The sequence below is a fragment of the Vicugna pacos genome, chromosome 17, assembly GCF_048564905.1.
Source record: "Vicugna pacos chromosome 17, VicPac4, whole genome shotgun sequence".
In the NCBI taxonomy this organism is placed as follows: domain Eukaryota; kingdom Metazoa; phylum Chordata; class Mammalia; order Artiodactyla; family Camelidae; genus Vicugna; species Vicugna pacos.
The window spans coordinates 39,193,153-39,265,241 of NC_133003.1; the positions used below are offsets into that span (position 1 = coordinate 39,193,153).

General features: G+C 43.9%; 1 protein-coding gene across 1 annotated transcript; it reads right to left on the reverse strand.

Moving 5' to 3' along the window:
- Positions 1–12,818: 12,818 nt before the first annotated feature.
- Positions 12,819–50,332, reverse strand: EIF4E3 (eukaryotic translation initiation factor 4E family member 3). The gene is made up of 7 exons (XM_072941709.1): positions 50,090–50,332; positions 36,234–36,306; positions 27,448–27,542; positions 25,821–25,881; positions 23,133–23,199; positions 19,185–19,340; positions 12,819–14,841 (listed from the first exon to the last, which is right to left on the reverse strand). Exons 1-7 carry the CDS (start codon positions 50,269–50,271, stop codon positions 14,795–14,797), a joined length of 681 nt encoding a protein of 226 aa, XP_072797810.1. The 5' UTR covers positions 50,272–50,332; the 3' UTR covers positions 12,819–14,794.
- Between the last annotated feature and the right edge of the window lie 21,757 nt (positions 50,333–72,089).

Consider the following 72,089-nt stretch of genomic DNA (forward strand, 5'->3'; position numbering starts at 1 on the left):
GAATGACATTCTAGGGCTGCCCTGTCTGGCGGCTCCCCGTGGGCAAAGAGACATAATAAACCATTTAAAAGAACAAAAAAAGGAGAAGACCAACCTCACTTGCATTTTTATACTCTTGGAATTTGACACCTTCTCCAACTCTAGCCAAACATCCAGTAGACACAACGAACAGTGCACAACTCTTGTCACGGTGACTATGATTCAGCCACATTAACACATGAAGCATAAGCCCCTCCTGAAGACAAGATGATACAACACAGACAAGAAAAAGAATTAGATACAAACCCACAAACCTCCACTGAAGTTTCTTCAGGGCCAACCATTTCTGCCCCTTGATGGGAAGAGAATGCATACTTGTCGATCAAGGTGAGTGATGACTTCATTACTAAGGGGGAGCATTTTCTAAACTCTTGAAAAGTCCGAGGGGGCTCTTGTGGGTTTTTTCTGCCTTCCAGCCCCACCGCCAGGAGCGGACTTAAGAGAGTCCTACAGGTGTGGGGCCCACACAAATGAAGCGTAATGGCTACGTTTCCTTTAAAGACTTTCTTAAACACGGGGAGGAGACAGGTGTTATTAATAAATTACTTTTTAGTACCACCTGGGGTAAGGCAGGTGCTTCTCCGCAAGGCTCACGGCATTTCTTTGGTCCCTCCTTTTTCCTATTCAGAGTTCCTTACTTCCCTCACATCTCCTCTGCCACTCACCCCTCGCCCCAACCCTGGCCCTACGCAGCCCCATTTTCTTGCTTATCTTCAGATATCCACAAACACTGTTATTTCCCACTAATCATTTAGGAATAAAAAAGTGATTTCGAGGGGGAGGGGACAGCCTGCTATTATTATGATTGTTCTCATTTGATAAAATGAGCGTGTATTAACTTTAATCCTAAAAAATGTTTTTTCATAAGATTAAAAGGTTTCCGAACACGACTTTAGAACGTGATTTTGAAGCAACCAGCCAAGTATCTAAAAAAGGCAAAAACCTCAAATCAGGCCTACCTTGCCCAAAACACTGCAGTACCATGAGGCATCAATATCAAGATCTACCCAAGAATGGTGCTTAATAATTTGTCATGGGTCTTCATGCATCATTTTCTCATTTACTCCTTCCACCCAAATGATGGGGGCATTCATTCTTTCTGTTACCCAGAGGAGCCAAAGGAGGCTCAGAGGAGTCAGACAGCTCATTTAAGGTCACAAAACAAGCTGGTGGGGGTGTAGGGAGGTAGGAACCAGTCTTCTCACTCAAAACACAGTGCACTTTCTGTTTCGTAAGTAAGTGCATGTCTGCCATTGATTTAGATTTCACATATAAGCAATATCATATAGAAACAAACTTGTGGTTACCAGGGGGAAAAGGTGGGGGGGGCATAAATTAAGAGTTTGGGATTTGCACATTCTAACTGCTGTACACAAAATAGATAACCAACAAGGTCCTACTGCATAGCACAGGGAACTATATTCCACATCTTGTAATAACTTACGATGAAAAACAATACAAACATATACATATATATGTATAACTGAATCATTATGCTGTACACCAGAAACTAACACAACATTGTAAATCAGCTATACTTCAATAAACCAAGCAACCAACCAACTTCAGTGCTCTTTCCAGCCGCAAAAAAATCCCCTCCCCACCCCCACCCCAGGAGAGGTGCATGGGTTTCTTAAGACAGGATCTCTGATGGGCTGGTGGCAATGTCGCTCCTCCGCTCAACCCACAGCAGAGTCTCTGTGTGACAATGCCTGGGAACCCCAAGTTAGTGCCACCCTTACAAACGAACACACAGAGACACACACACGCACAGGAGAATGAGCCCAGGGCCGCAGGGAGTTCAAAGAAATTCAAGTGTCTCCTAGATTCCAAGGAAGGAGGGCGCCACGCAGGCTGGGAAGTTCGGAACAGGCTTCCCGGGGAAGGGGGCCTTGGCTTACCCGGAGAGCACAGGAAAGGGGTGAGCCGGCCGGGCTGGGGTCGCGAAGGCTCGGAGGCTGCGGCGGGAGCCCCTGTGTCCGCGCAGGCCGCCCGCGCCAGTTCTCGGGGCGGCAGAACTCTCGCGATAGTCTGCTCAGGGCCGGCCCCCCCAGTACAGCTTTAAGGTACGAGGGGGGCCTGGAAGGCTACCCGCGTTTTGAAAACTCCCTGTCAGGATCAGAAAGATACTTGGTTGGGACGCTTCAAACTGAGTGTCAGAATTTGGGCCCGTGTGACCCCACGTCTCTCCACTCGGGTTGACCAGCCATCAGTCACGGATGGCTCACAACGTGCAGATAGATGTGTGCGTTTTGCCTACTTTATTAAAGGGGATGGTGGAGCGCCTTCTGGAACTTCTTTCCAAAATTGCAGTCTCAAGGTATGAACCCTTCATCTCGTGAAGGCGTTTTGGGAAAAGCGTAAAGCTCGCCCGGGACCATGTTTCGTGCAACAGCAATTCTTCTAAATATAGAAGGGAGAGCCGTCACAAGAAGGATGCGAGCGGTGTCCTCAGATGCCCCACAGAAGAGGCGGATGACAAAGATGCTAAGAGGGTTTTGCATTGAAATCCTGCGTTCCCCGATTTAGCAGAAGGCTTCCTTCGCTCGCTCCCAGGAGTGGGTCGCCGGAGCAGACCCACAGCAATTGCATTTTGAAACCCATTACTTCACCTGGTTGTAGGCCTGCCTTAACAAGTACATAAATCCCCCAGACTCAGGGACTTTCCTTTAAACCAGGTAGAAGTCAATTTCCTCATCCAAACCCAGGGCTATCTCTAACGTTTGCCAGATATCACAGACCGATTTCTTTTCTTTCTTTTAACATCATCTTCACAGCAGAAACATAAAAGGGGAGATCTATAAACATTTCAGATTCATAATATACTACTTCCTCTCGGTCCTTCTAAGTGGAAACTTTGCTCTTGAGTAAAGGTGGGCACCTTCTAAGAAGTAATTTTCTCTGTCAGGAGGGCTCGCCATGCACTCGGTCGCAGCTGAAATGTGTTTTAATGTGTTTCTCCTTTACAAGCTGGGCTGGCTTTCAGCTCAGTCCCACAGCCGAGAAGGGAGGAAGATGGCTCTCAGATATCCTTTTGTTACTCTAATCAGAGCCAGAAGGGCCGTATTGACTTTCGGGCCTCAGGGAGTTGTAGTTCTTTTGTATCCATCTCATCCAAGAAATCAAGTTTGATTAATTTGTCATCAAGGAAAATGTGTGATCCGCTCAGAGCCAGGCCTTTGAAGTGGGAGGATGAACTTGGGCTTGCAAAAGCTCAGGTCAGCGGCGGCATCAGCAGTGGTGCCGAATCCAGCGAGTTCCTCTCTGTAGAGCTGCCTGTTCTCATTTTGAAACACTTCAAAACAAAACAAAACAAAACAACAAACGTTTTCCACACAAGCGTTTGGGGTTGGATTGCTCCCTGTCTAGGGTCTCCTTTTGTTTACTTTAATTTTGAAAATAGAGTTATCAGGGCGACAAAGCAGGACCCAGGGAACAACATTTAGCCATGCCACAAAGCACGGGGGTGGAAGGATTTGACCTCCTGCCAATCTTAAAAGACCACTGATAGTGGGAGAGGCGAGAGGGCTGAACTCGGTGTCAGCACGTGCTTCTGGAGTAAATAATCGGAGAGGTCTCCAGCCGGGTCACAGGACAGATGCTCATTTATGACGCTCTGGTCTTGTTAACCTGCACTTAGTGGAGTTCCCAAACTGCTGAAAATGCATAAGGTAGCAGCCCCCAGATATTATTTAGTGTCGTATTTCTTGTTCAGATGCTATATATGCTGTATAAGGAATTGCAGGGCTTTCAAAAATGACAGAGTAAGCAATCTTTAGACATTCCACAGTGTAAGAATCCCCACATTTAACATGTTGGTGCACAGGCCATTTTATGATGGTTACCCCTCAGGTAGAGAAACAAAGACACAGTGAATTACTGAGCAAAAGTCAAGGGCTCGCTTGGCTTTGAAAGATGTTTGGAAAGCACCAACAAATTATAAGCAGCCTTTGTGGTTACTGAATTCATTGTCAAAACTATTATTAGAGAATTTTAAAACAATCCTGAGATTAGTGAAAACACTCAGCTTTAGAAATCTAAGGTTATTTTGACTTAAAAAAAAAAACACCCACCTCTGCTTACGATAACACTCAAGCATGCATTGGATTTGCAGTATGTGTAGGCGTATGGAACTTAAAGATGTTTAAGATCTACTTCCTGTCTTTTTTTTACAGTCTAGTAGTTCAGAAGTTTTCATGATATTTACCAATCCCCGGAACTGTAAGCTCCATGAAGCAGGGATGTCTTATTTCTGTACCCCTAGTACCTAGCACCTCACAGTTGTTCAATGCATACTTGCTGAATGTGAGTCGATAGCCCATATAATCCTTATCTCAACTGTATTAACGCCTATCAACCTTCCCTTCAGGTGTCCAGGATTAAAAGAATATGCCTGTAATTCAGCGAATTCTTGGGAGCCTCCTGGTCTTCATCCAGCATCACATCTGCTACAATCCACAGTGGACAATACGGGACTCAGGCTTCAACATGAGTTTGCTCAGCCTGGAAAACATTTCCATCAGCAGAACTTCTTTCTTATGTTCCTGAGTAATGATGACAATCACATCCTTAGAAAATAATTAATTGGCAGGTTCATTCAGCTTTTAAACTGGTTCACGGCAAATGGACTCAGAAGTCAGATGCACAGAGCTCCAGGGAAGCAGGCCGATGTCTTTTGTCCAGTATGGTGTGTGATGGGGTAGAAAGATGAGTAAACACACAGTCAGGAGACCAGGGGGTGTGACCAGCGTCGCCACCAACAACTTTCAGGACTTCAAACAAGCCCCTCCAGGGGAAAGTGCGAAAGTTTCACTGGATTGATTTGTTCTCTTTACCAGGCGTACTTCAATGGACACAGCCAACACTGAGAGGACCATTTACTCACTCTCTACATGGGCCAAGCACTGAGCCAGGTGCCTAAATATGCCATTTGCCTTGAAGAAGCTCCGCCTTCTTCCCTTCTAAAGACAAGGAGATTGGGGCTCAGAGAAGACGAGGGACTTGCTCAAGGCACAAACTAACAGGATTTCAACCCAATAACGAAAATTCCAAACGAAGCTCTCTGCATTATGGCAGTTGCTTCCCTTCTGACGGCTCACCCCCCAGGCTAAGCCAGGCATCCGTCAGGAGTTCAACCCAGAGAGAATCTCAGTCTCCCACCAAAACCTCCAAACCTATCACCAGGGCACCTAATCCTCTGGTCAAGAAATCACATTCCACCTTCTCTGTTCTTCTCCTTTGCAATCTCTGGTAGCAGCATTTGCAAACACAAATAGTTAAAGGTCACCAGGAAGATGCAGAAGGGCAATTTTGCATGAACCATCTGTGCTGCGATAATCCAGAATTGGCCGTGAATATGTTGAAGGGCCTACATGACACCAGGAATTCTTTTTCACCTGCCATCCACACCAGTCGAATGTGCTATTCTTGTACACTCTACGGAGAAGAGTGTGAGGCACGTGCATCTACAGATTGGGCACTCAATAAGGGAGGTGGAAAATTTTTTTAATTCCCAGTTAAAACCCTGAGCAAATAAGCAAGGGAATGGTGTGTCCTAGTTTATCCACTGGTTTCAAGTCAGACCTGCTCGTGTGGAAAGGATGCAAAGAAGCAGATTAGAAAATGAGTATTTTTTTTCCACCTAAGGTAAGGAATGAAGGAAAGATCACTGGTTTTAACAGCCTGCAGATTTGGGGATCTGCCTACAACTTTGCCACTGACTCTTGGTGTGACTCTAAGCACATTCTTTATGCCCTCGGGGTCATTTCGTCATTTGTAAAGTGAAAAGGCTGAATGAGGCCAGCAATTTTTCCATCTTTTACTTAAAGCTGTAGACCCTTTCCTCTAGAAACAAACTCTTACATGGAATCTCAAAATTCTTGTACATTGAAATCCTCAAATTCCTAGCATGGGGAGAACAGGCTGGAGCCATTACCAGGGTTATAACTCAGCTCTGAGATTAACTGCCAGTAATTAACACATTACCATCACCTCTCTGAACCTCGGTATCCACATACAGAAAATGGAGCCAACAGTAAGAGGAGCTACCTCCTAGGGTTTTGGAGAGATGTAAATGAATTAATCCATGAGCTTGGAGGGCATGGAACTCCACATACAGTAACTATTATTACTAATGATATTACGGCTATGACCAGAGCAGCATAGCTCAGCAGAAGCATGTCAAACTCTGTCCAACAGCTGATTTGTGGGGCCAGCAACTGTTTACAGAGTGTCATTCTGCACCGCTTATTCAAAAGGCTTTTCCGAACTCAACTTCTCTAAGTAGAGGAGCTTCTCCACAAAAAGATAATAGTGATGTTTATCACTTGAGTGATAAAACCAGAAAGAAATGCAAGGAAGAGCTTACTGTAAGTCGGGGTAATGGTTCTGTTAATGGGGAGCATGGGGGCTGAGATTGGTAGGAGACCCATGAATGGGGCTCCCGAGGTAGTTGGCACAGTCCTCGTCCTCGACCTGGGTGCTGTTATAAGAATGTTCTTATAATAATTTGTTTTGGGTGGTTTTCTATATCTCTGTTTTATTTCACAATTAAAAAAAAAGTCTTAAAAGTGATGTTTCATAAAACAAAATCAATGAGTACATAAACTGATTACTGGCTTCCAAAATGTTAACATTTTGCCAAACAGTGCACATCAGTATGGACGTGTTATTGTTTCACTACACTTTTAAAAATATATTTTACAATAGGAGCTTTGTTTGCAGTATCTAAAACGATTTCTGTAGAACCAGCCACCTGGGGAACACTCTTTGAAAGCCATGGGACTTCTGTTAAAACTTTATTTATGATTCCATTATGTTGTTGTCGTTTTTTAAAAAGGCACATTCTAAAAATCAAAGTCTTGTCCTTCAGAACTTGACTATCTTCATGAAACACCAATTATTGTTGCCTCCAGTAAGAGTGAGTCACAAAACCCCAAACTTCCCTAAGACCTGAAAACTTCCCCTTGGTCTGTGCTTTCTCGAATTCTACATGTGCAAAAAAACAAATGATTTAAGTTTCCTGAGTGCAAGAGGAAATTGGGGAGTAAGAGCTTGTCCACATCTCTGAGGCTGGGAGGAGAACACACATTTAACCATACCATCTGTACAAATGGTACCAGCGTTCAGCATGCTTACAACTAGAAGGGCTTATGATTTATGCTTGCTAGTTAAATGTACTTATGATTTAAACGTATTTTCTCTGGCAAGAAATAAGCTAGTCAGCACCATAGCGTAGCCAGATGATGGGAAATAGATACATATTTCAATGATACACATTTTAACTTGCGGAGCCTTGTAAATGCTACTGTTTTCTTTTTATAACAAAATAGTTATCTTCCTGGAGGACTCCAGAGATTTTTTTTTTAATACATTCATTAGTAAAAGCAGTTAAAAGTTCTTTAACAGCAGTTATTATGCGAAAAGGATCACTGATGTTGGCCTCGAAAAAAACTGCATTTAGGCAGCACCTAATGCTTATAAAACAATCAAGAACACATTCCAAAAGTGCACTGATAACCACCAGACGATAAAGTACACACAGAATACATGGAAGCAGTAATCAGACTCAAATAAGAGGAGACATTAGGAAATCTTACAGCCTCCAGAGTGTTATGCCCCACCCAGTAAAGATTCCATTAAATTCACTGAGTTAAAATTAATTAGGCATCATACACATAATCTTGAATTGCTTGAAGAGGGAGAGATAGGAAAGTCTGCAGGCGAAGGGGAGAAGTAAGAGTTTGTTGGTATCTTCTGTTTGTTTTTAAAGGGATATATTAGCTAGAAAGGAAAAGTCGAATAAGGGGCAACTGAATCTTACGGGCAAATTGGAGGACCAAAGAGAAGCGTGATTGGCTTATTCTGAAATGAAATCACTCTTAGTGAGGGGTAAAGAGAATGAGTGAAAATAAGGGAAATGCGTTTTCTAAGACACCAGGATGGTTTGACGTATCACCAAATATGTTCAACAGAGGAACAGAAGAAACAGAAATAGCTCCTTCCTGCCAGTGGACCACAGACAGCCTTCTAGGTGTCAGACACGGGGCAAGGAGCTTCACGCGCGTTCCAACAGGTGGACAGAAAGTTTCAAGAGGTGCCAGAATAAACACGGTTTGACAACCACACATATCCCTGGACCCTCCTTAAGATGAAGCAATGCAGTTAATAAAATTGTATGAAATTCTAAACCTGAGGGAGTAGACCGACATTTCTGTACTACAGGACCCAATTACAGAGTGAGAATCAGTGGCAACAGATTAGGGAAGGTCTCAACATAAAGTCCTACAAAAGAATAAACCCTTAAACCACCGCACCCCGATGTTATAACTTAAAAAAAAAAAAAGGAAGGAACACAAATTCATAGCAATCTAGTCCCAAACTAGAAAACAGCAAGAACGTTTGCATGAAAAGTCTAAACATGTGCACCAAACACATAAATCATATTTTCAAGTAGGAAAAGGACAGTCTAGTCTTACCTTATTGCTGCAAAAGGCTGGAATGAAAATTACTGACTTAGAGAAGCAACTTTCACATATACCTGAACATCAAACACAACACACAATATAAAATAAAAAATAACTAGAACCAAAAAGTTTTCAGTCCGACCTTAAAAATGCTGAGCAAATCACTAGATGAAGCCAGATCAAAAGGAAGGCCATTACCCCAGCTTGTAGCCATATGTGAAAGGGCCCCAAATGCACAGGGCACAGATGGTATATGATGGGGAGGAGGGGGCACAGGCCGATCCAAAACATAAGGCAAATAAACCTGCTTCAACTTACACAGGTAGGTTAGTTCGAAAGAATGAAGAAGTCTGAATGCAACTAAGATTTTAAATTGGGGACAAATGGTGTTGCTGGATGTCCCAAGCTACAGTGTGCTTACTGGTTTAAGCTCTGAAAGCCTTTTGTGGCACCAGCTCAATGAAACTGAAATGTCAGTGAGGAGACATACAAAGGGATGGTGACATTATTAGCCGATTACTGACAAGACAGTTAAAGTTTTTTAAAACCCATACAATGACTATAAGCCATATTACCTGATTATGGTCTAAGAAATTTGGGTGGGTGGGGGATTTCATATCTGCTCACAAAATTAATAGCTCTATTTGAAAGTAGAAACCTTATAACTTCACTAAGATGCTCCAAGTCCTTTAATATTCCCCATTCATCATTAATGTAAAGTGCTAAAATTAAAACTGTCACCTCCTGAAACCTTCATTAAAAGTCACTACTTCGTATGTAAAAAAAAAAATTCTATACAAAACTCAGATATGCCCATATTTACTTCATGCTGTCCCTCTAATGCAAAGTTGTCAGTTTAATAAATCTCAATTGTTCCAAAGTAAAAGTTTAAGAAAAATTCTCTGGCTTCAACATTAGAAGTTGATATTGTCATACAGAAATCATGCACTTCATTAAATGAGCTGATCACGTTTTTTCAGGCAGCAACCAAATCCAGAACGTTTCAACAGAGATTTCTTCAACCTTATGATTTCGGAAGGACACAAGAGCATAGAATATCCAAAAGGCAATTTTATTGGATATTCTAATAAGGTACATTCAACACACACATATACAATGGGACTCTTAAATTTTAGTAGCAATGATGAACAAAATAATATCGACTGTACAATGACTTTTGCTTATCATTCATATGGTTTAGGGAATACTTACTTGATTTTTTGATACTTCTATGTATTAAGGAATCCTTCCAGTTTAGTAACAGCTTTGCTAAGCTACGTCTAGGAGTGACAATTAATTTTAGTGGAAATTCATTCCCAGGCTACTCAGATAGTCATTTGAACAGTTTTGCGTTATTTTACATCCAATTTTATAGCTCTATAACGTTCATTTAATCTTGTTCAATGAGGCTGAACCCCAGATGCCATAAGACATTATAGAAAAGTAGTTACTGCACATATGGGGTAACTACTTTTTCTGAACATTAATTTCTTTTCTCTTAACAGGCTGAAATGGTATTTAGAAAAGAGAAAAGCCACCACTCTGTATTAAAGGTTTTATATTATGCACTTCTGGAGATGGGCAAGCTATTACTGCTTGTGGTCCTGGCCATCAAGTTCTTACTTACGAGCATCATCTTCTCAAGTCTTAGAAATAATGGCTTTCTCCAGCCTTCAGAAGGTTGTGGGTATTACACATTCGAATCCGGTCACCTGAGAGAGCTTGGGGGGAGGTGGTGGGAGTGGCTCCTCGCTTGTCCTACCTGAGGATTGGAGATACTCAGGGGTTCTCGAAGTGGGGGTCTGAGGACAAACCACATCAAAGCCACTGGGGCACTTGTAGGGAGTAAAGAAGGCAGGTCTCTAGCCCTCCCACACCTACCAAATTGGAAACTCTGGGTTTGGGATGGAGAAATCTGCATGTTAAGCAAGCACCCTGGTGATTCTCCTGCACTGGTGGATGATCTCGAAGGTCCCTTCTACTCTGAAACTCTCACGAGCCTGTGAGTTTTCTTTTAAAACCAGTCATGTCAGCCAGATCTATAAAGCAACAGAGTGACTTTGAGCCTGAATGGGTTCACCTAGATAAGATGTGTTCTTAGATTCTGACATGTATATACAAGTAGATGGCAGAGACAGAACACTCTAATCAGATGTGTAAGGAGTCTATTTGGGGCTTTTTCCCCTCACGGGAGATGTAGAAGGAGACCCCGCTCTAACCCAGGAGAATGGGTTCAAAGGGGTTTTTCACTGCACTCCCATTCCCGTCTGTCCTCTTCACTGTCTTGACTCCTCTCTGCTGCTACGCATTTACCATCGTGAGTCACCAAACTCTTAAGTAACTTCCTATCGGTCTGCACATACTTTTAAGAAATAAAACTACCATCGCTTCTTGGCCTTTTGGCTAAGATCAAGTGAAGAAATAAACTACTTACAGGCAGTCCTCTACTTTCATTTGTAATGATTGAAATGTGACAGCAACATCAATACAGGAAACGTGAACAGGAGACTTAACATTTTTAAAAGGGAGTTTCATATTTAGAAAGCTAAAAAAAAAAAAGAAAAGAATCACACTCTAATTTTACATCTCCCTTTGGGCATGATATTTGCCCAATTTGATGAAATATTTCTGGTATTTCCTATATGTTAGTTTATTTCATTCCTTCTTTTCATAAAGCGCTTGGAAGCTCAATGAGCGCCTAAGACTTGAGACTTTTTAAAGCACATACAGAGTGTTCTCTCTTTGACACATTTTTATTAGGTAGGAGAACTAAACTCCTACTGGTGGTATCTCATCAAATTTTTATAAAACCGCAAGAGCAATATGCAGGAGAATATTAAAGTAATTACACAAACATAACTGGATGAATTACACTGCTGAGTCAGAACCTTTGGCTGGAAGGCAGCGCCACCATGTGATGGCTCCACGTGCCGTCAGTTCTGTCTAAGTACAGAAGTTGGGGTCCTCTAAGAGTTGGGGACCTTATAGCAAAGACCCACTTCCTGTAATAATAAGGTGATTTTCAAACGCTAAACTGTGACACTGCTTCAGTCACTGAGGATGAGAGGGAGAAAATGGGAGCTGTTTATAACAAGGACACCCAATTATGTAGAGGTAGACCAGGAGCCAGATCAGATCAGACATTTCATGCTTGATCGGGGTGACCTGTTCTGGGGTTAGAGTGACAGACTGTAGTGTTCCCTGTTTAAGGGAGCCTGGGCTGGGCTGCAGCCTGTTGGCTTCAATGCCCGCCTCTGTCATGCTGCCTAGTCCCCTGTCCTTTCACTAAAGACAGTCTCTCTGTTGGTGGAGTATACATTGTGTCTAGTGGACCCAATTATACGCAAAGTTTCTCTTAAGAACAAAGTCTTGTGACTGTGTGTATGACGCAGACATGAGCTAAATTCAAGAGAGTAGAGGAGGTTAGAGTTCAGTTAAAGTCACTTCAAGTTTACTAGAATTGTGTTTTCGTGTTTTTTCTCAGACCGCTGTATCATGAATTGAATACACATAGTCTATTCAATGGACATGTTCTCTGTAAAGTATGCCCTCACTGCAGAATGTGGAGAAGTGATGAGGGCAGAGGAGGAAATATTAAAATGGAATAAGTGAGCACTTCAGAAGGCACTTAGAAAACTGAAATACAGACAGGTTACTTTAAATGGGTATTATCCGTCCTTATTTAAGGGGTATAACTTCCCTGAATGTAAGCAAGCACGTGAGATCTGGCAGCCTGGAGACGAATGGGAAGAGAAAAAGCGTACTGAGTTCAGTCAGAGCCCTGGCTCCGCATCACAGACCTTGAGGAATCACAAAGCCCAGAAACGGAGCGCTCTGGCTTCCGGATGGCTCTCTGCAGAGTCCGGCTACACCTGCAAGGACTGGGCTGAAAGACACGCGCATTCCACTGCAAGGGCCCGCTCTCCCCAGCAGTGGGCGAGGCGGGGACGCTGCCCTAACACAGAAGTCACATGCCCCACAAAATATTTCCTTGTATCTCAAAAGAGCATTAGCTTCTTTAATCCAAAAAGGTAATGAGAGGCTTTTAAACTGATTAAATCAGCTTAGTTCATACACTGTCTCTTATGAACTAAATATTCAATTAAAACAATTTCCAAACCGAAATCTGACAAAATCCTCTCTTAGAGTCATTTGGGTGATAGGTCCTTAACTGAGGCAACTTAAATCCTTCTCACAGTTGGTATTTTCCACAGGGTCATAAAGAGTTGCACAAGGTCTCTGGGACAAAAATCTTAACTTTGTGTGTTAAGCCATGTTTCATGATCATAAACAACAGAAACTAGAAAACATTACTGGAAGCCTAACATTCCTATTTCTTTCATTTTATTTTTTACTTCACAGGCTACATACATGCAAAAGTTGAACACGTCATCACAATCCTTTAAATAAAGTTCAAAAATAAAAATACTTCAAAATCCATTTACTTATGGAAATATATATGACAATCATAATGAAGATAAGTCAATTATATCCTTTTTTCTAATCTATCAGAAAAATACTTATATTATAAAAAAAATTTAAATTCATGTCCAGAATATTTTTTTAAAAATCCTTGATGAATAATTTAAAAACAAGTTGGGTGTTAGTACAATGTTTAAAGAGACACGTTCTAGGCTTTTGAAAAATGGGTCTGATAGCCTTATACCTCATTATGAAATCACTGAAGAAACTCAAGTTTAGAAACAAAGCATTTAAAAAAAAAATAAAAAACTATGATCACTGTTATTATGGTTGATGTGGTTAGTAATGCAAGTGAAGGGCACAACTTTTATAAACAGATATTGTTTGAAGTCCTTTAAAATACTTGAATGGAGAATTTTATATACAAACACAGGTTGGAGGCTGAAAGGAGCCCCACCTCTCTCTGCTAGTTAGTACTGCAAGAGGAATTAAAAATCCTGGGTACGATGAAGTTCTGAGCACACCGCCCTTCTGTGAAGTGTGTAAGCATGCCCAAGCTCCCCTGACACCAGAAAAAAGCCAGCAGGAGGCAGTGTCTTCAACTGGCCCTGCCTTTTTCAGGTAAAAGCGGTAAGAGGCGTGGGCAGAATGGAGAGAGGGAAACTGGAACATTCGGAGCATTCCAGAGGGTGGTCATTTCCTTCTACTAAAACCAGTATTTATTTGGTAACATAATACAACATAGCTCAACAATTCCAAAAATTAGTATGTACAGAATGCATTCAGAGTTCAACTTTGTGAACGTTCACATTCATCTTGAAATGAGATTTAACTTGGGTTCCTACACGGAAAAGGCAGGGGGGAAAGCTGGCCAGGCTGGAGGATGATCGAGAATTGGAAACGACACACAATGTGAGCAGGAAAAGGGGGTCATTTAACAAAACGTGTCTACAATGATTTGGAAAGCCCCAAGTGGTACGCACATCCAAAATTCAGAAGCAGCTTAATTCAAACAATTAAAATAACACCTCCCCTTTAAATAGGAAATTATAAGGTTTCCTATTGAGACAAACACCTTGCTACTACTCTAAGTCTTCTTTTTGCAAAGGCCAAATTGAAGTTCTGGTTAGAAAATATTTCCACGGAGGGTCCAAAGATCTACGGTTTGATTTATATCCTCATACTCAACTGTGATTATAGTTTTTATGTTTGGCAACCCAACTATTATTTTCCTTTCATCTCTTTAAAAAAAAAAACACTTCTTAAAAAGGAGAGAAAAAAAAAAAAGATGTGTGTGCTGTCAGTACAAAATCAGATTAAGTGTGGTTTTTCTTTTCCCTGGGACAGAAAAAACAATGCCCATTGCAGAGTGTGTAGAAATGTGTCACAACAAATAATCAAAAGACAGGTTTCACCAAGCTAGTATTCCTCCGAGTACAGTGTGGTTTTCAAAAGCAGTATTGTCAAGATAATGCATATACTCGTTAACTAGGTACAGCAGAGCTACTTAAAGGGAAACCCATTTCTTGTGCCTCAATGAAAGGGGAGTATAGAAAACAATAATTAGAATGAATGAGGAATTTAAAGGGGCAAAAAAAAAAGGGAGCAAAAAGAACAGAGAATTCAGAAAGCCAAAAAAAAAAAATAACAAAAAAAAAAAACCAAGTAATGTGAAGGCAGAAACCCACACGACCCCCCCCCAACCCCACCTGCCACTTTGAGTCCTAATTGCTCAAACTGCAAGGACAGAAACCCACTCTAAATTGACCAGCATCGGGCTTCGGCAAGTCTTCTCTTCACTCTCCCTCCTGTTAAGACCGTTTCCAAAACCAATCAGCAAAGGACAAAGAATTCTTTACAGAGTGCAATTAGTGTTTTCCACGTCCACCTTCAAAAGCATGGTGCTCTTCATGGGCTAAAGGACAGAAAAAAAACAAAAAAGAAAAAAAGGAAAGAAAACTTTAAGCAAAGGATGGGGCAACCCTCCTCTAAGGCATCTCATTCAGTTTCCCCAAACGTTGGCAAGAACTCAAATACCTTTTTGTGCCAGTAACTGTTAACTAAGGCGTGCATTTCCTGAGAAACGTAATAATGAAAATTAAAACAAGGAATAAACAAGCAATGGGCACGCTGCCTGTTTCTGCTTGCTGTGCCGGAGAGGATGAGTAATCCGGACAGGCTGATGGGGGGGGGGCGGGCTGCGAGCAAATGCTGCCGCAGGGAAAACGCGCCCCACGGGGTGCATGGGGGAGGGGCCTCGCAGACGGAGACAGGACCATTCACAGGCCTAGCTTTATAAAAATCAAAGAAACAAAAGGAAAACAAAAGGAAGAACAACACAAGGGTGGTAGCAGTTCTCTTATGTCCCCCGACCTGTAAACACCCTCTGTGGGAAGTGACATTTCATGAAATGGATGGGTCTTTTATTTTTCCCAATCATGATTTTTTTTTTCTTTCTTTTTTCCAGACCTACTGCCTGGCTTGCAAAATGACTCATTACAACTAGGAACCCTAGAATAAGAAATGATGCTACCAAAAATATTTTCGAAGACTTAAATTTTTATAAAGTGGAAGTGGGAACTGGGAGACCTGTGAAATGCATAGTATTTCCTCCAAGGCAAAAGGCCGAGTTTGAAAATCCACTTCCGGGACCTGGTGAACCGTCGTCACTGAGCAAGGGCAGATCCTCTTCTTCCAAGTGGGAAAGTCACTGGGACTTGGGTCTGATAAAGCCGAGGGCCACTCGGGATCCCCGTGCTCTGTCCTCCCCGCCCCTCACCGGCAGTGAAGGATGTCCTAGGAAGGCACACATGGGCTGGACCATTTCACCGCCGAAGCCCCTCCCAAGTCTGTATTTTTAAGATGAACTAAATTCCTCAGACTAGTATGGGCGTAGTACAGGGTTGGGTGGGGGAACAAAACCATTTTCCATTCAGGGTCATCCTGGATGCTCACCCAAACCTGCTCTCCACCCGGATAAAACCCTGGGAGAAGCATAGTTTATGGCTCTCGAGGTTTCCTTGGGTTGACCAAAGTCCTAAGGGTGGCCAGTCATCCGAAATGACTGAATCAAACATTTCTCACATGCGGAGCTTTAACCAATATTTCACTTATTATATGTACATTTAAAAAAAATCTTTTAAAGAAAGATTTTTAGAGCCGACATCAAAGAACAACGTGGCCAGCTCTGCAATAAAACACACGGTGCGGCTGGGTCAAGCGGGGAGCCACAGACCTCTTGGTGACGCTGGGCTCTCGACTCTTAATCAGGAGATGGGAACTGGCCACAGAGTTTTATCACTTCTAAGGGTGAGGGGACAGTTTGGGGTGGTCACTGTTGAGACAGTGCGATTCTGCTGGGGTATAGAGATACCACAGAACATTCAGAATTGGGAGAAACAAGAGAAAGTTCTGTTGGTCTTGGTCAGCCCTGGTTGAAGGGGAATACAGAAACGTTCAAAGCCAGGAGTCAGCAAACTTTTTTTCTGGGAAAGGGCATAGAATAAATACCTTAGGCTTTGTGGGCCACAGGGTCTCCTCCCAACTCTTAACTTTGCCCTTGCAACATTAAAGCCGCCCAGAGGATGTGCAACCAAATGGGCATCGCTGGGGGCCAACACACCTTATATATATGTATACACTGTAATTTGGATTTCATACAACGTACGTATATTACAAAATGTAGTTTTTCTTGTGATTTTTTTTCTGTTTAAAAATGTGAAAGCATTCTTAGCTGCAGCCCCTACAAAAACAGGTGGGAAGGAGGCAGATTTGGCTTGACAGTGTAGTTTGCCAACCTCTGCTCGAAACAATTCTCACATCAAAGACATTTGTCATTCAGCTGCTCTGAAGAACCTAACAGAATTTGTGGGGGGGGTCCCCGTTCATTTAAGTTTCTCAGTCAAAAAACCCATCTGTATACAACTCACAGAGAACTTAACAGCCGGATGCTCACCCCACCCCGCCTCCCCGGCTGGAGGCCCTGCCCAAATTCACCAGGGCTCCTTCTACACAGGAAAATCTGCCAGGCCCCGTGGCTCCTGCACACCTGTGAATACTTACACCAGGATCTTACTAACGAGACAGAGGAATAGCGTGAGGTTGGCGATCTCTAACCTAGCTCTCCCAGAAATTGTATTCAGGCTGTGAATACAATTTCTGCCCAAACCTCAGTTTTCCAAATCAATTCTGCAGCATATGGTGTATAACCCTACTGAGTAAAGGACTGCCTGCTTTAAGGAAAATAAAGAGAATTGCTTGTTTTTTCCAATTCCAATTTGTATTTGAATGATCTTTCTTTAAGTGCTCATGTATGCCATTCAAACAAGGATTTCCACTGAGACCCCTGGCTAGTTCTGCCTTGCTCACAGACGTCACAACGGCATCTCACTTCAGGGTGTCCATTCTGCGAGCTGCAACCTTCCCCGCCTCACTTTGGTGCTTTTCTCCCCCCTCCCCTACCCCGCCATCACAACAAGGAAGGCAATGACTCATCCCGGCTTGCTCTTACCTGAGTATTGCCACACCGCCCTAGAAACTAGCCCCACTGCTCTGTGGCCTAATTATCTCTGTGGCCGCCACTCTCCTATTATGCTGAGGCTGCTGGTAACCAACGTGTTACCCAGAAATTTTAATCAGAGAATTTTGAAGCAGAAGGGACCTTGGAGATCATTTAAGACCAACCTCCTCGATATTTAGACGAGAAAGTGAAACGATGAGAAACTATGACTTGCTCAAGGTCACACTGTTGAAATGGGACCAAAATCCAGAGCGAGTGCCTGACTTAAAGAGATTCCAAATTGCTTTTGTCCTCTTTGGAGTCAAATGTGGAGCTGGGGCAAAGGCGGTCAACGACGTGTGAGCCCTGTTTGTAAATGGCGGTGAAACACACTTCCTGTCGGAGAGCTTCTGCTGGAGTTAGTCTCGTACAGCAGAAAGAAGTAAAAGACCCTCAGTGACCTTTCAATTAATACCTGGGCTGAAAATACAATGAGGGTTCCCAAAGGAATCAAAATTGCATCTACGGACGTGCAATTTTCGCACTGCATGACCAGTAAGCGACCTCCTCCGCAGTGCCACCTTCCTGTCTCTTTTATTTAAACCTTCATTTAAAATTCAGAAGCTAAGCACCTCCTGCATATCTGTAGTAGCAGATCAGTCCCACTGCTTAAACTCTAAATCACTGGGCCTGGGGCTTTATGACTCCTTAGAGGGAGGCCTTAGCTTTCATATCATACTAAGACAATCACAAAACAAAGTTTGATTTTTTTTTCTTCTCCTCTTTGGCAAGGGGTTTGGAAAAGTGCAACTATAATGGGGTGTATTTCAGCAATTCTAAGATGCGCTCCTGACTCCCCACTGCACGTCTGGAGACCCCTGGACTCAAGAATGTGTCACAGTTTAATTAGGAGCGTTTTTATCTTTCTTTCTTAGAAATCCTAAAATAATACTTATCGTCAAGGGCATCTTAGATTCAATGAAATACCGCAGTTAAAAAAAATTTGGTTATTGACTCTTGGGATGGTTTGGAAAATAGGAAATCCATCACCTACGTGTAGGGCTGTCAATCTTTTCCTGGAACTCATTGTGAAAACTATAACCTGCAGTTTGATCTACCAAACGTTGATTTTATGGCACTAAGCTGCTTTCATTATGAAAAAGATGACTTTTTCAAAAGAGCACACAAAAGCAATGAACATGAATCATGATGGAAACAATGGGTCCACACACCTATTCATACTGTTAACATTTCACCACTATGCGTGAGTTCTCTTCTGTGTCACAGTCATCCGTAATGAGGACGTATTAGCATTTCAGTAGAACATTCAATCGTGCCTGTGCTCAGACCGAGTTCCTCCACAAACACAGATGTTATACGTTATAAACTCCTGTTTATGAAGGGATGATTGAAAATCTACCTGCCAGCTCATATAATAACATTTTTGTTATTGTTGCTTCAAATGGAAGGTAATCTTTTCTGAGAATGACAAATTTGAGGTCGGGTTTAAATTTTCGCAATAACAAAAACAACATGCAGTCTCCCTTTCTGATCCGGGTGTTTAAGGTGACAATAAAAATATCATTTTAATTTCTGAGACTAAAACTTTTTTCTTTTTTTTTAGAAACTTCAAAGTGCTTTACTGAATTATTTACTGGATGAGATAATTTCAAGTGATTCTCCCTTCACCTCATTTGCAACACAGTTTCTGTCTTTAAAAGTATGATAGAATAAGTAGTAACTGGAAATGAAGCACTTACGTTTATAAAATACTGCTTTAAAAGATATGTGGGGCAGGAGTTCATAGATCTTTTCTAAAACAGTGGCTTCACCCACTAACGCGGCATTTACATTCCAGACTTGGACGACGTCCTCTCGGTCCCGAACGCTGACGCTAACTCCTATTACTTCGTCATCTGAGGGGAAAGCGAGGGGAAAAAAGAAATGAGTGACCATTTCAAAGCCGCCGGAGTAGGTTTCTAAGCACTTATCACTTTATCAGTCAGTTATGGAGAAGATGGTCAAAAGAACTTGGCCCACAGGACTCGTCATAAATTCTATTTCTAAGGGGAATCGCAAGTAAGCAAAAGCAAGGGAGCGGGCAAAAGCTGTAGCGGTCACATTATATTTGTCTGGGGACTGAGATAAACACAGTGTCCTGGCCAAAGAAACTTTCCAGATAAGTAATTTACCCTTTTTAAGATGTTCCCAAAGCTTTTGACTATTTCTCATTTCTGTGTTGATGAGACTTTTTCTAAAACACATTGCATAATGCTCGGCCCTCTGAAAGCCAAGTGAACTCAAGTGAACTTTTCCTCGATGCTTGACTATCTTTGTTAAGAACATAGCAAGTATTTCGCCTGACTTCCTGACAGTCATTCAGAGATCTTGGGGTGGTTAGTGGTTCGTGCCCCAAAACTGACTTGGGCCCTGGCTGCGTGCTCCGAGTTGCTCATCCTGCTTTTTGTGGTTTGCCTGTCTGCTCCTTTCCTATTAATCCGTCCTGCTCCTCTAGTGCCTCTCCCTAGCCATCCCCGCTTCCGGTTCAAACTGTGGGCTAGAGAACCAATGACCACCTGTCAGCACTGTGTACAAAGTAAGAGTACGTATTTTCTAAGTGTGGCTCTGCTATTGCAGTGCTTCAGCGAATGGGCGGAGAGCATTTATCTGTTGATTAATGTAGGTCTTAAAAAAAAAAACCCAAAAAAACTAAACTAAATTCTAGATGTGGGGCTCCTCTGCAGATATTTCAGAATGGTGGCTGGGTAAGTAAGGTTTTGCACTGTCCTAAGGAGCCACTTTGTGTATATTAATGTGTGGCAAAATGAGAGGAGTAAATAGTTTCAATTCCTGGCTTCCATGTTTGTGGCATAAGACTGAAACAGGGTCACCTCTCTGCACCCATACACTCAGCATCAATAAGCAAAAGGTGAAAGGTGAGCGTTACTGAAGTTTGGAAATTCTACTTCAGTTACTATGTTTTGCCGAATTTCCCTTATTTACTGTCAATCTGTACATCTCAATATTTACGCCATCAGTTCTTCCAATTGCCTGCTGGAGGGTAAGAGGGTCCAGCATTTAAATTTAAATGAGGACATGTCCTACTTACTAAAGGAGTTCACCATCAGTAAAATAATTCCTTTCTTTCTTCCATCTTCCCCTTCCCGCCTTCATTCCTTCTTTCCCTCTCTTCCTCCTTTCCTTTTTAAATAAATTCGATTCTGGTTAAATATGTATGACTTGATCACTAAATAACTCCATGTGTAGAAATGTTTGAAAGCTGGCAGAATCAGTCTCCGGCATCAGAACTTAGGTCGGTGGCCACCTTTGAGGGAAGGGAGGGCGAGGCGGGATTCTCGGGGGCTAGTAGTGTTCTGCTCCTTCATCTGGATGCCAATTATAGGGATCTGTTCACTTTGGGAATATTTATCAAGCTATACACATTGGCATTTGCATCCTTTGCTGTATACATGTCACATTTAAACAAAAATTTCCCCCCAAAATAAATAGTACCTGATCATGGCCATCCAGAGAAACTTATTTTTCCATCAAGAAATCTGTCTTATGTACAGCTTTCTGATTTTTTAATTGACCTTCAAAACGTACTTGCTAGGGCTCAATGTTAAATTTCATGTGAACATAAAATCAAGTAAAGAGGGAAGCTTTGGGGTTTACCACTTTCAAGAAGAGTCGTCAAGACACTAGCGTGGCCTTTTAGGGAAAGATGGGCATTTTCCAGTCTCTTGGTTCTGCCCATGTCTACGTTCTTGGTCAGAGGGCACTGTAACTGATGGGTGCTGAAGATGCTAAACTGTCAATATTTCAGTTTGGCTTGGATTTTGGTACTCAAGATGTAGCCTCCTAGCACAGCACGTGCAGAAACAGCATGGTAAAAAGGCAGCAGCTCATGTTTAAAGGAAGATCCAACCACAAACACGTAACATTCATAAGGGGAATGAACCAACAAAAGCCTGATCGGTTTAGGGTACTGGCAGCAGATGAGGTGAGAGCTCGGAGGAGCCGCTGTTTAAAGATGGGGGAAGTGAGGACCAGAGAGGTTGGCTGAACTGGTGCAGGTGCGAGAGCTAGGTTAATGGAAGAGCTAACGGTTAATAGTTAATGGCGCTCTCATTCCGAAGTCAACCCCAGAACAATAGGTCTTCTTTACTCAACCCTGGCTGTTTATTACGACTTAGGTTATTTTCCCAGGTTCTGGTTCTGGAAGCAGGAATAATTCATACAGAAAACTTCCTCCCCCAGGGATTCCTGTGTTTATAATTATACCAAAGACGTATTTTTGACTACATATTGTAAAGTTGCTAACTACTCCCTATGAAAACGGAAGGAATCTATACTTTTAAGACAGTTTCATCGTAACCCGGGTTTTGTTTTAAGTGAATCAAAAGAGGTGTCAAAATTAAGAAAAACAGGTGGGAGGGTATAGCTTAATGGTAGAGTGCAGGCCTAGCATGCACAAGGGCCTCGGTTCAATTCCCAGCACCTCCACTAGAAAAATAAATAAATAAATAAAGCCCTCCCCCACCCCCAAAAAATTAAAAAAAAAAAAAGAATTAAGAAAAACAAAAGTAGAACTACTAGAACTGTTAGCGAGATAATTCTGAAACCTGCCATGGCACTGGCTAGGCCTACAGGGGTTCCCCAAGGTAGCGCCATCTAAGAAGTGTGAGATCAAATCAATCAATACCAATTAGTTAAAAAAAAAAACTGTAACAGAAAGCTGAACAGAAAAAATGTTATTCTCAATGTTACCTCAGAAGCATCCAGAAGGAACTATCCCAACAGGAAACAGAACTTTAAACTAGAAATTCAGTTTTCCTCTTTGAGTGGCTTCATGACAAAAAAACAAGGCAAAATAGAACTGGGGTAGGGGATATTACAAGGTGCAAATGATTAGGTGTAAAATACGCTCGGGGAATACAGTCAATACCGTGTAATGACTATGGATGTGGCATAGCCTTTGAAAACGAATCGCTATGCTGTGTGCATGTAACTTACGTGGTTTTGTGCATCAACTATACTTTAATTAAAAAAACAAAACCTAGCAAAATAAAAACGCACTCACAGGGCTCTCAGAAATTCACGCAGTATTTGAAAACGGTCTTCCAAGCAAAGTCCTGAAGGCTTTACCTTTCAGCCTCTTTGTGGGATCACAGGTAATAATGGTGACTCCCCCTCACCTCCCCTTTATCGCTCAGTCTGACTAGAAGGGACAGGAGGAAGGGGCAAGGATGAGAGGGACAAAAGGGATGGTGATACCTAACGACAAACTTCACTCGACCACAAAGGCACTTGTCCCTTCTGGAAGAATTGAAACGGATATAAGAAATCTACCCCAAATTGTGTTAAGAGCCCTTGGAATGAATATAATGTATGTCAATTATATTTCAATTAAAAAAATTCTTTTCCTGTCCATTTATTTTAGACAGATGGTCGTGGCTACTATTAAGATGAGCTATAAGTGGGAAAAATACAGAAGCACATACACGTGTATATAATGTACACATATGTAAGTATACATATGTACATATACATATAACTCTAAATACCATGATCACATGAGAAAATCTAAGGAACTTCACAGGTACAAAGTGAACAACTTCAAAATACATAAAAAGTCAAACCACAAAAGCATCAAGCACCAGCCAAGCGTGCGGCAGTGGGGGGACCAGGGCTGTGGGCTTCATTACCTGCGGCCGCACAGTCTGTGAACTGCTCCCCGATAGTCGCTAACAACAACTCCTTCCAAACTGTGGACTGGTGTGGGAAAAGAATAACAAACAAACAAAAAACAAAGAAAAAAACATTTATTTTTAAACAATTAACTTCAGGAGCTACACAAGTCACATTTTCTTTAACGTCACATGCCCTTCCGTGCCCTTATCTGGAGCCCGCAGACCTCTTTAAATCACAGGTGTAAACACTCACATGGTGGCACCTACTATGTTTTAACTTTACACAGATAGACAAAAGGGATCCCAAGTCACAAACCCCATGTCTGGACAACTCGGTGTCCAAAGTCACAAAGTTCATTGCTAGGGACACCCCTAAAGAAGGTCAGAAGAAAGTGGGGAAAATACATTCAAATGACTTTCCGCCTTCCAATATCTTTACCTCTGGCTGATTCAGAATGCATCATCTGGTTGTAACTGAAGATGATTAGTAAAATCCTTCTCTTTAAAACTCTTCCCTGTTTTTTTGTGCAATTTATAAGGTACTTCCAAGGTTACCCAAGTGAAGAACATTTAAGGACATTTCTGGTTTATCTAACACCAGAGATTTGCAAGTTTCCATTCACTTGAAGGCATCCTGTTCCTGCTAAATGACTGTGTGTGTGTGTGTGTGTGTGTGTGTGTGTGTGTGTGTGTGTGTGTGTGTGTGTGTGTGTGTGTGTGTGTGTGTGTGTGTGTGTGTGTGTGTGTGTGTGTGTGTGTGTGTGTGTGTGTGTGTGTGTGTGTGTGTGTGTGTCCCAGGGAGAAACTCTGGCATCTCGTCTACTGAAGTCATCCAATCAGCAGCCAGCATCCATGCACAGGTAACTGGAGGCCCACAAGTTCTTCCAGCTACTCCTCCTCGAAAATTTCTGGGTCCCATTTCTCTTCCTTATTGTGGTCCACAGGCTCTGAGCTTTGCCAGCACTGGGTTTGAATCCTGACAGCCAGCTGGGTCTCCGTGAGCCAGGCGGGATATCAGTCTCTGAGCATCAGTCTCCTTTGGTGAATAGGGACTAATAATAGGACTGACCTCCCAGGGTTGCTGTGACCATGAAATTAGTCCACAAATGCGTTGGAAGGGCTCAGCATTGTGACTGCAACAACAGGACTCGCGAGTTCGGATCCATTCCATTGCATGAATAGCTGTGGGCCAGCTCTGGACCAGGTGCCCAGTGTACATTAACCAGATTAAGAGTGTGTACTATCATGTTCTAATGAGCTGAAAGCAGCCTAGCTGAATGTTTAACCAAGACAACAGCAGTGAGCCACTGTGACCTTTACTCTCAAGGGGGGTTGTCTTTTCTCTTTCCTAGAGCCTCCGTTCTGGTCCACTTGTCTCCCATCTAGACACCGCCCCTTCCGTTTTCTGTCTGTCACACCTGCTGTCTCTTGTGCTGTGAGTGGTGAAGATGATGCTGCGGGGGGGTGGTGGGCGGGGATGGAACGTTCCCTCTCCCGTGTGAATTCAGACCGGGTGACAATTAACACTGGACTGAGCTGCCTGGGATGAGGACATTGCTACAGACATGAAAGCATTATCATTTGTGACTCAAAGTGGTCAAGAGAGCTGACGAGGAGGGTGAGGACAAAAGTGTCTTTCAGATACCCTTCACCCAACGTTGACATCACGATTGTTTCTACTTGAATTCAAGGTCTAGCGTGAGTAAATAGAGAACACAACAAGGAAAACATGTTCTTACTGAAATTAAAAACCACCTTCTCTCTTTCTGGGGTGGGCAGGAAGAGCTCACCAACCTTCCCCGGTTCGTGAGTTGCTCCCCTGACACTTCTTCAATTACATATGTCAAATAACAGGAAACCCTGTAGCTATGCATCTTAATGAGAGTTTGCATCTTTAACAAACAAACGGGGTCATAGCTTCAGATTTGCGCTTCTAGAGAAAAGAGGCCAGGTCACGCCTATGGGTCTCTGGAGGCGTTTCAATGCTTTGAGCTTATCCACATGAAAGAAACCACGAAAAAGGTGAGTAGCATCTGCCCTTTCATCCATTTTCAAAGACGCTTTGGGTTTCCCAAGGCTTAAGAATAGATGTGAAGGTTCCTTTTCAGCCAGTACAGTGAATTAGAGTCCACTCCTGGGAAACCCAGGTTTCTGGGGTTGGACCACAGCCCACGGGCACCACGCAGGCCGTCCCACCAACCCCGTTCTCATCAGCCCCAGAGGGAGACTGGGCACGGCCCCGCGGTGAAACCCCAAAGAACCGCGAGATGCAAGGCCTCCCACGCATGCCCACCCTGTGTGCCAGGGTCGTCCTCAGAAGTGCCTGTCCCCGCGGTGGGGAGAGGAGGAGCCTTTGCTGGGTAGGCTCCTGCCTCTCACTATGTAAACCAGCTTCCATGTGCTAGTTACGGCTGGGGCAGAAACAACGGCCACAATCAGCTTTTCTGCAAACGTTACGAGCACGCAGCCGTCCAGACTACATGATGCAGTCACACGATTACAACCATTTCTATAGAGAATCACAACATATTTTCAAGGTGACCGTGGAAGGCAGAAAACCACCATGGGCAGAACAGAACTTCTTACCCCCGGTCCTGCTCTGAGTCTAGCGGGCAGGCTGTCTAAAACGCACAAGCGGTTCATCACATGCAGCCAGCTGCAACCCCAAACTTAGCTTCCAGGAAAGTTTCAGAACAAACCTACCGTGCTGTCCTTGGGGACTTTCATCTTCCACACGCCACCCTTTGCATTGCTCTCCTCTTCCCTGGATCAAAGACCAGCGTTCAAAGTTACTCTCATGGGTTAAGTAGTTCCACATACATCCAGTTTAATGATGAGGTGACGTTAAAAACAAACAAAAAAACCACAATGGAGCTTTCTTCAATAAACTCTCCCCCATTTGCTTTAATGGAAGCAGATGCAGATGGAAGAAAAAGGAAGGGGGTGGAGATAGGAAGAGAAGAAAGTGGGATTTGGGGCCACAAGGGCGGGGAAGGTGATGGGACACCAAGTTCTCGTCCTCAAGGAGGTGGTGATGAGAGGTGCTCTAGACTATCTGGGGATGGACAGACGAATTCAAGTGCTTCATGTGTGTGAAGGCCTTTACATTCTGATGTCACGTTCATGACACCATTTCATCTGATTCTCATGTCAACCTTGTGTCCTATCCTAATAGGACACCCACTGTTCCCCTGTTTAGGAACTGCCCCCCCTTCTGGCAAAAGCACCCCGATTTCCCTTTAAGGAGCTACTTGTCCCCTACTCTCATGTCAGACCCTCTTCGATATGGTTGATTCCATATCTGAGATTTAAAGATGGGCTCATGACCCAGGTTTGCCTTTTGAGAACACTGCCTCCTTCGAGTCTTTGTGATTGGCCAGGGATGGAAAGCTGGCCCACAGGGGACCAATGAAAGCCACCCTGGCATTTCATTGGGGCTGGTGAATGCCGACATGGATAGACTTGGAGGGTGTAGACTGGAGCTTATGAAGTGGCAGAGCCTGCCTGAAAACTAAACCAATGGAGAGGAAAGCAAAGCAAATCTGATGGACAGGGTCAGCTTCCTAATAATGGAGCATCCAGATCTGCCAGAAATCAGCCCTCCCAGTAGCCTGCTCAGCTACAGGAGCCAAAAACTTCCATTTCTTGGCTCAGCTTCAGTTTCTGTCATTTGCCACTAAAGAGCTATTAGTAAGTAAACAGCTTAGAATAGTCAAGGGACATGATACAAGGATTTACTACTAACTGGGACTCCAGCCTAGGCAAACTGGCTTATGGTCCACCACCCTCAACACTACTCCAAACTATTAAAGAAGAAAAAGACACCTTCCCCTCGACCCTGGGCCATGATCAGTATCCTACACTTTCCGTGTGGTCCACGTGAGATACGCCTGAGGAGACAGGATCTGTGTTCAACCGGACAATAGGTGTGGGAACCAGATCTGTTCCTTCTTCCAGCCTATTAGCTTTTTCACCCCGCTGTCCAGGTCATGACTGAACAAGCGAAAGAACAAGTCCAAATGATGCCACACCCCATACAAAGACCTGCATCATACTGTCCCTGAGCTAACGATGAGCTGTTTATGGGGAGACTGCAATGGGGCGCTCAGTGCCGGGGTGCTGGGACAGCTGCTCATTGTCTCAGAGCGCAGGGGGAAATGGGCAGGAGGAAAGGGGCTTACTTCAAAATTAAGTCATAGCTAAAATGCCTTTCCAACAATACTGGGAGAAATCCACTCTGGTATTCCCTTTTGGCATGAAGCAAGTCTTTTATTAAGTTCACAACCATTTCCCTCCCACCTTCACCTCAAATTACATGGGAGACACTTACCAAAGTGGTCGCCTCTCTCCTCTCATTAAATGGTAACTACATCTCAAAGGCAGGCTAGTCACAGGAGGGATATTATTGTACACACTCCAGAATATCTTTAAAAGAAAAACACTTTGTTTAATATACCAGTACTGACTTACTCAGTCACTAGATTATAAAATTAATGCATTAACGAAAACAAAATCAGATTCTCATTAGGTCCCATGCACTCACACTAGATTTTTCTCAGTAGTCTAATTTTCTGCTAGAACGTGTAACATCAAAGAATGTTCCTTTCTGGAGTTGGGCCAAGCTGTATGCTTCAGGAAGCTATGGTTATCAAGTGAACATTTCTATGCAGTGTGTCTCCACATAAAACTGGGTAAGGATCCTCTAATGATTTTTCTGGCAGGTAGACGGCAGCTACTGAAGCCTGCAGAGCTGAATACATGTACTGAACCAGCTTTCCTTACCACACAGACCCCGTCTTCTACCTAAGCCGAGGAGTCTGGTACACTTTGGATCAGAGGGTGGGGTAGAGAGAAGGCAGAGAGGGACCAACCACCTTGTGTGTTCTGTCCTCCTCCCCCTCTTCCAGAAGGAGAAGGGAAGAGCTCAGTTGCCCTAGATACAGGGCATCATGGACCCCACGTTTGTGTCCTCTCCAAACTCACATATGAAACCTGAGCCCCCATTGGGATGGCATTGCAAGGGGGGTCTTTGGGAGATAATTAGGCCTTAAGAATGGAACCCCACGGTGGGACCGTATCCCAATAAGGAAGGGATGGAGTCAGGCTCTCTCTCCACCCTGTGGGGCTACAACGAGAAGCTGCCTGCCTATCTGCAAATCCAGGAAGAGGCCTTTACCAGGACCTGCCCGTGCCGGCACCCTGGTCGCGGGACTTCCAGCCTCCAGAACCATGAGAAATCAATGTTTGTTGTTTAAGACCCCTGCTCTATGGTATCCTGTTATAGTAGCTGGAACTAAGACACAGAGTGGCTGGTAGACAGAAACATTACATAAAAATCAACAACAACAACAACAAAAACAAAGGTAACAGCAGGAGTAACAGTAGCAGTAGAACTTTTACAGGTTTATGTAATTCATCCTAATGACAGTATCACCGGGAGGTACAATTACTACCCTTGTTTTACAGATAAGGAAACTGAGGCACAGAGTAATCAATCTGCCCAAACATCCCTGTTTGGTATGACCATCAGGATCAGGACAAGGATTATGTTTCCGAAGAAGAAAACTCTCCCCAGTTTATACAGAATGGGCCCTAGAATCACTAACTCTATGCAGAGAATTACTACACAAATGAGAAATGTTCTGCATGGTGAGGTAAGTCAAGGGTGATCGTCTGGATCTCCTAGTGGATCTGAGACCAGAGCAAGAAATGAAACAATTAGAAAAGGGAATCCTAGGGCACCGTGAACAAAGAAGCAGAGGTGGGACGAAATGTTACGTGTTAAACGAAAACCCTTACAGAGTTGTCTGAGCCCACGTTGTGTAGAATGAAAGCCGAATGAATTGCAAGGGCAGGAAAAATGAACGGGAAGATAAAACTAAAGGCGAAAAACCACCTGACAACAGATTTATTAAGAATATCTTGGGTCCCTTATACTAAAACGGTGCTCATGTAGGGAGCAGCTAAAAATAGATTTGTAATAAGAGTAGATCCTGAAACAGACATCTGTCTTTGGAGAGATACCTACCTTACAAGTGGTCTGCTCTCAGTGCAAGTGCAAATAAGATTATTTCACTATTTCAGTTTTAGTCTGTGGGGTGAGTGTGGACACGCAGAGCTGGAATTTGAAGCTAGGCAGGTGGATTCCAAACCCTTGTGTTCTTAACCACTAAGCTGTTTCCTCTGAAGATATTACTACACGTTCTAGGCATAGCTTTCTTCAATCCTAGAAGCCATGAAACAGGCCGTGAGGCCACAGAATGAGGGACACCTGTTGAAGAGGTCCCACCAGCAAGTGCCCTTAATCACACTGACTCTGTCAGTAACTTGGCTCTAGCCTGGGACTTCTGCGCAGATGTGGCCATCACCTGGGCAGAATCCATAGACAAAATTATGCTAAAATAAAAATCCCTGCTTCCACCAAAATTATGCTAAAATAAAAATCCCTGCTTCCACCACCATTTGGTGTTCGCAAATGTCAAGTCTCCTGAGAGGCATCCCAGAACAGAGGACCTGCCCTCACACCCCTGCCAAAGTTCCTGATTCCTAATTTTTCACCCAGTGTTCGAAGCACCTTGGGGAAAAAACCAGCAAAAATCTTCTCCCGTTTCAAAGGTAGGTAAGAAAAACACATTAAGGATCATACTACGGTGTATAGTTTTAGAAGCTTCTCTTGAAAGCAAAAACAGACAGTTGATTTTGTTAGTCCTGGAAAGTCTGGTAGGAGGAGATGACAGCCCAAGAAAACCTGGTGACAGCCTGCACTCTGATTTAATGGACTTATTAAAGCCCATGCTTGCAGGTTTGTGAATGAACACAAAACGAGAGCGGAATATGTGGTGAGCCCGTTGAAAAGAGAGAGCCCTGTTAAAGTCCGTGGCACTAAGTCGATCTGTTTCCTTGTTGTAAACCTCATACAACGTGCGGGATGCTTGTCAAGCATGAATGACGGTGAAACAGCTCAAGGAAGGAGCTATCACACAGCCCCTTAGAACTTCTTCTTCCCCTGCAGAAGGGAAAGGGCTGTTTCACTGGAAGAATGCTAGTTCCTGCTCATAGCCTCTGTAACACACTTTTATTTTAGTTGATGCATCTCAATTTTACTATAAATAGAACCTTGCAAATAGATTTCAAAAGCCCTTAGACTTAAAATTAATTCTAAATGGTCTGCAAACAGGAGACTGCAGTAAAAGTGAGCACAATGTGTATTAGTAATGATGAAGTGTTTTTTTCATAAGCCTTAATGATAACCCGAAGAGAGGGAGATACGTCGGGCAGCGTTCATTCAGTCCACAGACGGGGCACTAGTGAGGGGCGGGCCACGGGGATGAGTCCCCGGTGTGGTTAAATTCACCAGACAACGGTGACCACTGGATAAATCCCCAGTCTACCCGTTCTGATTGAAGCGATTATGCTCCCCCTCAGTCTTTTGCCAAACAGATCATCAATCATGACCAGGAAAACTGGCAAATTTCCTCAATTTTCTACTGAATGTTTTGAAGAAGGAAAAAAGAGAATATTCTTGAAAGTACTTGAGAAGAAAAAAAATGCCATGTGGTGACAGACAACGGGGTGTAAAACGAAGAAAAACATCCAGCAAATATACCTCCAACCACCCCTCACCCCCACCCCCAACAACGTCAATCCAGGATTTCTTCCCAGGATCCTAGCACATGAATCACTGAAAGTATCTTTGAAATTTTAAACAAACATTTTTCTTCATCAGGTATTTGTAATTGGCTGGGAATTGCTCCTTACCAACTGAAATAACTGTATTTATGGGAAGGGCAGACAGAGCCCAGAAGAAAGAAGGCAACTAAAAGAAATTAGTGGATCTTTTTGATTCACAGCAGACACATCAGAATGAAGGCAAAAATGCTCTGACTTCGAGAGCTGGGTACTTGAGAGAGAAATGGGGTTTTCTTTGATATCCAGAAGGGCTTGAATTAAAGTGAGAACCAAAGTTTGGAGGATTGGGTGTAGACAAGACAGAAGGCTAGGATGTTAGGGCAATTCCCCACCACGCAGGAAGTCTATGAATGAAAAACAGAGACCGAGATGGGGAGCTAAGTGGGAATCACCCACCGAGAGAAGAGAAAAGTCTGGGGAAACAGAGCAGAACAGCGTATTCTCAGCTCCCTGTGTACAGCCCGGAGGTATATGTTTCTTGATTGATGTTACTATTTTCAAGGGCACAGGGCCACTTTGATGAAAATCCAAAGACATCGTTGGACTCAGAAGCTTATACACCATTTTAGTAAAGGTTGGTGAATTGTGGAGAGTGACCAGACAAAGGAAAGGGGGTTTGGGGCCCTTGGAAGTGGTATACTGTGGGAAAGTGACCAAGAAATATATGGTACATAATGGTTGTTTAATAGGTTATGCAGACTTAAGTGGTAAAAAACAAAGGGGGGGGATACTTTCATGAATGTAAACTTACGTCACCTTTAAAAGGGAAAATTTATGCCCTGATTTCAGGCAGATAGAAGGAGGACAGAGAGCTTCTCCAGGGTCTGCTGTTTCTCAATTGCCTTTATTTATTTTTTTTATTTTTAAAAATTGAGGTATAATCAGTTTACAATGTTGTGTCAATTTCTGGTGTACATCACAACTGCCTTTAGTTAAAAATAATTCTTATGATAAAGCGGCATTTTGGGGGTGGCATATTCTGATCCCCTTTGCGAGACCAAGTTTTCCATCTGGAGTGACTAAATTACTTTCACTTTGCAAGATTAACTCTCCCCCATCCATCAACCCCCACCTGCACAACTGGCTTGTGACTATAAATGCTGACCCCATCATACACACTTATGAATAAATGAAATGGTAGTAATTAAAGAATCCTGTTACTCTGATATTAAGTCTGCGCTAGACAGAACTACGGAGCAAACCTGGCGGCAGGGCCTTCCTTCTCTCTTTCCAGTATGGGGTTTCTCTCTTTCTTCCCCCAACCAGCTCCCTGCACCCTAGTGGTTCGCTCCAGGCCGTTCTGTTGCAGGACGGCCCCTGCTGTGGGCTGTGCGCCTCCAGGGCAGTGAGGACTCTCAGTCAACCTTGCCATCACTCTCCATTATCAATACTGACCTACCAAACCTCTCCTTCCGAAAGGGACAGCCGTCCTCTCCCAGCGATTCGGAAAGCAACCTGCTGTCTGACCTTAATGACACTCACAACAACTCCATGACTTTCTGATAAGGGGTAACGCCTTGATTATCACTGGCCATACACAGGCACAGAAGGAACATTTTATTCATTTTAAGAGACTGTGTATATATGTATGTATGTGTGTGTATACATACACACACACACACACACACACACACACGAAGACCTTCCATTTGGGAAAAATGATGCTGGATATCCACTTACAGAAGAACTATGAAGTTACTGATTTTTGTAAATTTAAGTAAAAAGCTGGTCAATTTACGGGACATACTGGGTAGGACATGGAACAAGTGGGACACAGTGCGGCCAAATCCTGAAGGTGGTAACCGAGGGGGGTTAGAATGTCATAAAGGAGCAAGTTTTCAGGGGTGGAATTTTGGTCTCATGGGAACAAGGGAGGCCTCCCTGCAAGTCGCATCTGGCCGGTAGCTCTTCTTTCTCCCACAGGTAAACTCCGGCTTGTTCAGAAGCTGTGTTCTATGCTCTATTCTGCACTGCATCCATTCAGGACATAAAAACACAGGAGAAATGTGGAAAATGTGCAAATGTTTACAAAAGAGTAAAATGAATCAATAAACGTCTGGAAAACATATCTAGATGAAAAATGGAATTTTCCAAGGAAGGCAAGAAAGTAGGAAGGAAATCAATCTCCAAGCAGAGAGCATTATTGTTGGCTGTGATGAGAGTGTCCTCAGCAGGGGTCACCGGGCCCCTCCACTCCTCAGTCAGGGCGGAGTAGAGAGCCAGAGGACTGACCTAGAAGAGGAGGGAGCTCCGGGCCCAGAGACACGGCATGACTGGCTGTTTGCACTGGGTGTTTTGGGCCACTTACTCCCAGCCTCATCTCTCCAGGTAATGCGAGGATAACAATTCCTCCCCCACCTCATCGACATCTCTGATTTGCTGAGAGCCTCAAAGCACAAGACACACTATGTCCTCACAGAAAGCAATCACTAATAACGCAAGATACTCACACTTCACGTCAATATGCGAGGGAAAAAGACACGACGAGGGATGTAGGTTTTTAGTGCTGACAGAGTGAGAGTTCAAGAATCAACATATAACCACAGAATAAAAAGACAGTGGGGCAAAAGCATGTCCTCAAATGACTTCAAAATCAGCACCCAGGCTAGTTCGTACATACTGAGGACGATTCACAGGTATTAAGGACACTCAGGCTGGACTCCCCCAAGTTACTGACAAGCTACACATGCTTTCACAAGTAGACATGTTAGCAGCGGTATATTCCAGGGAATAACTGCTTGAAATAAATAATCTGGAAGTAGCGGCACAGAGTTTTCGGATTTAAACCACAGCTGAGGAGAGAACAAAATGATGTTCTAATAGAAGCAGGCAAACATGGCAGATGGATTTATTATTATCCTTGGGCACGTACTGTGTGCTTTTTACGTCCCTGTGCCGTTTCATTTTCACAACCTCATGATACAATTGGTATTGTGATTATTCCTACCTTAGAGATGAGTAAACAGGTACAGAGAAGTTAAGCAACTTGCCCAGGCTACTGAGTGGCAGATGTGAGATCCACACCCCGGCAGTGTGACTGCCCTCCGTCCCAGCCCACACCATCCCCGGTAAACTGACGAAGTGGGAGGGCGGGATCCAACACTTTAGTAACAGCTGCCAACAGCTGAAGGCTCACCAAGCACCCAGCACTTCTGAGAACTATGCACCCTCATTGAACCCTCACTCAGCCTTAGGGAGTGGAAATTTCTATTATCTCAGTATTACAGACAAGGAAACGGAGGGGGACAGGGACACCAGACATAGGAGAGAACTTCCTGACCCCTTGGAGCAGTGTTTCATTATCATCCGCTACGCGGCAGCAGACCTTTCCCTAATCACTTTCTTGTGAGACTTTAATACCACGGCGAGGCTCTGTATCTGTGTTGTACTGTACGTGTATCTGTGCTTTACACACAAACACCGTCAGGTTTTCCTTGCCCCCTCTCCCCCAAGAATCAGGTTTTGCTCCCACTGAGAACGTGTGGCTGCAGTTTATGGGGTCCTTGTGTGAGCAGCCTGCTGTGACTCAGGAAAGTAGTTCATTTATTCATTCCTCATTCACTCATTCAATCCGTCAGTATTCATGGAGTGAAAGGAACCAGACGCAATACAGCACCGTGTGAGTCCATTTATAGGAGGTTCCATAAAAGACAAAGCCAATATATGGTGACAGAAATGTGAAGAGTGGTTGCCTCTGGAAGAGAAAGGCTGGAAGGTAAGGGGCACGAAGGAACTTTTCTGGCGTGAAGGAAATTTTTTCTAATCTTGATCCGAAAGATGGTTACACGTTTGTGTATCTTTGCCAAAATGTATCAAACTATACACTTAAGAAACCTGCAGTTACTGAATAAATTTTATCCCAATGAAGTTTTTAAGAATGTGCCAGCCTGGATACCCTGAAGACCCTGTATCACTTGCTGCCGGATACCAAGTGTTGCTCTGTTGTCATCATGCAGGGTCAGGGACACAAACCACTCCCTCGGTCTGACTTTATCAACGTCTTCCTGGAATCCCAGGCACAGCTCTGATGACCCAATGTCATAAAAGAGAGGAAAACGTGTAATGAGTACCTTTAAAAATCAGTGGGATCCAAGACCTCCTGTATGAGGACAAGCTTTAGAAGCAAGTGCTCTGAGCTTTACATGGTGGCCACTGGGAAGAGGTAACAAGGTCCGTAAGGGCCCTGGCTGGGGGAGGAGAAGTGAGGGGAGGCCTCTCCCGGACTCTGAGAGCGTTTGTCCCTCTGGACCGAGGCCCACGTGCTGCCTTGTGACACGGCTTGTACTTGGCACTGAGTGCTTATTTACAGCAGCACTGTTATTTTGCTTTCTACATGCTAATGTCTTCTTCTCAATGAGATCCGAAATGGCCTGTGGTCGGGACTGTGTTTTCACAGCCGGCTTGGAGCCCTCCGTGGCCACACGTGGGACCTTCCAGTCGGGTTCCTGGGCTGTGTAACTGTGAATACTAAATTTTCTGAACCAGATACTGGGGGAAGTGTTTGAAAAAAGGACCTCTGTGCTACTTCTGTGCAAGTGAGAGGCTGCCTAAGAGAGACAATATGGACACCAATCTACTGGAATTTCTAAGACATTAAAAGATTTAGGGGCAGAACACGTGAACGGTTTCAATCTGGCCCTTCTTCAAAATTCAGGACATACAGTCAAGTTAAGTCGGAAGCAGCCTTAACAGCCTTATTTTGTCTACTACAGTATATTAAAACAGGGAGACACTTGATAGAATTTGCTTTTGAAGAAAACAGTAGTGTATCAACTAAATCAACTAGTTTTTTTTTTTAAAAGAAATGTTCATCCTAGGAGTTGGACAGAGAAAGAACTAACAGAACTAAGAGCTCACCTTTTCTGAGAACTTACGATGTATCAGGTATCATGCTTAGCCTGGTATAAGCATTACCTTGCTCAGTCGTCACAAGCACCCGTGGAGGTAGATGCTACCATTACACCACTGTTACAGAAATTAAAGGGTTGATACCCCCCAACTTATGATGATGGAATGCGGACACGGAGTAGGAAACTGGTCTGAGCCCTTCCGCTTTCACGCTCATCCTGCCCTCTCTAAGTGACCTGTGATCTTCAATAGCCCTGCAGCCCTGCCGGTGCCTCTCACAGGTGGGAAACAAAGCTCAGAGAGGGAGAGGCTGAGCTGGTGTCTGAACGGGGACACTGACTGACAGGACCTGGGAAACATTCCGGTGGTAGGTAAGATTCAACAGGTCACCGAGAAAAGTGCAGGCCACTTGGGGGTGTGCTCAGCTGGCCTCTGGGGTAGACGTGGCCGAGGGCGGCTCTGTCAAAGTGGAGTTGAGAGCCGATGCCCGGGCCAGAGTGCTGGGTGGGGGCCGCCAGTACAGTGGCAGTTCTGAGGTGGGACGATTAAAGGTCCAACACACAGCCTCTATCTTCTTACCTGTACTGTCTGGACTGTGTAGATTTTCTTCAGATTGGACGCACACTCAGCTGCCGTGGCACCAGGGAGGGATCTGAGAAAACGCCAGCAAAAGAGCAAAGAAACAAGCAAAACAAGGAGTCAGTGTTCATGAAACATTCCACAATGTAGCTCTGCAGGTTTTCATACAAATCCGGTCTGAAACCACGGAAGTGGACATTTCTGGGGATGCTAGTTAGAACTGAAAATGTGAAGTTCCTACTTGGTGAAGTCATGTGTTTACGTCTCCTGAAAATAAGCATACGAATTCTGTGGAAATTTAATAGGAAAAATGAAAATATAAGAAAGGTATTGGAAACCTTAAAATTACATTTAAAAAAAAGCACTAAAATAACCATGTAATCACCATGCCTTTTGCCTAGGACATTGGATAGGAAACTGCGCCTGTGGTACAGATGACAATGACAATGTAGGGTCCTGACTTGGCTGTATGTTTGAAAAACACGTTAGTTCCTCGGTGGTAAATATTCACGAACTCTTGAGAAACCCAGTGACCCTTCGCCAACTTTAAGAAAACATGGTTACTAAAAGTCACCTCTCCTTTCACCTGAATTTGCACGTGTTTCCAAAATACTTGCCTTTAGAAAACACTTTCAGTTCTTTCCTGATTTAATCAGCTCGACTGAGCTCTGCGGCCAGAATACATTAATCTTTAGTTTGTCATATGTTCCACTAGATGGCAACATACTACAGGCTTATTTGCCAGAAAAGCCACCCGCCTGGACTGGCTTCACCCAGCACCACTTCCTGGGTTTGAGGGTAACATGACGTGGTCTCATCGATCTGCAGAAGTGCCGACTCTCCATCCCCGCCACCGTGTCTCTCTCTCTGTGTAGAATGAGCAGTTTGAGTTTAGGAAGGTCCAGATACACCAGGCCCAGGATGAAAACTCACCGCTCAAATAATGCTTGACAGCCCCACATATGGTTGTTGGTCAGAAATATGAGGCTCGCCGTGGGGAGCGTGCACTGGCTCACAGGTGACTCACTGGGATTTGGAACCCATGAATGGAATGCTCTTTACTGTCCACAGACCCTCAGAGACACAGTCCCAGGGCACCTGAAGACGCTGAACTCCCTGGACAGAGACAGCACAGACAGCGCAGAGAGCGGTGGATGCAGAGCAAGGGCCGGGCCCAGGTGCGGGCGAGTCTGAGGCATGGGAGCAGCGCCCCACAGACCGCAGTCCTGGAACTACGGGCCGGTCAGTGCTCCCGGGCGGCCGAGCCCCCTCAACTAACATGCACTTCTGCACGCAGCTCCCGAGCCCGAGGTCACTAAGGAAGCACAATCACGGACTGGTGTGCAGGCAAACGAGGGACCCAGCTGACCAGGGGACGTCTGATGAGTAAATCCTCCCAGAACCATCAGCTTTACAACCCTTTTCCAGTTGTTTATAAATGCCCCGGACAGTGTTTTTGATAAAAGCAAATCCACAATAACCACCACGATTGGACTTTGCTGCCAGACCCGAAGCCTAAAATAACCACGCCGAGGAGTGTGGTGAAGGGTGAGAGGCCCCAGCAGCACCCGCGACGCCGGGGCCAGGGCCACGCTGCCTCCGCTGGTCTGTCCGCACTGCCCGGGCTTGGGGCACTTTAGTATTGACCCAGATGAATACTAATTTCGTATTTACTACAGGTTTTATGCTGTTTGGGGCTAAAATTACAAAAGGATGGGTGAAAAACATTTTTTAAAAAGAAAAACTTTTGAATAGCTTTTCACATGAATAACCTATTGCTTTTACATGAAAATCTGCTGGCATTTATTCCAATACTGATTTTTCTTCCTTTAAAAAGTTTACCTGACCTCTCCACCAAACATGCTCAGCACACATCTCCCCGGCTGCCCAAAGCACATGGCAGAGGACATTGAGGGCTCCTTCCCTAACGGGGTGAGCGTCGGGGTTGGTGTGAGTGTCGGGGTTGGTGTGAGGGTCCAAAGGAGGGGAATGTCCTCTGCATTTTTTTTCATTTTTAAAACTGTATTTCAAATTTTTTACTAATTTTTAAAGTTACCTTTCAATTTACGATGGTTTAGAATGAGTATAATTTCGGTGTTCATCTCACACAGAGTGATGTCCATTTAGGCAAACACAACATGACACTATCCAACCTAGAGAAAAAAATGACGGGTGAACCTTTGCTTTACATGCCTCTTCTTAAGCGCCTCTGCCTCCATGTGAGTCTTTTACTCATATTCCAGTGTGGGAGACAATTATACAAAGTCACATAGGTCTGTTCAGTTCCGCTGTTCAAGTTTTTTGAAGAAATCCAATTTCCAGAGTCCAAGAAAGGGCTGGAGAAGGAAGCACCTCGGCAGGGCTTCTCCGAATAGGGCAACAGCGCCAGCAGCCAACGCGTGTGGACTGACCTCTTGCTCGTGTGCTAAGCACGTCCCCTTCGTTACAGCACCGAAGCCCTGTGAGCCTACGTACGGTCTGAATACAGGTGCCCTGAGATTTCCTGCTCTTCATCCCTCACTGCTAAACTGTCCAGTCAAGCCATATTCACACTTACATTTTTTAACGGGGTTTTGCTAAGTCCTATTTGTTAACACAAGATTGAGTCCCTATGACTTTCATAGAAGGGTCTTTCCAACAGAGCAGGGCAGAGACCGTCCTCACTAAAGACAACAGGATCGCACTCAACAAAGGCTTTGTTCTGATGAACATCTCACGATGCTGACGTATTGGGGTTTGAAAGGAAATACGTCAAGTTCTATGGAAACTGACTTTCCTGACTGCTTACTGAAGGAGGCTAGGTCATCTCATCTTCAGGGACTCTTCCAAGCTGCTAGACCGTTTTAGGAACACCCAGTTCTCAGGGTAACAAAATAACGTGGACAAAGCTTCTGACGGCGGCGACCGGTTGGCCTGGTCAGCGCAAGGAAAGCCACTCCCCTGCGAGCCAAAGCTGGCAGGGACAGTCGCTAGAAAACACCGATAAGCCTCAAGCTCGTGCCTGAACCCCAGCTGTCGCTCACAAGCAGAACTGGGCCATTTCCACAGAATCAATTTGAAAAGGGCAAACAAGCCAAGATTTATAAGTGCTCTGCCCTGTAGACAGGTCAGTCTGTACTGCACTTGCTGATTCACAGTTGCCCTGGGAGCTGTCCCATCTACGGTCACTGTTTCCTAAAGCAGCAGCTCCTGGGGAAGCAGGCAGGCCATGCCCTCTCTTCCCTGTTACTCTAACAGGGTGGGAGCAACTGGAAGGGATGTGTTTATAGTAGATTTTAACGGAAGAAACTTAAAAAAAAAAAACAACTGGTATCACATATACAGTCTATCCTCGGATCTTACAAGAAAAAAATCTTTTCACTTCATTCATGTGACAAACCCAAACCTCCCAGCAGAACCCTAACGCAGCCCTCACTCTGCAGACCAAGGGTGCCCATCTGGGAGTGACACAGCCATCTGGCAATATCGGGGGACATTTTTGGTTATCACAACTGAGGGGGTGCTGCTGGAATCGAGTGGGTAGAAGCCAGGGCTGCTGTGGACCCCCCCGCCATGGTGGACAGGAAAGCCCCCATCTCCGAGAATTAGCAGGTCCAAAATGTCAGGTCAACGCTGAGAAAACCGTGCTATAGACATGTAAGTGGAAGATTTAGTAGTTATTTAATCAATAGATTCACTGCACATCTCAGTGAGTTGACGGGGATACATGAGGGACCATTCTGTCCTCATGGAGTGTGTGTTCTAGAGCTGGCACCCCACCTCTCTGAATCCCCCAGACTCTTGAAGGCAAAGAAACAAGGTTTAGATCCTCTTTTGTTCCTCTCTCTCTCTTTTTTTTTTTAATTTTAGCTTTTCCCTGCTTCCATCTACTGTCACTCCCAGCCTATAAGGTCCTTGGCAGTGGAAACTGGGACTCTTCCTCCTGATACACAAAGAACCCTTCCGTGCATGGAGGTGGGGTGGCAGAGGAGCATCACTGAGTTAGAGATGACAACGGGATGAAGGAAGCCCAGGGAGGAGGTAGGAGAGAAAGCTGAGAGGGGGATATACAGCCAAAGTCCTGCAAAATCCTAGACCGAGAAATCAGGAACTGGTCTCACATTCTCTGAATTCGATGCCACCCTCCCACCCTATAAAGCTGAAGCTGAGAACACAGCAATGAAACAATAAAAGCCCCTGGGATGGAGCAGCTTGAGGAGTCTGAGTTGTTCCGCTAGGAGTTTCACCTCTGATTTAACAGTGTTCATGTGATAACAGCTTCCTTTTACGGAGAATGTATTCTACAAGACGGGCTAGCACACAGGTCTCTAAGCCTCATCGCAATCCAGCCAGGTTGGCGTCACTCTCCACATTTACAGATTAGGAAATTGAGGCTCAGGGAGCCTGTTTTTAAGCAGCAGATCTGGGTTCTTCTCCTGGTCTGTCTAGTTCTGATGCCCACGATCTTCCTCTTGGATGAGGACACTTCGCAGTAACAACCAAGCAGTCGTTGTCACACAGGTGGCCAAAGAGAGCACATCTTACAGCAAGTCCCTGTCGCAGCCCTGCTTAGATTGTTTCGTCCCTCCGTGGGCCCACCCCACTGCTCCTGCGTGTCATTCTCTCCTCCAGCTCCATCCACCAGTCACACTGCGGGGAGGGGGAAGCCAGAGATGCAGAGCAGGGTGAGATGCCACCAGAATACCTGGCGATAATGACACCCCAAAATGTGACACACAGAACACAATTCTGGGAGAACACTTCTACAGGTCATCATTTTCCAAGGCTGGATATGAGAGGCGCATCATTTACCAGACAAGAGCCACAGGTGGGCTGTAGTGGGAAGACAGGAAAGCAGAGCGGTCGAGAGGATGGTCTTTGAAATCGACAGATCTGAGTTCAAATTTTAGCTCCGCCCCTACCAGCTGTGTGACACCAGCCATGTGCCTGACTCTTCGGACCTTCACTCTCCCTTCCTGAGAACGGGGTCTCTGCCCCTTTTGCTTTGCTACCTAGACTTCATGAGCTAATACACATGAAGCATTCACACAGCACGTGGCATCTAATGAGCAACTGTTGCTGTCGGTGGCGGCAGCAACAGCAGAACAGGAGCAGAGGAGAAGGCAATTAGAACTAAGAGACACCAGGCATGTTTCTAATCTGTGGGACAGAGAGTAAAAATCCCAAGCAGTCTGTGAGAGTTACACGCAGCTGAGAAACTCCTACATACATCCTCAGAAGAGAAAGCCCCTCCGGCGCCGATCTCTCTGGGCTTAAGGCCATAGCTTCCGTGAGCTGCTTCCACTCACACTTGAATCCAGAAGCTGTGATGGCTAATGCGGAAGTGGGAAGGGATCCTTCCAGGTCCGCCAAGCAGATGATTAGCATAAGATGTCAGGGGAACTCTTAATGGCACTTAAGCCCCAAACTCCCAAATCCAGCTTCATATTACTCCTGTGTGTCTTCAGCTTAACAACGGAATAACAGGAAATGCGTCTTACATTGTAAAATTGGTTAAAATCCCTTTTCATTTGGGGAGTTAGGAGAAGGCAGGAAGTCTAATAAGTTGGACCAACTGTTTTACTTAAATGGCTTCCTGGCACATAACCACCACTTAACATGCAGAAATTTAATGTGCTATTTACAATTCATCGTTACAGACTCATTAACACAGGTCCCTGAGAAACTCCACAAGACAGAACTCTTTTAGCTCAATTTAAGTCTGAGATGCTTCAAAGCATTTTACCCTCTCTCTTATTCGAGAAACACTCACTGTGCCCCCAACAGTTGAAAAGACTACATACCATGTACTACATGCATCATGAATTAATCACCACGCAGTGAATAATGGTACCAACCCCACTCTACAGATGAACAGACTAAGTCTGAGTTGGCTAGTGGCAGAGGTGATTCTTGAGCCAAGGGTCATCTGGCAGTCTTCAGCCTTGCCCCTTGTCACTAGCCTAAACCAATCACTTCCGGCATGACCCATCCACACTCTGCCTGGTGTTGAGAACACAGCTCTCTGCCAAACACATTCTCAGCTCCCCTGTATCTTGCAGTCCTTCGCCCGGAAGTTCGAGAGTCCAAATGTGCCTCCTGCTTTAAATCCCACCCTTAAAGAGACGGTGGCTGCAGGGTAAGTGCAGGAATAACATTCACGGGGATGGATGCCTTTATATAGGAACAGAAGGAAGTTATCTTAACCATTACCTGGCTAGCTCTTAGCAGGCCACAGAACCACGTACCAGCAGCCTGGATACCTGGAGATGCTCCTTACAGAGCAAAGAAGCTGAAAAGTTTTCCCCAAACCCTGCCTGCATCCACGCCACTTAAACTGTAGTCTGTCAACTGGCAGCATCACCTGGGAACTTACTGGAGCTGCAGCATCCCCAGGCCCCACTTGACACCTGCTGCATCTCTGGTGATTTGTCTGTACATGCAAGTCTGAGGCTTGCTGACTTACATCATCTAAAGCAAATCACCGTAAGGAATGTTAACAACTTGGGGAATAAAAGCTAATGAACTACAGACAGCATCATCAGAAAAATGTACAATCACTATTCTCACAGATGCATCCTTTCTTCCCCGAGATGATCAATTATATGTGAAGGACAGTTCTATAACGGCACTTAAATATGGGTTCTACGTGGGGCTCCCTTCTTTTTCTCTGCCAGTTCTGAAGCAGGGAGTCTGTGGCTTATCTCCATGACACTGGCTCCCGCTTTCCTCATTTGAGAAATGAGGTGGCGAGCCCAGATGACCTCTCCAGTCCTATCCAGCTCCTGTGTTTTAGGAAATGAGTTGTGGGAGAACTGTGGCCCATTCATTGTTCATATTCACAGGGAAACAGTGTTCAGTGGGGTGAGAGACGCCGGTGCTTGGGGTTTCATGGTCCTTAATTCAATCCTGTTTCTGTTCTATGTTAGCTGTGTGTCCTCGGGTAAGTCATGTCTCCTCAATTCTCTCATCTGTACAATGTTCCCGCTACACCCTACTTCAGTAATGTGAGGATTTTGCGGACAAGTGTGTACAGCTCCCGGTCTACTGCCTAGTACACCAAACTAGACAGTGGTGAGTATTAGCAGGTTCAAGTGGAAAAAAAAATTTAAAATTTTGTATATGGTACAGGATAGCCAAGTCATGGATGCACACGCCCAGTGCACATGCACACCTGATAGAAGTCTGGTGAAAGAAAGTCTGCTGACAATACGTCACCTTATATGAAAGGTCATTTCATTTCAACCAGGAGAGTAACCTAAATGGGGAAAACTTTAAAGCCAGGAGCCCATCTCCTAAAAGCCAGTCTTCTTGCTGAACTGGCTAACATCAGGCTCAGCTGTCAGAGAGGAAACCCGTCCAAGCCCAGGCACCTGACAAAGGGTGTCCCTTGCACAGCGCACACGCCGCTAAAGACGATTTCATTTTCATCAGTTTTAGACACATCTGTGGTTTGCGGCTAGGCCGGCTTCCTGTTTGAGGGAGAGTCACCTGCAAAAATGGGCCAGGGCCTATTATTAATGCTTAATAATGCATCTATTGAAACTATCTATAAATCTAAATGCTTTCTTTTCACATGTTTATTTGATTTTGGTTTTTCTGCCCTCATCTATTGTCACTCCCAGCCTATAAGGTCCTCGGCAGTGGCAACTGGGACTCTTCCTCCTGATACACAGAGAACCCTTCCGTGCAGAGAGGTGGGGTGGCAGAGGAGCATCGCTGCGTTAGAGATGACAACGGGATGAAGGAAGCCCAGGTTCTGAGCTGCCACCTGAACTGAACTGCCGGCTCACTGAAGCCTTGCCAGCTGTCTTGGGTTTGGAAATAAGGGAAGGGCATCTGTAATACTGACAGCCGGAAAACGGAGTTTTGAGCAGCCACTACCAGGAGAGGACTAGTAACTTTCCTGAGTGAGGATGTCGAGGGCCCTCAGGCCTCTCTGCAGGAAGCAACTACTGACCCACAGCTGGACAGGCTGTGAGCCCCTAGGTCAGGGCCTTTATCTGCCTGATCTACCCAGCAACCCTTCGCCTCTTACAGAAACTAAAATCCAGGCCAGTAAGAGAGACTGTGGGTTCAGAAAGGCAAGAATGGGGGAAAGGAATAGGAAAAGTCAAGGTGCCAGCCACTCCCTCCCTGTCACTCCCTCCCTGTCACCTGTTGCCTTCCATCCTCACCGAGTCCCAGGAGGCCACTCTGGGATGAACAAGGATGATTTGGGGAACTTCTCTGTCAAGCCTCGTCCCGCTATCCCCAACCCCATCAGATTTCTGATTATCGAGCCATCTCTGGAATGTATTTGAATGCATTCCACCCTGAAAGGCGGATCCCCCTAGAACTCAGTACTTCTTGGACTCTTCACTGACGCTGTTGAAGCAGTGTGACACACCCCTCCTGGGAGGTCCAGCCCCAAGCCATCACCTTTGCGATCTCAGCACCTACAACAGTGACTGGCAACTAACATGCTTGATTCATCGGATCACTAAACAGAGCAGTAGCTGTCAAGTTTTGGTACCTAAGGCATTTGTTACAAATGCACATTCTACCCCAGAGGTCTGACAGCGTTGTCTGGGGCAGGGTCAGGAAGGAGGCTGAGTTTTAACGTTGGCTGGGTGGACCTGATGGGGAAGGGTTGCTGGGAGACCCAGTGAGGGCCCACCTCTGTGATTAAAACCACCAGGACACAAGTACTAAATACCTACTATACACACTGTAAAGTGCACTTCTGGGGGTCAGATATGAGGTAGTTGGAGTCTCGCAGTCAAAAGGGAGGGACAGAGGAGAAATAAATGGTCCTTCATACAAACACAGGCTACAAAAAATGCCATAGGAAGACAAAGGGGGCCGGCTTAATCCTGCTTGGGCCAAGGGCCACTTCAGGACAATCACAGAGATGGCATGCCAGGAAGGCCTTGAAGGATGCATGGCAGCTTTTTAGGTAGACAAAGTGGGAAAGGGCATCTCAAGCAGAAGGAACATCACAAGACAAATCTCAGAAGCTGGAAAGCCCACGGTTTATCCAGGAAAAGGGCCAGCAGTCCGCTGTTACCAGAGAGAATGGACAGACTGACTGGTACAATGGAGTTGGGGAGACAGAGGTGATGGGGCTTAAAAGAGGCAGGTTTCTCACTGAAAATAGCAATACAGAAGTTTGTACCACAATCTGTATAAGTCTATGGTTTTCATTTTTTCTTTTTTAAGCCAAGGAAAACTTTTTTTCAAATTAATGTGGCCCATTTCTGAAAATAAATGACAAAACCAATCAGAGATGCTCTGGTACAAGCACAGGTGGAGACCCACAAGGCCGCATGTCTGGGGCACACAACCTACCACACCCTAGGTGATGGGAGACACAGAGTCAAAACTCACTGCTGGGGCCGAGGAGGGGGCAGGGGAGTTTTGGAATGACAGGATCGGGTGTAGCTTAGAAGGTGAACCCTGCCAGCCCAAGTGGAGAATGCTTGGAGAAGGGACAAGCTTGGGAGCAGAGAGGCTAGTGTGTGGCTGTGGCGACAGAGGACCAGCGCCTGCAGAGGGAGGGACACGGAGAGGAGGGGATGGCTAGACTTGGAGCAGGCCTTCCAAGGGCAAACCCACAACATGGAGTGCAGGACTGGACGGGGAAGAGGACTTGAAAGAGAAAAGGATTCAAGGAACAACTGGAAATTCCAGCATTAAAAAACTTCTAAGATGGTGGCGTTGTTAACAGTAACATGGTAGGTAGCGTGTGTCCAGAGCAGGAGAGAGGTCAGGGCTGGGGTGCAGATTCACAAATGATAATGAGCCGCCAGGACAAGGGAAAGTCACTGTGGGTAGAGTTCAACAGCCCCCCAAATGTTTAGTGTGGGCCGGCTTGTGCCAGGCTCTGATCTGGGAGCTGAGGACAGAGCCATGGGGAAAAGAACCCTGTGATGTGTATGTTCTAGAGCAGACAAATGGTGCTAGTCCTACAGAGAAAACAAAGCAGGGGCAGGGGCAAGGGGAGTGCATCCAGATGCGCTTGTTAACCTCGTATCGGTGGTCAGGGAAGAGCATCCCAGTCTCGAAGGACCCTCGGTTGCAAAGGCTCAGGCTGGGGACAATGGAGAAAGGGCCAGGGGGGCAGTGAGCAAGAAGGGCCCATGCAGGAGGGAGAAGGAGGGCGAGGCAGAACGAGAAAGGTGCACTAGGCGGGGGCAGGAAATGCCGCAGAGCCTCACTGGCTATTATAAGCCCTCTGGGTTCTGCTCTGAGTGACTTGGGCAGCAGAGAAGCGACAGCTTTGACTGAGGTACGTAAAGGGACCACTTGGGCTGCTGTGATGGGAATGAACTGTAGGGGCGAAAGAAGAAGCAGGGCGAGTGGTCAGAATGCTTTGCCTTCCTCCAGGTGACAGAGGTGGTGTGGCCCAGGGCCTGGGATGCAGATGGTGAGAATAAATTGGATTCTGGATATGTTTTGAGGGTAGAATCAACAGCGTTTGTTGATAATGGATGTGGAGGGGGAGGAAGGAGGATGGGGAAGAAGGCGGGGGGAGGTAAGGAGGAAGAGGAGGAGGAGAGGCACAGATGACTCTAAGGTTTGGGGGGGGGGCTGAGCAAATGGAAGGACAGAGCTGCTGTTAACTTCTCTCATGTGAGATGCCGCGGACGAGGGAGGCGAGATCGGGAGGGCAGTCAAGGAGGTGGTCTGGCATGTGTTGAGTGTGAATGTGTATTAGACACAAACAGGGACACAGAGAGGAGGAGCTGGACGCCCAAGTGCCAAGCCTGAGAATCACTAGTGTACAGCTGGAGACGAAAGCCTTGTGACTACATGAGATCACGGGTGCGAACGGCAACGAGGAGAGGCCTGAGCACTGAGTCCTGTGGGTAACACTCAGAGGAAGGGGGTTACCATGAGATGAAAATCAAGCACATAGAGGCACACAGTCAAGAGTGGCCTCCAAGAATCACGACAGGACAGAGCTTTAAACATCCAGAAAAGGGAAGGAAAACTCTTCATCCAAAACCCCCAACCAAAATTAGTCCCCAGATGTCTAGATCGTTGGCCACATAGTCTTATTTGTTTATTCATTTATTTACTTCCTTCCTAATTTATTTTTTAATGGAGCTACCGGGGATTGAACCCAGGACCTCGTGCATGCTAAGCATATGCTCTCCCTCTGAACTACACCCATTTCCCAGTCTGAAAAAAAAAAAAATCAAATAAGGTCTTACTGGACTGTTGAAAGTGCTAAGAAAGAAGGTCTTTCTAATTTATCCATGGAGGAGTGAATTAGGATGCTGGCTTTCTAACACTGATTCAGACAAGCTGCTCTGGGGACTGCTGATGGGGGATGGGTGGTAATCTGGGAACAGCAAATAATGTTGGTAGTTGGCATTTACTAAACACATATTCTATGCTAGGCACCATTGTTCCTGTTTTACATTCTCTGCTTTCACGTAATCCTCAGAGCAGCCCTAGGAGATCTAGCCTAGGATTATCCTCATTTTGCAAACAATGCAAGTGAGGCTTAGAGGCACAAGATCACTTGTCCATCATCACACAATAGACTGAAAGGAAGCACAGGCCAGGAGGTGTGTGCCAAAGAAGACTTTAAAGTAGCAGGAGACCTTTGGATGGTGTGGTTCTCAAAACTGATGTCATTCATCAGTGGCAGACATCAGTTATGCTGGGGTGAAGGCTGCCTTTGAGGGCTCTCCTTAGAACTTTACCACTCTCTCTAGGATCCTGTTTTTCTTGGGGGGAAAAGTTACGAGTGAAACTCCAGAACACAATGTGTTCATAATGCAGGGGAGAAGGGGGCACCCTATATCTCCAGAGAAGTGGAGAAAGTTCAGTCAAAGCTATGGCTGACTGATCAGGCAAAATAAATTCATATGTGCAATGTTGGAACTAATTAGTAATTCTAAATTTGTATAGCCATTTTTATTGAAGATTTGGACACTATGGCAATAACATTTCATTTAATTACTGACTTCCAGGGAACAAAAATGTCCAAATATGTGGTAGAAAAGCTATACTTTGTCTTCATTGAAGTTACTGTAGTCTTATCTTAAAAGATATCAGATATTCTTTAAAAGTTGTGTTAAACTAGAAAGATATATTGTACAACACAGGAAATATAGCTAATATTTTACAATAACTATAAATGGAGTAAAACCTTTAAAATTTATGAATCACTATATTGTACACCTTTAACTTACATAATATTGTACATCAACTGTACTTCCAAAAAAGATGCCAGTCTTTAAAGGTTGTGTTGCTATGGAGTATCAACATCTTATGCCATTCTTAAAATGTTGTGCCTGCAAGTAGACTGACCTGTTCAAAGAGAAACTCTCTTGATACTGTTTCCAGCAGTCAGCAGTATCCAATGGAGACCAGAGGTTCAGTTTTAACAGCTTGAAAACAGATACTAGGTAACAGCAATTATAACATACCTTTGAAAACAAAGACACCTGATTTCATTCTGCTAAAAGTTTGCCCAAACCACTCTTGTTATGACAGTAAAATGCCCTCTTAGCATCTCATAATGAAAGTGAAAATGTTTTGAAAAATGAGACTCACTATATCTCCCCCACCCCTAACTTCTCTGTGTCCCCAGAAAAGACAATGACTCCAAGTTTCAGTTCTTATCAATGGGTGCTAATTCCAATGGGAAGAAAGGAATGGGCTGGTCTTCCTAAGAAAAGATGAACACCACTTTTTAAAAACCTTGCAGGTATTTTATGCAAGGTTTTTTAAAAACCAGATGTGGGTCTATTAAGCAAATTTCACAGAAAACTGTCACATCTATGCCTTCCTAACACTTAAATCATAGTAGATACAGTGTCATCAAAACTTCCATAAGCTCTTGGGACAACCTTGAAGGCTCTTCCTTGGATACCAACTTCATGACAGATACCGAGAGGGGGCTTTGCAATTCATCCATTTATTCATTTGTCAAAAATGTCTTGTGCTCCTACTACGTGCCAGGCACAGAGTTCCTGCCCCAAAAGGAAGGGGAAGTGTTGAGGGCTTAAGACGCTGAACATAACCAGATTTCCTACATAATACAATTCAGCAGCATTAAGCATTATGAAGAGAAACAGGGAGAGCAGAAGAGATGGGGGGAGGGGTGCCAATTCGGATGCGGTAGTCCCGGAGGCATTTCTGAGAAGGTACCCGAGCTGTCCCCTGAGAAAGCTGTAATTGTCCACACTTTACTAACAAGGTGAAGGGCACTGCTCACCACTGAATCCTCAGTGCCCACCAGGCGTGTGTTCACAGTAAGTACTCAAGAAATACCTGCGCAGAGGACAAGAATTCAAAGGGGCGTCCCAGGCAGCACCGGTGGGCACAGGGCGGAGGCGCCCGCTGTGCCATGGTAGTACCGCCGCCGCACACTTCCCAGGGGGCTGGTCAACTTTCGCGGGCGCTGTCACGGCGAAGGTCGTGTCCTGAGTTCCCGTGGGGGCAACCAGGACAGCAGCACGCCCCCCGCTTTACAGCGAGGACCTACCACCCCTCCAGGCCCAGCATCTCCCACCGCGCAGCAAGGACGCCCGCCTGCCGGCTTCTCTTCTTGGGAAGGGAATGCAGGGGAAAGTGCTGCCGAAACTTTTGGGACTGCGTGCTTTTCTCTCGGCCCGGAGGCGAGGCCGCCCGACAGCCGCTCGGGCCGGCCCGAACCTGCGCTTGCGAGCCGGCTCTACGCGAGCCCGCGCGGCGGGGCCGGGGGCCGGGGGCCGGGGCGGGCGCGGGGGCCTGGGCCGCCGGAGCGCACCCAGCGCAGTGCGGGGGGAGGCGGGCGCCGAGACAAAGCGGCGGCGCAGGCCCGGCGGGCGCACGGCGGCGGCGGCGGCGGCGGCGGCCGGGCGGGGTCGGACGCGGCGGGCCCCGCGCCCCCTCACCTGTCGAGCCAGAAGGTCCAGGGCGAGTGCAGCGGGACCCCGCCCGGCTCGGGCCGCAGCGCCGACAGCTGCTGCAGGCCGAGCGGCGGCGCGGCGGCGGCGGCGGCGGCGGCGGCGGCGGCGCGGGGCCCCGGCGGCTCCCGGGCCCCGGCGGGGGGCGCGGCGGCCGGGGGCATCGCCATTTTCTCCGCCCCGCCTGCGCGGCCGGCGGACGGGCGGACCTCGGGGCGAGCGGCGGCTGAGTCACCCCGGCCCCCGCCCGCCCCGCCGCGGCCGCCCCGCCCCGCCCCGCGCGCGCCCCGCCCCGCCCGGCCCGGCCCTGCGCCCGCCCGCCCGCCCGCCGGGGAGCTGCGCCGCGAGGCCGCTGGGGCCCGGCCCGGGCCCGGCCGCCGAACAAAAGCGCGGCCCGCGCGAGTCGGGCTCGGTTCCGCACAGGCACCGACCCCGCGACCTGGGAGCGACGGGCGCGCGGGAGGGAGGCAGGCAGGGAGGACCGAGCAGCGGCGGGGAGGATTCCAGGCTACGGGGTGGGGGGAACAGAGGAAGGGTCAACCTGTAGGTTCTGCCGCCAGAAGGCAGGTGGGCCACAAGGATGGGTGGGCTACAGGCAGAGGGGGGGAGGGTCCAGTGGATGGAGTCTCAGACCCACAAGGTGGGAGGGAAGGGGAGGTGGACAGACATACCGGCAGTCTGAAGGAAGGGTGGGAAAGCTGGCAGATGGCTGGAGGAGGGATGGAGGGATGGAAGGATGGAAGGGCAGATGGAAGCACAGTTGGCTGTGTCAGATAGATGCCAGGAGAACCGCTGGTCAAATGAATAGAGACTGGAGTGCCCAAGAGGGCAGAAAGAATGGGTCACACAGACAAACCAGGACCACTGACTGGACTGGGGCATGAAGTGGTTACGGGTCAGCTTTGCACGTTTCCTAACTTGGCTGATTTGAAGGGACCATCATGTGATGTGCCCAGATTGTGACCAACTTTAAATGATGGTTCCCAAAGTCATCCCAAGTTCCCCACACTTGCCCCAAAGTACCCACAAGGGAGGAGGAGGAAACCTGGCAGTCTTGAACAAAGCCCTCCACTTCTGCACCTCTGAATACAGAGGAAGTCCCTATGGCCATAAGATTCTTGAGCCCAAAGAGGGATCCTCCCAGCACAAGCCCCTTGCCAGGTGTCCATCATTCTCTCTTTCAAAAGAAAGGAGAGGCAGGAGGGCATGTGAGCCCATGTATCATAACTGGGCATAGACACCCTCTTTAAGCTTGAATGTCTGGATAGTCCGTCTCTGGCCTTTACCAGTTGTGGATGTACAGTTCCATCCCCTCAAAGATTTTCTACCGGACCTAGCACACACTCTGCTCTTAGCTTAAGCATTCTCCAGGATGGACTAGAACAGAAGCTGCGAGACCAGATGGGTTCAGGGGCTTCACAGGCATGGTAAACACCTATTATGAATCCTAGGGTAGGTGCCTTCCCTAAAACGTATTCAAGTTCAGAATCGACAACCAACCATGAAAACAAGACCGCTGCCTTGCTACCCCTGCTTCAAACATAATTTTTATACAACATATGATGCTGGAAGTAGTAACATATGTAAAAGTCCTTCCAGCTCTGAGATACAAGGGGCTCTTTTGGTTAGATGCATTTTTGTTTGTTTAATTTCTCTGTTTCTTTCTTTTTTTTTTTTTTCAAGAAAATGCATATATAGCATTGTTTAGGGTACTCTGAGCACTTTATAGTTATTAACTCATTTAATCCTCACAAAATCCAGTGAGGAAGATCATTAGCACATTTAATGAATAAAAAATGAAGAAGTTAAATTAACCCCAAGGTCATATAGCTAGTAAGTGATAAAGCCAGGAATTAAACACAGGTATTCAGACTTCAGAGTCTATGCTTCCACTTGCTGGTCTTGACTGCCTCTCTAACTGAAAAACGAACAGGTCCGCAAAGTTAAAAATAAGAAAATGAATAGTAAGTCTTCCTCCCTCCCAAGGCTGCTATCAGTCTTCTTGCCCAGAGGAAACCACTGTTAACAGTTTACTTCCGGAAAAATGTAAGCATGCATATAAAAGCATATATCTAGATATATAAATTGTACGCCTACCAATATCTTTATAAGGAAATAGAAGCATTTTATATCATTGCTGCACCTCCTTATCTTAATTAACATTACATATTTCAAGATTTTTTTTTCATATCAAAACATAAAAATCTACTTCATTTTTAGGACTGTAAAGTAATCCATTCTAAAGAAGTAATATAATTTAATTCACTAACCCTCAAGATTTACTTGGTTTGTAGTCATTTTCTTTGATAAATAATGCTACTGTAAGCATTTTTATACTTAATATTATTCCTTATTGCACAAGTTTATTTCACAAGTTTAGAGAAGTAGAATTTTTGCCTGTGTCTAAAATTTTGATACACATTGCTAACTTACTGTGCAAAATGGTTACAGACATTTACACATAACTGATTTATTAAAAAAAAAGGCTGATTCTTAAATTTTATATTTACTTAGGCACATCTTTAATCTTTATAAAATTCTAAGGCATTGGTAGAAAGGGAGTTTTTGCTTTCTCCTGACTAGAACTACTCAAACTGTCAAGATTAGCTTCTCCCTTATGTCTTGTAACAATACTCTCAGCAAGAAAGGGTTATTTTAAAAGTTTTATTTTAAAAGTGCACCTCATGATAAATTACTTTCAGAATTTAGAACTAGGAACAGTCTGGCAATTTTTCTTTATGGAGTAACAGTTACGTACCTCTCTCTCTTTTTGCTTTGGCTTCCAGGATGCTCAAAATTAATTTGATGTTCAGTTACAACATCAATATTCGCCAATGAAAAAGCGTCACTATTTTATATTAATATATTCCTATTTTTATTTTAATGATCCAATTGCATATATGCATCTTATATTGTGAAAAATCTATTTTGGAAGGAGGCGATATACAAAAATATAAAATTTAAATGACCTTAAGATTAATAAAAGAAATCAGGCAACATGACTAAGTTAAGAAGCAAGATGCGAACAATGGTCATTACTTTCATTCCCTTCCTATTTGAAATGTGTAAGAGATTTAATTATTATTATTGCTCTTCAGAATCATCTTTAGAAGATAACAAATTAGGAAAATTCCCCTCATCTTTCCCAGTTTGCAAATGGACAGCAAGAATTAGAATTTCAGGGTAGAAAGGGAACTTGGAGATTATCAAAGCACACTCATCATTTTACAAATGAGGAAACTGAGGCCCAGAGAGGTGAGATGACTTACCCGAGGCCACAGATCTAGGAAATGACAGAGGCAGGACTAGAACGTGGGCAGCTTGAGATCCAGGCCAACGTTCTCTCCCACTGCGTAACACGCAACTCAGACGACTTGGGGTGGCAGGAGAGCGGAAAAGAAGGTGACCCCACAGCCCCTAGCAACGAAAACAACAAAAAAGACTTGAGGCACTCATAAATAATTAAGCAATTAGCTGCAGCAGCTATTCCCCTCCCTTCCAGCATCCAGTCACCAAGGCAACTTGGGCAGGGTGCCTGCTGGTTGCCTAGTAACAGTGTGGTCTGCTCCCCTGACATGCTCCCTAAGCATCAAAGGATTTGAGAGCCGGGAAGCGCCTTAGACAGGGATCACTATTTCAACACCTTCATTTTCTAAATGGGCAAATGGAGGCCCAGAGAAGCCGAGTAACCTGCCCAAGGTCACACAGCTACTCAGAGGCACAACCAGGCTCCATTTCCAGTTGTTTTCCATTGCACTGTGGCTCTCTCAAGGATACTGGAGATGGAGGAGAAGAGATCTCTCCACAGTTTCTAGAAGAATAAGAAAGTAAGATGGAGAGAGCAAGCAAGAAAGAGACAGAGACCTTAAGCTCTCATATGCAATTAGCAGGAGCTGGTAATCCCATCAGCCCAACTTTCACCATCACCATGGCAACATGGGTGAGGTGGGTACTGGTTGCCTAGTAACAAGTGGTCCTCTCTCTTCCACTCACATCCGGCTCCCTGGGAGTCACAGGAACAGGAAAAATGTTGGAGCTGGAAGGGGAGGCAGGGATCCTAACTCAGCCTCTTCCTTTGACCAATGTGGGACCTGAGGTCTGGGGATGCTGTACAAGGTGACACAGCCAGAGAGCTAGCTAGTGACAGGAACTCACTGTTGGTCACTGTTGGTCAACCAGCCTTTCCTGAATTCCCTCAATAAACTGCCTCTGTCACGGCACTGTAGGAAGGGAAACTTCATTCAATAGAGTCACTGCATGGTAGTGGAATAGCCAGTGATCTCCAGGGGGTGCGAATGGTGACAACACTATACGTGAGGCCTGGCACACAGATGTACACAAGAAGCACTCCGCACAGGACTAACCACAGGGTCTCTAAAGTCAGAAAACCTGAGTCAAAAGCCAGCTCTCCTCAAACCCGGATCGCTTTTTATCCCTCTGTGCCTCTGTCTCCACATCGGAGAAATGGGCGTCCTGACAGCCCCTAGGTCCCAAATTGTCACTAGAATTAAATATGGAAACGCACATGTCAAGTGCCTGGTATAGTAAAGATGTAGTAAGTGCAAAGTATTCATTTATTCGACTTTCAATAAACACCTGTTGTATGTCGACTATGCAAATGCCACTGTTCTAGACTCTTGAGATTCATTAACAAGCAATACAGACAAAAGAAATCCTTATCTCAGGAAGCATACTTTCCAGTGGAATGAATATATTATTATATATGTGTATGTGTGTGTATATATATACACATATATATACACATTTAAGTGTTTGTTGAATGGGTGGAGGAACTCATTGGCAATATGTTATGTTTATGTTACTGGGCTCCTTCTCTAAGGCTGAGAAGTTTCCTGTTTACAGGGTGTGATGCTATAAATATGCAGGCCTGTCTTGTAGGTGAAGACTCCCCGTTTCCTTTCTTTTAAAAGCTCTGTAGAAAAAGGAAGGCAATGGCCACTAGATGGCAGACCTCAGTCTCCCCAGATAAAGGGCACCAGGAGCCACAAGCCAGGGGCTAAGGCCCTAACGGATGCTTCCAGCAAAGGCAAGTGGTCAGTCTGAAGGAGAGGCTAGGAGGGGTGGGGGCGACTGGAAAGACCTCTGGGACCCTGTTGGGAGGGGACGGTGTCAGGGGAGGCTGAAGTATGGTGGAAGAGAGATTGCTTTAGAGAGATTGAATCCTGCCTTAACCAAGACCCTGCCCTAGGGAAGCTGTGTGACCTGAGGAAGTTTTATTCACCTTGCTGAGCTCCAGATGCTTCATGTGGAGTACAGAGATAATAACAAGAGCTCCCTCTGGGGATGCTTTGAGGCACACATGACAAAACACGTCTAAGGCACCTTGTGAGCCGCACATCGGAAAAGCTCAAGCAGTGTTACTGATCTAGGATCTAAGAGACCCCTGAAGGTTTGGGTCAGGGTTGCAAATGGAAGGGAGAACGGTGAGGGAAAGAGTACTTGTCCAAGCTTTGCAATCAGGAGACCGAGGTCCTCCCAGTCACTGGGCCTGGAAACTGTGGTATCGAGTTTCGGTGCTCCCACCCTTCACCTCCCTATCCACCTGTCAGCCCCAGCCAGAGTCCGTGTTCTGTTCTTCCTGCCCCTTGGACGGGTCCTCCTTCTTTGTTCCCAGTGGTGGCACCCACTCCCTGTCCTCACCTCCTGAGGCCCAGCCAAGCACACCAGGCTCCCTGCTTCTAGCATCTGCCCCTCCAAAGCCCTGCGGGACAGCAGCCTGAGCAACTGTCCCCAAACACCCATTTGGGCATGCCTAAAGTGCTCCCCTGGCTTCCTACAGCTCTCAGGAGACAGCTCAGACTCTTCCTGGTGGCCGCCAGGGCTCAGCAGCTCCTGGACCCTTCCTGCTTTTCCGACCACATGTCTGTGTGCTCTCACTTCCTCAGAGCTTCTCTGCAGCCTCGAGGCATCTGTCCATGCTGGTTTCTCTCCAAAACCTCCGGTCCCTCTGCTCCACACAGATGGCCCCTTCTCCCACTCAGGCCTCCTGGGCAATATCATCCCTGCCCTCCCGCTTCAGGGCAGGTCCTCTCCGTCCCTGATTACTTCCTTCCCAGCATGCGTCACGGCCGCACTGATCTACTGCCGCCCACACAGAATATCCAGTCCCAGAGGGCCAGGCCCCTCTTCTTCACCGCTGTCCCCCTGGTGCCCAGCCCAGGGCCAGCCACAAGGATGTCACACCACCAAGATCTGTTAAGTAAATGAAGTGGGGATACAACAGCTACTGATTGAAGGGAACAGTCTGTGAATTCACCTCCCAGTTTCTAGACTTTCCTCCTGTCAGTGCATCCTTTGTGTGGATGACATATCAGCCTTCCTGAAAAGCACTCTTCCCTGTTAGTTCTTTGCTCAAAAGCCCGAGCAAATGGTGCAATGGCTGTCTGTCTCTCATGGGCTGAGGTCTGAGACCTCCAGTCTAGCATTTAAGATCCTCCCGGTCCAATCCACCTTTCCAAATGCATGTGCAAGTATAGCTCTCAAAAGATTTGGCTATAATTATGTATATGTATCTACATTTACATCCACTTGGAAATACAGAAATATACAGGAAATGTGCTTGGAAATACACATACTTGGACATGCCCTCTTCCCCTTGGTGCACCCTCAGCTCTGCCTTACATGAGCTCCCGGGGCAGGCTGATGACCCCCCACCCCATTCACCTTCTCCAGTTCCTAGTGCAGCATCCAGCATATGGGAGATTCAACCTTACTGAATCGATGATTCATCTCCTCCCCACTTGGTAAACACACTGTCTGCACTCATATCCCAGCACTTTTGCCTGAGATCTTTCCTCTCTTCCTTGCTCATCCAAACCCTCTAACCATCCTTCAGGGGCCAGACCAAGTTCCACTGCAGGAGATCAGTCACCAGACACACTCCAGAAAGGGGCAGGAGATCCAGAGTCCTGGAGCTGTGGCTAAGCAAGTGCCCAAACTACTTTCCTAAGGAAACTTCTGGCAGCGGGAACACTGGAAAGTAACCACGCTTTTCCTTGGTTAGGAAAAACAAGTCCCAGTGACTTGAGAAACACTGGTTCTGTGGCCAGCCTAAGAATTCAGATGAAGGACTTTTGTTCTGGCCACACAGTATTTCACTGATTGGAGGAACAATGATACATAAAAGCAACTCCTACTGTTGGGCATTTAGTTTGTTACCAAGATTCATGCCCACTGTGTGCCCCCTGCAGTTAAAACACTACAAGTCACTGGCTTCTTATCAAAGACTAGTTATTAATCCCCCTGCCCCGCAAGCCTGATTAATCAGTCAGAGAGGTGAGGATGGCTCAGATCAGAAACCGGACCTGCAGAGGAAGACCAGCAGGTCTCTGCTTGGTCTTCGGAACTTTTTAAAGGAGAGGAAAAGAGGGACAGGGGAGAGACAATGGGATCTGACGAAGATCCCAGAGTGTGTCTCTGAGCCCACACTTAGCTGTGCCATCTGGGGCCAATCAGTCAACCTCTTTGCGGCTCCTCCCTTCTCACCCGGAACATGAGCGCCCCCCAGGACCTGCTTCGCAGTGCTGCGCGAGCTGAGGCTCTGCACACGCCATACCGAGCTGGGTGCAGCCTCCTTCTGACCCTTCCTGGTGGGGAGAGCCCCGCAGCTTCTCTGCTGTTTGAACACGGGTGTTCTCCTTTGCACTCTGGAGACTGAGAGAAGAGTGTGTAGAGCAACCAACCATCCTGGTTTGCCTGAGACTGTCGGAGACTGGACACCAAAAGTCCTGGAAAACCCCTCCTTGGTCCTGGGCAAACTGGGACAGCTGGTCATGCCAGGAGCTCGGCCACAGAGCACGCCTGCTGCACGTGATTTTCTGCACCCACCGTGGAGGACGCTGAGGACTGTTGGTCTAGTGGACTAAGTCAGCAGCACATTCGTCCCTTCTTCAAAGAGGCTAACTGCTTTACGGGGAAAGTTTTCAGCCCAGATAGCACTAAGAGGAGTATTCTGCAAGCCAGTACTCTGAGGACGGGCACTGAGCTCTCTAAAGCTTTATGCTTAAGCTCAAATAATCACATCGTATTATGACCTGAGAAATCCTGACATCGAAAAGATCAACTTACTCTACAGAATATTAGGAGGTGATGACTCATGTTACAAAGTGACCACTGGTGCCTTATTTCTAGATGAGCCCAAGTTCCTTGAGGGCGGGAAGCTCAAGTGCGCCATCACAGAACAGACTGCCTGTGTAGTGGATACTCCACAAATACTGGGGTAAGGAATCCCTATATGTTCAAAATATTCATTAAAGTGTTTACTGAAATACTCTGTAAGTCATTTACTTAAGAGCTGAGTAGTCTAAAATCTGAGACGCTACTATCAATTGATGGGCAATTAGAAAAGGAAAATAAAGCCATTTTTGAAATGAAACCACATTATTTGTTTTCTTAAAAAAACTGCAACTGCATAAAAGTTTTAGAACTATAACTACCATGCAAAGTGTTACATTAGGAATCATGAAGATGCTTTCAAACAGCATTTTAGGCCAACAAAACCTCGCAGTTAATGAATCTCTTACCATCAGTAGAAATGGCATATTCCCAATACAGAAAGACACTATCAATTTTTTTTACTTCTTTCCTATTGATTTTCATTTGTTACATATTATTACATAATGTTAAGTTGCAGGCTATGAGATTTCTTTAAATATTTCTTAGTTTTTATGGTGAGACGGTATCTTTCTCGGGGAAGTGAAGAATACAGTACAAAGTCTGATACAAAATGTGGTCTCTAACGGAAGTTATGATGAAGTTGGTACCCCACAGGTCACCCTGCATGTGTGTTTTGTGTAATAAATATTTACTACCATTGACAATGATCTTGGAGATAATTAAGAATCATTTTTGCCCTTTCAAAACCTTCCAGATCCCTCAGAATTAAACTTTGAATTATCCTAACTTTGATATGATTCTCTATCATTCCTAAAATGCCCAAGGGTCATGTTTTTTGGTCTTATAGACTAAAATGTTTTATACTGTATGAAACATGATCTTGTCAATAATAGAGTACTATCTTTTTCATATTTTGCAAAAGCACAGTTAATGATGCAAATAATTTCCCATCTTTCATTCTGAGGGAAAACCATTAATAAAACCATACTCCTCGCAAGAATCAAAATTTGGCAGTAAGAGGACACAAGCCACCCATAAAGGCAAGACATAAATTAGCAGTGAGGAAACAAGCCTAATGATTATAATGCCCAGATGGAAATGAATAACTGAATCATTGTCTGTCAAATCAAATAACATCTTAATAAGTTGTTGCATCATCTCTGTTGATTTAATTTAACTGGAAGATATGAGAAAATGATTACGACCTGCAAAAATATCTTCCTTTCCCATGCTCATCAGCATTTGGCCTGTGAACCCTCTCCTTTTATTTTGAAGGTACAGTTGCCTCCCAGATGGTCCCTGGGCTTCTTTCTCTCAAAAGCAGAAGCCCATGTTAAAAAGAGAAATAGCCCCAAACTGGAGTGAAATTACTAGAATTTAAAAAAACTGGAAGCCCAGCGTTTGGTCAAATCTTTTATCAAAGAAAGAATTCAAACACTTCTTTTACCAGGCAAGCAAGAAGACGTTGTCATGGAAACAGGATGTATTCAAATTATACTAGGAATGACGTTCTTCATCTAACTAGGTGCTCATCTCCTCTAAATGGGGAGAAATTGTTGTAGCTGAAATCCATTCTATTTCTTTCAAACCTGCATTAAAAGCAATCACTTCCTTTATTTTCTATAGAAATACACAGACACAGAGCTTCACTCTTCTAAAAGGGGGGATTAAAATTACTTGCAAAAGAACTGGTGCGTAAATAAAAGACATAAGATGAAAATGAATCCCATGATGCAAACCTACTGACGCACAGTGCAGGGGCGAAGAATGGAAATCAGATAATATGATACCACCTTCACTTATAATGGGACGTATTTTTCTTCGGTAGCATTAGTAACTGTTTTTTACAGAACGATCTAGGCCAGAACAGTCCCCTAGAAGGTGAGGGGACTCGTGAGCAGGTGTACTGTCACCACTGCTGATTACAGCAGAGGCCCTTGTTAATTCACACACATCCAAGACAGACACAGAAGAAAGGCAACGCTGGGATGAGCAGGCTTCTCCCACTACTAAGTAAGGCAAATATTAAGAAACACATGCTAGAGGCTAATTCTGTGGGGAGAGACTTAAAGCATGGAAGGCCCATGAATTCACAGTGTTATCTAAGAGGTGGCCTGAAATTCTTTTTGGATCAAAGTAATCCCATGAAAACATCTTTTAATTTTTTTCAGGTGATGATAATTTCTCTACCTCCCTCCAAAAACATGAGAAAAAAGATTTTCCATGTTTTGCAGCCTAGAATGCTGAAGTCTCAACAAAGCCCTTGTCCAAAGACTTAAGACAACGATAATTCAAAATGCAACAGTTCCAAAATATACAAAGAATTCTTAAAATGCAACAATAAGAAAATGAAAGACCTGATTTAAAAATGGGCAAGGACCTGAACAGACATCCCGTCAAAGAAAATGTACAAATGGCAAATTAGCCTATGAAAAGATGCTCAACGTCACGTCATTAGGGAATTGCAAATTAAAACAACAAGATATCACTGCACACTGATGAGAATGGCCAATATCTAAAATACTGACAACACCAAACACTGATGAAGATGTGGAGCGATGGGAACTCTCACTCCTGATGGGAATGGTAAAGCCATGTTGGAAGACAGCGGCAATTTCTTACAAAACTAAACGTACTCTTACCATACAATCCAGCAAACATACTACTTGCTATTTGGCCAAAGTAGGTGAAAACACATTCACACAAAAATCTGCACATAAATGTTTATAGGAACTTTATTCATAATTGCCAAAACTTGGAAGCACCCAAGACGTCCTTCAGTAGGTGAATGGATAAACAAACTGTGGTACATCCACTAACTGGAATATCATTCATGGATAAAAAGAAATGAATTATCAACCCATGAGAAGACATGAGGAAGCTTAAGTGCATATTATAAGTGAAAGAAATCAATGTGAAAAGACTGCATACCATACGATTCCAACTATATGACTCTCTGGAAAAGACAAAACTATGGAGACAGTTAAAGGACCAGTGTTTACCAGAAGTTAGCAGGGAGGGAGGGATGAACAGACCAAGAAAAGAGGACTTTTAGAGCAGTGAAACTATTCCATATGAGACTGTAATGGTGGATATATATTATTATACACATGTCAAAACCCATAGAATGTACAACATCAAGAGTGAACCCTAATGTAAACCATGGACTTTGGGCGATAATGATGTGTCAATGTAGGTTCACTGACTGTACCAAACGCACCACTCTGGTGTGGGATTTTGACAGTGTGGGAGGCAGTGCATATATAGGGTAGTGGGGAGAAGGGAAATCTCTATACCTTCTGCTCAATTTTGCTGTGAACCTAAAACTGCACTGAAAAATAAAGACTATTTTTAAAAAAAACCAGCAACAGCGCTAATAGCTACCATTTCATGAATGCTTAACTATGTGCCACATTCACTTATCTCTTCTATCCCACATGTCAACCCTATGAAGTAGACAGAATTATCATCCCCATTTTATACACTGGAGGCTCAAAATGGTTAAATAACCTTCCTACGGTCACACAGCAAGAGGTACAAAGTTCAAAGCCAAGTCAGCCTGGTTCCAAGCCTGTGCTCCTAACATCAGCAAATTATCCTCTCAAGGACAAGTTTCACCTCCCTGAAGACAGCTCTGTCATTTGAAAAGTGAGAGAGACTTTTGACTTAAGGAAGTATTCAAATCATGCTCCAAAATGCTAAAATCAGAACACTGTAGAAGAAGTGTGCAAAGTACATGGACTCCTATTAAATAAACAATATGGGACTAGTAAACATCAGAGTCAACTACAAATTAACAGCCATTTAGCATCTGTCACAAGTTTAGTTGAACCATCTGCTTTTGGAGAGGGATTTTTAAGAGAGACAACCATAGATCCAAGAATCTCAATGAACTCCAAACACAAAAAACATAAAGAAAATCACACCAAGGCACAGCATGATCAAATGGCTCAATACCAGGAAAAAGGTATGTTATGAACAGAGAAAAATAAGAATTGGAAAAGATTTTTCACAGGAAATAATACAAGCAAGAAGACAGTGGAGCAATCTCTATAAAGCACTGAAAGAAAAAAAAAAGGGTCAACCTAGAATTCTATATCCAGTGATACATCTTTTCAGAGACAATGGAAAAGAAATGTACTTCCTGAAAGATCGAGTAGACATGCTTTTCTCAATTTTTCTCACTAAGTACATGACAAACCCTGCACGTTATATATGAAATAAACATAAGGTGGCAATAAGGTGGCACACCAGCTAGTGACCTTGGGAACCAAGGAATGACATGGTGGTAAGCTCCCTGGCTTTTCTTTTTGCCACATATATCCCACATTTGGTGCTAGAAAAGCTGGCAACCTGAAAATGCCAATGGGCACAGACAAGAAAAACCCCAATGAAAGCCTTTCTCCCACCAAAAGGACAAGAAAAGGAGCAGCCTAGCAAGACAAAAACTTTTTAGACAATAACTACTCTACAGCAGCCAAACACCATGGGGAAGACTGTGACCCCACCTCCACCCACGCCAGCAAGGCCAAGAGGGGAGCTTTGGCTTCTACCTTCACCAGGTAGAGTGGATTAAACAGAAAGCAAATAGTGACAAGAGCAAAACCCCCCTGATCCCACAACATGCTATCTACAAACAATTCACATCAAATACAACATGGTTAAACTGAAAGGAAAAGGATGGGGAACGATAAATCATGTAAACATTAATCTAAAAATAAAAGAGTGGCTATATTAATATTAGATAAAATAGACTTCAGAGCAAAGTTTACTAGAGACAAAGGACATTACATAATGATGAAAGGATCAACCCACCAGGAAGACATAATGATTCCAAATATGTGTGCACCAAACAACAGAGCCTCAAAATACACAAAGCAAACCCTGAAAGTGTAGAGAAGAGATAGGCAATCCACAATTACAGCTGCAAACTTCAACACTCTATTCTGAGTAATTGATAGAACTATGAGACAGAAAATTAGCAAGGGTGTGGAAGAAATGAATGGCAAAATCAGTCAGCAATATCTAACTGAGATACATAGCACTTTAGCAGAATACACATTTTTTTAATGCACTGAAATGTTTACTAATATAGGTTACATCCTGGACATAAAACAAATCTTAATAAATTTAAAAAAACAACAGAAAGGCAACAGGAAAATTTCCAAACACTTGAAAATTGAACAGTACACATATAATAATCTGTGGGCTATTATATGTTAAGAGGGGTCTCAAAGAAAATTTAAATATGCATACAACTGAATGAAAATGAAAATACAACACATTAAAATATGTCAGATGCAACCAATGCACTGCTGAGAGGAAAATTTATAGCACTAAATGCTTACATTAGGAAGGAAGACAGGTCTCAAATCAGTAATATAAATTCCTACATTAATGAACTAAAAAGAGAAGAGCAAAGTAAACTGAAAGCAAGAGAAGGAAGGGGAAAAAGCAAAGATAAGAGTAGAAGTCAATGAAATAGAAAACAAAAAAACCCCTGAAAATTAATAAAATAAAAAATAGGAGAAATAAAGATGCTTTCAACATGTAAAAGCTAATGCTGTCACTATCAGACTCATGCTACAAGAAATGTCACATAAAGTTCCTCAATAAGAAGGAAAATTATACCAGAAGGGAATTTGGATCTACAGAAAGGAGTGAAGGGTACTGGAAATGGTAATCACATGGGTCAATATATGAGAAAATTATTTTATGTTATAATTTAAATATGATATATTTAAGTAAAAACAATGTAGTGTGAGGTTAATAACATAAGTAAAAGAAAAATGTGACAAGCATAGCACAAAGGTTGGGAGGAAGAAATGAAAAGTATGCTGTTGCAAGTTTTTATACTATATATGAAGAGGCATAGTATCACTTGGAGGTAGATGGCAGTAAGTTAAAGATTATGCTATATACCCTGAATAAAGCACTGAAATAATACAGCAAACAATTACAGCAAATAATCAAATCAAAGAGATAAGAAATTCTAAGAAACATTTAATCCAAAAGAAGCCACAAAAATTGGGGGAGGGCACAAAGGGCAGATAGGACAAATAGCGAGATGATAAGACTTAAATCTTACCCTATCAGTATTCACATTAAATGTGGACGGTATAAATACTCTCATTGAAAGTTAGGGATTGTCAGACTGGATAAAAGAACAATACCCAATAAAAATGCTCCTGACAAGAAATACGCTTTAAATATGAAGACAGAAACAGGTTAAAAATAAAATGACAGAAAGTCTATTTTTCTTTCTGAAAGTAATATACAAAACCTTTCAATTTAACAAATATTTACTTAGCACCTCCTATGAACCAGGAATATACGAGAAAAACTCTTACAGGAACAAAAGAATTTTAAGAATTCATTCAAAAACACACACAAGCAGACACCCTGAAACACCAGGCATAGGCTGTATGCAAAATTACACGTTACTCTGATGTTTAGCTTGATTTTATGAGCATATTTTACTATAAAATAATTTTTTAAATAAAGAACTAAGAGTAGATAAAAGATAAACTAAGATTCTAATCAAAAGAAAACTGGAGTAGTTACATTATTATCATACCAATTAAACTTCAGAGAAAGGAATATTACCAGGAATGACAAAGATCAATTAATAACATAAAGGAGTAACTTCACCAGGAGGACACAGCAATTCTCAACATGTTACTCCTGATAATAACAGATCTCCAAAATACATGAAGAAAAACTTAGAAGTGCAAGGAGAAATATACAAATCCGTAATTATAGTCTGAGATTTCAACACTCCTCTCTCAGTAATTGACAGAACAAGTAGACAGAAAATCGATAAGAGTATAAAATATTCCAACAACATTATCGACTGACTTGACCTGATTGACATTTATAGAACATTCTATTTAACAAGCACATAATACACATTCTTTTCAAGCAAACATGGAGCGTTTAAGCAAGACAGCCCATATTCTGGGCCATAAAACAACTCTCAATAAATTTAACAGAATTCAAGTCATACAAGTATGTTCTCTGGTACAATGGAATTAAATTAAAAATTAGTAACAGCAATATCTCTGGGAACCTCCATGTATTTATAAGGACACACTTCTATATAACCCATGGGTCAAAAAGCAATCAAAAGGAAATTAGAAAGTATTTTGAAATGAATAAATATGAAAACACACATATCAAATTTGTGGGAGTCTGCTTAAATAGTACCAAGGGAAAATTTTATACAAGATTGCTTGAATAATGGTCTGAAATCAATGAACTCAGCCTCATGTTAAGAAACTGGAAAGAGCAAATTGGACCAAAGTAAAAGAAAGGAAATAATACATCAGAGCAGAAACTAATGAAGTAGAAAATTTTTAAAAAATACAGAAAATCAATGAAATAAAAATATAATTCTTTGAGATTAAAAAAAATGTATTAACCTCAAGCCAGACTGCCCAGGAAAAAACTGAGAAGAAACAAATTACCAGAATCAGGGATGAGATGAATGATATCTACACAGATTTTAGAGACAGCAAGGAACTTCTAAAGATAACAAAGGATTGATTAATAAATTTATGAGAATGAATTAATAACATTGATGAGATGGAAAAGTTCCTTGAAAGACACAAACTACCAAAGTTTACTCAAGAAGCAGATAATAACCTGAGCAGCCATATATCTATAAAAGAAATGGATTATATAGTTAAACGCCTTCCCGCAAAGAAACCTCAAGGCTTAAATGGCTTCACTGGTGAATTCTACCAAACACTTAAGGAAAGAATAATACCAATTACACAAATTCTTCTACACAACTACACAAAAATACTAAAAAAGAGAGAATATTTTTCAACTCATTCTATTAGGCCAGCCTCACTCTGAAACAAAACCAGCACAAGAAAACTAGTGATCAACAACTTTCATGAATATAGATACAAAAATCCCAAACAAAATTTTAGCACGTAGAATATAAGAATATATTAAAAAAAAGGATGATTCATCATGACCAACTGGGGTTTCTCTCAGGAATGCAGGTTGGTTTAACATTTGAAAGTCAATTAATATAATTTATCATTTAACAAACTAAAATAGCAAACCATCTCAATAGAGACAGAAAAAGCATTTGCCAAAATCCAACATTCATCCCTGATTGAAAAAAAAAACTCTCAGCAAAGTAGGGATGGAAGGGAACTTCTTCATCTACAGGCATCTCCAAAAACCTACAGCTAATAATATCATTAATGAAACACTGAGTGCTTCCCCTTTAATATAAAGGGAGAGACTAACGAGGTCCACTCTCATCACTTTTATTTAACATTCTACTGAGGTTCTAGCCTCAGTGCAATAAAGCAAGAAAAAGAAACAACAAGCATCCAGATTGGTAGAGAAAAAGTAAAACTGTCCTTAAACACAGACAATACAATCATCTATGTAAAAAACCTGACGGAATTTACCCCCAAAAGCTACTAGAACTAATAAATGAGTTTGGCAAAATCTCAGGATACAAGATCAATACAAATATCAATTATCTATTTATACACGAGCATTGAACAATTATAAACGGAAAATTTTTTAAATGTCATTCATAATAATATAAAAATATGAAATACTTACGGGTAAATCTGATGAAAGATGTACAAGAACTGTACACCGGTAACTACAATAGACTGATGAAAGTAATTAAAGATCTAAGTAAATGGAGAGATATACCTTGTTCATATGTAGGAAAATGGAGTATTGTTAAGATTTCACTTCTCCCCAAATCGATCTATACACAATTCCAATTAAAAATCATAATAGGCTTTTTTGTAGAATCTGACAAGCTGATTCTAAGATCTATATGTAAATCCTAATGATTGAGAACACTCAAAACATTCTGAAAAAGAAGAACAAATGTGGAGAAGTAACATTCCCAGATTTTAAAAGCTTATTAAAACGCCACAATAATGAATGCAGTGTGGTATGGGTGTCAAGACAGATACAGATAAACTGACCAGAACAGAGTCCAGAAATAGACATACATATATATGAACAACTGATTGTTGACAAAAAATGCAAAGGCAATTAAATGAACAATAACACTTTTTCAGCAAAGTGCTGGAACAGCTGGATATTTATATGCAAAAAAAAAAGAAGTTCAATCTATACCTCCCATACCTCATATCATTTTCAAGAATTAGCTTAATATAGAGCTTAAAACTAAACAGAAAACTTGAAAATATATAACTTCTACAAGAAAACATAGAAGAAAATCATTGTGACCCTAGTTTAGGAAAGGACTTCTTAGATAATGACACCAAAATCAGATTCATAAAATAATCCAAATTGACAAACTGGATTTGGTGAAAATTAAAATCTTGAGCTTGTCGAAGTACACTATTAAAAGAATAAAAATACAAGCCACAGACCAAGAGAAAATATTTGTGAATCATATATCTGAAAAAAGAATTTGACTCTAGAATGTATTTTTATAGATTACAAAATTCAGTAATAAAAAATAAATGATGCAATAAAAAAGGGCAAAAGTTGAACAGATTTATCAGCATTGAAGATAAATGGGGGGCAGATAAGCACATGAGAAGATGCTCAACATCATTAGTCATTATTTGCAACCTAGGGGAATTCTATTCCCAGCCAAACTATCAATCAAGTATGAAAGTAAAAGCAGTGTATTTTCAAATACATAAAATCTTACTGATATATACACAGCACCTAAAAAGAAATGAAAGAACAAAGAAAGAGAAAGAAATAACATGGAAGAGAAAGATGTGGACTCCAGGAAACAAGACATCTGATTTAGGAAGGGCTGGCACGATGTTGAAGGGAAGTGCCAGGGCAACAGCTATGCAGATTCTTCAACAAACTAAAAAGGATGAAGGTCCTGAAGAGATGTCTCCAAGGACAAAAATATAACAACCAGGTTGGATGATGATTTTGGCTGGACTGAGTGAAACTGTAGGCACATATCACTTTAAAAGGGGGGAAAGAAATCCCACAATCATTAGCTCTAAGGAAAACAAAAGAGTTACACAATTTACAAAATGCACGTATAATATAGGATTCAGCTGTGAATTCTCCTGCGCAGTGCAAAACTTTACAATCCCACACCTCACTGATGCCAAGCAGACTCGAAACGACTTTTATTCATTAAACGAGTTCCACTCCTGTTAGAAAGTGGTGGAAGGGTGGCAGCAGGGGGCTTCTGAGAAATGTAGCTACTTAATCAAAATGTCTGTGACACTGGAATCAGACCTTCTTAAAGTCATATGGAAGTTTAAGGAGAAATGTGCCAAAGACATGCCTTTTATGTGACTTGTTTCACCATCAAAATCTGTCTGCCATGCCTCTAAGGTAAGACCACATTTTATTTTTGCAGATACTGTCCCAAACAAGGGTAATAATTGAGGCCAGCTAAAGATTTTCTATCTAAATCAAAGCCCAGCGCAAAGCTTGGGGGCGGCGAGAAGAGGAAGAAGTCATACCTGTGTGGATGCTTACCTGTATAGAGGGTAGGTATTTAAAAGAGTTAAACTTTCATTTTTCAGTATGAGAAAGTTATTGGAAAACTGATAAAACAGAAAATGAAGTAATAGTAGGTACATTCCTAAAGGTGTGTCTTGTAGGCTTCAGCTCCGTAGCTCAGAGCATTTTATAAAGATGTATCTCCAAAATCTGTATCTTAGAAATTACAGCCTCTGTAATTCTCTAGAATGGAAAATAACAATAATCAACTCACTGTTTGACTTCTGAGGAAACAGAAGAGGAAGGAGGTGGGGAGAGGCTTACAGAAGCAGCATCTTCCGTACGTACTATTTATACTATGATTCCACACACAGGAAAAGAACATTAAAGGAACCGGTTTGATCCTATCATCCTTGGCACTCCGGTAGCACCCCTGTCCTGCTGGTTACATTCAATCCTTCAAAAGCAAAATTTAGGATCACAGCATAACTTAACCACTAGAGGGAGTTTAAACAGCTATTAAATACAGTGGAAAAGAGGGGCCACCCAAAAAAAGGCTTTTTCCTCACTAGAAGACATGGCTGTACCTCTTTGAACAGAACAGATTAGAGAAAAATAAAAAATGAGATTTTTAAGTGGTGACAAGTGTAGAATTTTGTTTCTTCTGAACGTTGGAAGTGCCCATTTTCAAGCGTTTAAAATACTACCCACAGCATAACCGTTTTTCTCATCTCTCTACCAGGCAATACAACCTCCTCCTTGGTATTTATCACGGGTAGGTTTCCCCTCAATTATACGTTAGTCAACACAGCCCTATATGTGTATCTATACCACACTATTAGGAATTCAGGCTTTCACGCCAGACAGACCAGATTTTAACCTTGCTTTGCCACCTTGTGATATGTGACCACAGACTATGTAATTAGCTGCTCTAATTAACATGAGACTCAAAGTGCCTCATCTATAAAATGGGCGTACAGGATTTTGTAGAAGTAAATTAGTTAATGTATGCAAAACACCTTGGTACACTACCAGATCCAAAAAAAAAACAAACCTTTTCCAATGGGTATATAGCTTCTGCATTATAAAGCTGCTGACAATAAGAATTTCTTTATCTCTCCTCCCAAGTTCATCTCAGCATCAAAGCATGTAAATGCTGAAGCAAACCAAAGACGCAACCCTTGTACATGTGACCAGGAGGCAAGACATACTGATTTCTGTGGCCAACCCCAGGGAAGGGCCCAAGAATTCACACCTGAGAGGCCCACATTCAGTCAAAAAGCAAGAATGAGGAGTCCATGTCACTTGCCAGGCCCCTAGCCACCTTTCAATAAGGATACTTCCATGGTTACAGAGATGACTTGACTTTACTATGAAATGTTTTCTTTTCGCAGTTATGTATCATCTTAGAACATTCAGAGTTGTGCAACCGTCACTGCTACCTAATTTAGACCATTTTCATCACCACCAAAACAGGCACCCCAATGCCCACTAGCAGTCACTCTCCCACCCTCTCTACCCCAAGTCCCTGGCTACTAATCTGCTTTCTCTCTCCATGGATGTGCCTACTCTGGCCGCATTATATAAATGGACAAGTGGATTGCTTCCCCTCCTTGGCTGTTTTGAAAAATGCTGCTATGAACATGTGTGTACAAATTTTGCATGGACATGGTTTCATTTTTCTTGGGTGTGTATACCTAGGAGTGGAAATGCTGCATTATTAGTAACATAATTGAACTTCCTGAGGACCTGCCAAACTATTTTCCAATCACATCGTCCAGAAGAACAAGAAAAAACTGGTCGACCCCTAGGCCAGAGGAGACAGGGAGTCCTCAGAGAAGAAGGCAGAAGGGAGGAGAGAAGAGGGTTCTGAGAGACCGGGGAGCTGCACCCGGTTTCCCAGACATACTGCTGAGAGGCATGGCTGTGGGTGCATGTAAAGGACATGCATTCTCAGCCCGGATGCTCACACCCCAAGTCTGGCATGAGGCAGCGAAGAATCCCCAACACAACGGCTTATAAGGACAGAAACAACACGGTAACAACTGGCCCACATCAGACGGGACACCCCCATACCCGTGCACACACTATCCCGAACGACCGTGTGCTGTGCGGTCTGGGCGCTGGCCTGGAACTACGGAACATCCTGAGGAAGCAAGAGTCTATGATGAAACCCAAGAGGCACCAAGGTTACACCTTCTTCTCCACCAGAGAGGCAAAATGGCAACTCAGCCAGAAAGGAAGTTTCTAGAAAGCAATTCTATTTCCAGCCCCTTTGATTTTATGGACTGACACTCACACCTGCCACAGAATTACTGAGAACCCACTACGTACAGGGTGTCCTCCTAGGCCAGGCTGAAGTGGAGAATATAAAAGTCAGTTGGGCCACACGAGCCAGGGCATTTACAGTCAGGTAAGAGCAAACACGAGTAACTCTAGTCGTTCTTTATGACACACTGCCTGTGAGCACACCTTGTGTTACACTCTTCGCAAATGGATCGAATTTAATGGAATCTTCCTCACAAAAGGACTGTGAGGCTTAGAAGTTCAGAGAAGGCAAAGGCTTGGCTAAGAATACGTGCTAGTAATTGGTGCAAACTCCAGTACACTTTCATTCCTGAAGCTCGGACCCCCTCCCATGGAGAGGCCAGTGTGAGCGCTCTCCTTTGATGACTCAACATGCATGGGACATAGACTTTGGCTCATGATTTCTAAGAGGTGGGATGAGACTAAGTCAAACCAACCTTCTCTAACTTGATGTGCAATGCACCCAATGCCAGATGGCTAGCCGGAAGCCTGAGGCTGGCTGCACGGGAGACATCAGCCAAATGGGCTCCCGTGATCATGGGAACCGTGGCCTTGACTGAACCTCTCAAGGTCTGTCAATCAGTCTTCCAAACAGCAGATTTCCATTCTCATTCACATCATCTATGTGTGCAGCAAAGAAGTTACATAGCTAATTTTAGGGAGAAATTTCCAACTTTTCTATTTACGTGCAAAAGGAAGAATTTGGTTATGTGCAAAAGGAAGAATTTGGTTATAAGCAAAAGGGAAATTTTTCTTGTAGGGGAAAATCCCACAGAGCTGCTTTGCTTTGAGATACTGGCACTCAACTCAGTGCCTCAGAAACTATTTTAAATTCTTGTGTGGAGCTTCCTAGAAACAATAAAAGGAAAATAAAGTTGATTCTGGCAATGAAATGTTCATAGTTTTTCCTGAAGTATTAATCTTCTGAACAAAATGGTGACAGTGAGTGAAGCAGGCCTATCAATGCTGTGAGAGGCATGATTTATGTATTTCGTATTGCTGCTTCTGTTGTGTGATTCTGGGCAGATGACTAAACCAAATCTCAAATCCCAAAGAGAAGTATATTGAGCTGTAGAGAGAAGTTAAAAAAAAAACAACCAAAAAA

Coding starts and splice junctions, on each gene's coding strand:
- EIF4E3 (XM_072941709.1), bottom strand. CDS start 50,271: ATGGCGATGCCCCCGGCCGCCGCGCCCCCCGCCGGGGCCCGGGAGCCG. Junction 23,200..25,820: donor AAGTCCCCAAGGACAGCACG/GTAGGTTTGTTC, acceptor TTCCCACACCAG/TCCACAGTTTGGAAGGAGTT. Junction 19,341..23,132: donor CACAGACTGTGCGGCCGCAG/GTAATGAAGCCC, acceptor CTTTCCCCTCAG/ATGACGAAGTAATAGGAGTT.